Here is a 71,183-nt window from a genome sequence, read left to right on the forward strand (position 1 = left end):
TTTACATGTGTATTTGCCATTTAGGTGTCCTCTTTTGTGGTATTATCTTTTTGTGTTCAGATCTTCTGCTCATTTCTTCTATTTGGCTGTCCAGTTGTCTTTTTTCTTATTGGTAGAGTTCTTTATGTATCCTGGACACAAGCTCTTTGTTAGTTTCTTTCATTCTATAGGTTATCTTTTTGGTTCTCTCAATTGTGTCGTTTAGTGATCAGAGGTGTTTTTTGTAAATTTAATGTGGTCCACTGTGTCTTGTCTCTTACAGAACATCTCAATTGTGACTAGCCACATTTAAGTACTCAGTAGTCATTTGTATGGCCATGGTGCTGCTCTAAAGTTTTCTTGTTTTGCTCTTCTCATGTAGAGCTATAATGCACATAGAACTTATGTTGGTGTGTGATGTGAGATTGGAGTCAAGTTTCATTTTTTCCTATATGGATCTACAACTGACCAAAAGCTATTTATTTATTTATCAGAACTATTTATTGGAAGCATTATCCTTCCCTCATCCTTGTCATAAAGCAAGTGTGTATAGATGCGTGGTTCTCATTTTGGTCTCTCTGTTCTGCTTAGTTTCCCTATCCCTGCATCAGTATCACACTGCCTTTATAGTTAGCTTTATTAGTCTGGACTCAGTAGCATTTTGACTGCAGATCTCTAATAGAAAGCATTTAGGATCTTGGCACTAAAGACAGGGCAAAATAAGGAACCTGGGTTCAAATTGTGACCACACCACCCTTTGTGTAATCTTGAGCAAATTAACCTTTCTATAAACCTCAGCTTGGTTGGTATGAGAAAAATGTTGTTGGGCACCAGGAAGGAAGAATTTACTTTGCACTTCAAGGTTCTTCCAGCTGGACAAAGAATCAAATTGACCTGCAACATATTAACAGAGGAAAATCAAATTTAGTTTCATATATGCGGGGTGCGCACGCATGCGCACGCGCACACACACACACACACACACACACACACACACACACTCCAAAGACAGCCAACATAAGGCTTATCGGAGACAGCCTGAGCTAAGAAGAGGTGGCAAGGATCTGGGGACACAAAGATGAGAAAGTCCCCTTCTATTAGCAGGAAGGTGAGAGGAGATGTTTTGAAAAGCAAGAGTTGTCCTGTAAATTTCTCAGGTAAAGAGGAATCTGCGTTAATAGCTCCCTTCTTGCTACAGGCAGGCAGTTAACGGAGAAGTGGAGAGCTTTTCCTAAAAGTGCTGGATTCTGATTGCTTTTGGTTCAAAATAATCATAATGCTTTAGTCCCCCATCCTGGCGTGGCCTGACCTTGGCCTGTACAGAAACTATTTATATGACAGAGTAGTTGAATTGGTTTCACAAATACAAAGGGCTTGGTAATGTCTGGCAGAGTAAGCATCAATAAATAATACAGGAGTGGACTGAATGTGTGTTGAGTGATTGCTTGTCTTTTTTTTTTTTTAAGATTTTATTATTTATTTGACAGAGATCACAAGTAGGCAGAGAGACACAGAGAGAGGAAGAAGCAGGCTCCCTGCTGAGCAGAGAGCCCGACGCGGGGCTCGATCATGGGATCATGACCTGAGCCGAAGGCAGAGGCCCTATCCCACTGAGCCACCCAGGTGCCCTGCTTGTCTTTGTTTTAAACGAAGAGCACCGGGAGCCTTTAAGGACTTGCCCCCTATTACCTAACCCTCCCACTCCCGCCCCTTAATGCCTAACACGCTGCTCGGCACGTAGTAGGGGGCTCAGTAAAAGCTTGTTGAACGGATCTGCGCAGCTGCGAAGTCCCGATTGAGCGTGGCCAGAGCACAGACCCTGGCATGCAATGTAAAGAACCCGCACGCTAAGAACCTGACGCCAGGGGGAGCAGAGACCAGTGCTTTCCAGATATCGCGGGAGTTCGCGCGCGCGCGCGCGGGGCAACGTCACGGGTTCTGTTTCTGACGGAAGCGCGTGGCGTGAAGAAGGAGCTACCCTAGGTCGCGCGGCCTCGCCGGTGGCGCGGGAGTCGCTTCCGGGTTGCGTGCCCGGAAGCAGGAAGTTGTCGGCTTACCCTCCTCGCCGGGCGGCTGCTGTCCCGGAGGCGGGAGGAGCCCGAGAGGGCGCGGGCCCCGCATGTGAGTGACTGGGGCCCGAGGCCGGGAGGGGGGAGGCCGTGCTGTGACAGCCTCACCGCCGGGCCCGTCTGTGACATCCTCGCGCAGCCCCTTGCCCCTGCTCAAGCCCATTTCTTGAGCCTCAGGTGTTTCGCAGACTGCCTGCGTCCCCGGCAACTTGCCCCTCATACCACCGCCCCCCACCCTCCCGCCAAGCCGATGTTGACTCCCTTTAAGACCTTTTCTTTCCTTGGCTCCGAGAGGCCGAGCAAAGTGAGGTCGACCCTGCTCGAACCTGTTTCGCAGGCGTCACGTTGGTGTCCAAAACATTGGCGCCTCGAAGTCTAGATTTCACTGCCCTTTTGACGGACTTATGATTTTTCTTGTATATTGGGAGTAGATTCCCTGCCCCTCTTCGAAACATCTTTTTCTAATTGTTACCGGTGGAAGCTTGCCTTGTGTCAATGGAAGGCCCTCTTCTTGGATTCCCCACAAAGATTTAATACATGAGGATCCGCAGTGGAATAAAGACAGTGAGAAGGTAGCAAGCACAAAGCCATTTATTAAAGGACAGTACACTCAGAATGGCGTGGGCAAGTCTGGGGTTCACAGCTGCCCCAAGGCTACCAGAGTTTTTTTCCCTTTTAAGTGAGTGGGGTCGTGAGTGTGGACAAGGTAGTCTTTAATGAAGACTTCTCCTACCGGTGGGGAGGGAGAACTTTTGCCCTACAAGGTTCCTGCTGGACCAGTCTTTGCTGTCTTCCTTACTGGGGTGGGGGGGGGGGGGGAGGAATCCTGAATGCAAACGTAGTATGAATTCTGGGGTTACCCTGGGGCAGAAGTTGAAGAGCAAAGCACAAGCTCTGCACCTGCTGCTCTTGGTCTTGTAGTCCTGGAAAGTTGGAAACCACAAAACCAAGATGTTTGCCCTCAGGTCTCTAAATGTAACCCATTTATTGCCGCCCTTGCCTCCAGCTCCTATGTAAGAGCCTACTCTGTCATTCCCCCTTCAAAGATGAGGTCCTGAAATCTTTTAAGTGGAGGGCTGAACTCAATCTTCTGTAGCTGCTTCCTTCAAAACATGGCAGTGTTTTCGTTAAAGTCCTAATCTTTGCTCTCTGGGGCATGCGGCAGTGGTGTGAGGTTAAGGCAGAGTGGGCACTTGTGTCCTGGTCTTAGAAGGCTTGACTACTCTGGTCCAGGGGCTATGGTAGTTTTGATGTTCACTTCATAGGGGCTGATAGCCTTATTGCAGTGAGAACTGAAGTTGGACCTAACATGAAAGGAGATGAGCTTCATTAAAAGGTGAAGACACAGTCCAAAAAACAAAAGAAGGATCACACAAAGGAGAGTCCTGTGAAGAAGGGAAATATCCATGACCTAAGACCCCAGGAAAGAGGCGGTGGACGTACCTGATAGGAGATGTGAAGTCTTTTAATACTTCTTGAACAAACCCTGATTGATTGACATAAAAACATTATTCTTAAGCTAATGCGCAGATACCCCCTTGGGCAGAAGCAAGGATATTTAATGCCCTTTGATTTTGGACCTTGAGAGCTTGTTTGGAGGTTCTAGCAGGGGAGCGCAGCTACTCGTATACCCTTGACCGAAGAACGGTCCTCTCCTCTATCGGGGAAGGTCGTCCTCTTAGACCGAGCGCGCAGCTTCGGGAGGGACGCACATGGAGCGGTGAGGGAGGAAGGGGACACCCGCCTAGCCAGCCAGATCAGCCGAATCAACCCTGGCGATCAATGGGGTGACAGATGTCGCAGCCAGATCGCCCTCACATCCTGCCCTTTGATTTTGGAGGACTATCCCTGAGTTGGTAGTCTAAGGTTGCCAAGACTTGCATACTTTTTTGAATGGATTTGCCTAATTCTTGAGAGAATTGGGAAGAAAGGACAGTCCTAGTGATCCCTGTGGCCAATCCTGAAGCCGTTTCCAGGAGAGCCCCTAGTAAGAGGAGTGTAAGGACCTCCTGCTTGGATATGGATGTTTCAGTTACAATAGAGTAGGAAACTCTTTGAGTACTCCTATGAGGGTTACATCTGGAGCTAACCAGGTGGAAGAACAAGTGCCCTTCCATCCATTTGGAAGGGCTAGGTATGCCTGTTCCACAGAGTCCCTTTTGAGGATGCAGGTAAGCCTTGGTTAGGATAGGAAATAGGGCGCCTGGGAGGCGCAGTTTGTTGAGCGTCATACTCTTGGTTTTGGCTCAGGTAGTGATCTCAGGGTTGTGAGATTGAGCCCTGCACTGGCTCCATGCTCCGCTGAGTCTGCTTGGGATTCTCTATCCCTCTGTTCCTCCTCCCCTCCTCAACTCAAATAAATAAATCTTTCAGAGGGGCGGGAGAAGAAAGAAAATAAAGGGACTTCCTCGGAGGGAGTTCTCCGAGGTCCAGCAGTGGCCCTAAAGGGGACCGAAGCCAATATGAAGGCAGGCAAGGGGGTCATGACTTGATGTTGTGTAGTTGTGTTGAGCTGTTCAGAAAAGTGGTGGCTTCAGTGAGGATTCCAGAATATGTTCTAGTTTTTCCAGTGGGAGATAGGCTGTTGGTAGGTTGTGTTGAAGAAGAAGGAGGTTATTTGGGCTGATGGATGGCACTGACATTATTGAGACATGGTGGACCCAATGGGGGGCTTGATGGTGAATTTAGGGGGAAGGTTAAAAGTGGGGTATTTTAACAGTGTTAAAGTAGTGATCAGAAGCACTTTCCCACTTTCCCTGCCAAAGTTAGGTTGAAATGCAAGGCACTGAGAAAAGGGAATAGAACCTACTGGAGTCCCAGATGATGAGCTAGCACTAACATAGATTGGGAAGGTCATATTAAAAAGTTTGAGTTGAGTATACAGCAGTCCCACAATAGCGGGTATTGGGAGGGGCCTCTGAGCATTTAGGATTTTTCTGCTGTGTTCTGTGACCTTTCTTTGGAGGTTTCTTGAACTTGCAGGGGGCTGCAAGGTCCATGTTTGTGTCCAAAGACAGGTATAGGTGAAAGTAGTGGGGCTCTTGTTGGTGGGCCACAATGAAGCAGGTACAGGAGTTACAGTGGCTAAGTGGGGTCTCACACATATCCAGCAAGAGGAATTGGTGGTGTTGAGACAGCGTTGAGCAGTGTAAGTGATGGGCTAAGGGGTTAGAAAGTTACATTCTTGTGTGGTCCAGGACAGTGTGAGAATTATCAGGCAGAAGAAGTGAGTGTGGTCAAAGAGGTACCCGTGGATTTCTTTAAGGGTGCAGTCTTAGAAGTCCCCTGGAGGAACTTTGACCACACTAAGGTATTGGTTACAACAGAATAGAGGATTTTAGGACTTATCTGGGATGGCCCCTTTTTGAAAAGTATGTTCAGAGGCACTGGGGTCGTCCTCTTCATTAGAGGTCAAAGCAGGCTTGGCTCGGGAGAGATGGATCCAAACTGGCAGTTTCTGGGACCTTGATGTGTCGCGGCCGGTGTGACAAATCGACCAGGAAACGTGAGGGTAAGAGGATGGTGAAAAGAAGTTAAAGAGACAAAGTGATGGGGACAGGAGGAACACTGAGGAGGATGTCCAACAGTGCCGAGTTTATTCAGGGCAGCGAGGCATTATATAGCCAACAGAAATAATTACAAATAAGTGTCCATCATTAGCTAATTTTGGGAAGAATTTGTTACATATGCATGAAACCCTCCAAACTTCACCATTAACTACTTCTCAAGGTCTAAATGCAGATCTTCCAAGGCCAGTAGTCTTTGTCTTCAGATAATAATTACAAAGAAGTAACAACAAACCCGAGTGTTCTTTGAGCTGTGCTAGAACAGCAAGGACCAGTTAAGAATTTAGGACCCCACCCGAATTGCTCTCATCTCACTAGTAAACGTGTGGGAAGTCACACAGGTGAGCACACAACATGTAGCACAGACCCTTTCTCAGTGCAACTCAACTTTTCCATCCTAATAAGCCTTTTGTTAGGCTCTTTGGACTTTAAAGGAGACACAAGTCAGGGCCTGGTTTGGTCTCGTCTCAAGCCTTATTGTGGCCTCCCACATTGATGACTGACTATAGGGTAGGGCTGAATAAAAGAACAGTAGAGGGTCCCTTCCATAAAGGAGTTAGCTGGGATTCAGGCGATCCATCTCTCCAGGATTTAATCAGGACCTCATCTTCTGGTTGGAGTGGGGACGTTGGGTTTGAGTGGTGGGGCTTTGGTAGGATCTGTTTTTCCCATAGAGCCTCTCGAAGGCACTAACTGAATAGAGCCCTGTCCCAAGAACAGATGAATTTTAGCTTGGTGAGTAGGCCATTCACTCCCATAACCAGACAGGAGTTGAAGGAAAGCTTATACATAAAAGAGGTTAAGATAGAGTAGGTGGCTCCTGTGTCCAAAGAAAATTAATTGTCCTATTGCCACATTAAGGGTCACCCGGACCCCACTGCAGTGATGGAAACAGTGAGTGGGGGAGCCTGTTGGTGCCCTAGGGCTCCTCAGAGTGACAGCTAGTGGGGATGGTGGTGACAGAAGGGATTCTGAACCTCTGGTTCTCCCACTAGAGGGGCAGTCTCTCCTCCAGTGTCCCATTTGAGGACATTGAGAACAGGCCATGTTATGGACTTAAGGCCATTCATCTCTCCAGCGTCCCTCCTTTTTGCAATGGTAGCAGGTTCCTTTTGGTGTCTTCTTTTGAGGAGGTGACTCTAAGGTGATGACTGGTGTTGCAAGGCCACCAGGAATTGAGCCTGTCTCTGATCCTTGTGTTTTTCTTTTCCCTTTTTTTCCCTCCTGGTCCCGGCTATAGAACACCAAATTGATCACCTTAAGGAGTTTAGAGCTTGGGGTGTCTCACCTTAGGGATAACTTTTGGAGTTTTCTCTTTACATTGGGGGTGGTCTGAGTGATGAGTCGGCCATTAAGAAGTATAAGAACTGGGATCATGGTTGGTATGTTTAGTAAGTCTCTCTTAGTCTTTCCATAAAGGCTGCAGGGTTTTCTTCCTTTCCCTGGTTTATGAGAGCCAGCTTATTATAATTAATTGGCTTTGATTGGCATCTTTTCATTCCATTTGTTAGATAGATTGTAAGATGGTCTCAGAACCATTGTCCTTGTAGAGTCTCATAGTTCCAGTGAGGATCTGTGACTGGCACTGCCATGGTATCTGGCAGAACTGTGAAGTTTATCCCCGAATTGGGTGGCAGGCTCCCAGTTCCATCTCAGTCTACCTTGGAGTCTGATTGAGAATGACCACTGTGTCCTTCAGGACAGATCAAAAATTAGTGCCAAACTGATATGTAAGTGTCAGGGTCCACAGAAAAATCTCCCAAGTCCTTTTGGACTTGGTGGAGATCACACATAGAGAATGGAGTTTGCACCCACATGGTGGTTCCAGTTGGACCAGCCATTTCCTGGAGGGGACACAGAATTGGAAAGGGCTTATTAGGACCTGAGGGGGTTGGTGGTCCCAGATATGGGGATACTGGATCATTGTTTTTGGGCTATGGTAGGGTTTGGTGGGGCAGTGGGACTTTGGGAAGCCTCCTCTGATGGTGGGGGAGGGGATTTATGGCTTGGGTTTGTGATTAGAACTAAAGAGGACAGCTCAATATTGTAGGTTTTGAAAAGCCTAGGGTTTGTTTAAGGAATATGAAGTGTTGGATCTAAGGGATCTGAGACCTCTGTCCTTAGTCTCTACAAAAGAGGTCTAGCTGTAAGATGGTGTTAAAAGATTTTCTTTTTTTAAGAGAGCAAGAGAGAGACAGCATCAGAGGGGAGAAGGCCAGAGGGAGAAGGAGAAGCAGACTCCCCGCTGAGCAGGGAGCCTGATGTGGAGCTGGATCCCAGGACCCTGGAATCATGACCTGAGCCGAAGGCAGATGCTTACTGACTGAGCCACCTAGTAAAATGGTATTATAATCCACTGTCCTATTGTGGGGCCCTGTTGCCCCATCTCTTAGTTTATATTGGGGCCATGCTGTATGCAGAAAAGATGAACCATTTCCTCTTTAAAGTTTGGGAGTCAAACATTCCAGTTAGCAAGGAAGCATTACAGGTACACCTAACAACCAGTTTCCCATCTGTAAGGGGATAGCAAAGAAGGAGAAGTAGACGCAATATTCCAAGAATGTCCCCATTGGAATGTTGTGTATCCATAAGGGAGATGGCCTTCCTCCCTGCCTTTTTTTTTTTTTAAGATTTTATTTATTTATCTGACAGATCACAAGTAGGCAGAGAGGCAGGCGGGGGGGGGGGGGGGGGGCTCTCACCAAGCAGAGAGCCCGAAGCGGGGCTCGATCCCAGGATCCTGAGATCATGACCTGAGCCGAAGGAAGGCAGAGGCTTTAACCCACTGAACCACCCAGGTGCCCCTTTTCTCACTGCTTTGAAGAGCAACCCTGAGGGTATCCCCCTAGGAGAGGCCCACTGCCTTAATTAATATTACTGCACCCTCTCGTTTCTTTACCTGCCTCCTCGCAATTGATGTGCCCATGAGGGAGGGCATTGGTATATTTTATGGTCCCTAATGAGTCCCCGAGTGCCAGGATATATGCCCTGGCCCTCAACATTTATGTAGTTCCATTTACAGATTTCATCCCAGGCCTCTCTCAGAAGTATTAACTTGAGTTTGAGTAGGTACAAAGATTTGCCCTTGCCTTATTGGAAATAAACTCCCACACAATACCGTGATAATCATGCACCCACCTGGGATTTAAGTTTTAGAGGCTGATTAAGACCATCTTTCCAGAAGGGGGCGTGTGAGGAGGTCTGATATGAGGCAACAGAAAAAGTAGAACTCCTGGTTAGATGGATCATCCAGGAGGCTGAATGAGTATGAGGGTGGACGGAACTAGCAGATGGGACAGCATGTCCTCGGGTTTTGAGGGTCACACAGTGAGTGATGGCAGAAGAGGTGCAGGAAAGGAAGAAATGCAGACAGTAGTGTTACGCCCCAATAATGGGTCCGTGATTAAAGGAGCGAGACTGATATAAAGCGAAGGTCAAGCAAAGCTTTATTTCACGCCAAGCATCAAGAATCTAACCGAACGTTCGGGGCCGCACCTCTTACAAGAGAGGGGGACCCTTCTCTGTTTCACAGACTAGCTTGTAAGGGCAAAGGCCATGCGGTCGGGCCTGGCCACGCAGAGGTGACCAATGAAATTTAAACACACAGGAAACTCCACAGTGATGCTAGGTGACCAATTGAATTACAATTTACCCTAGTAGACATTAGAACCAGCCTATTACACCTTGATTAGGATTGGCGCCAAAAAAGCTCCCAGAGGGCGGGGGTCCCTACTCCTTGGAAACCAGGGAGACAGTATTGCAAACCCCCATTGATCGGATGTCTCCACCTACTCTTGTATCTGGGCTTTGTTACCTGGTGCTGGTTTCCGGGACTTGTCTCCAAGTAAATCCCCTGGGGGAAGGGGAGCAGGGACAGTTTCTAAATAGGTCCTTACAGTAGTAGCCAAATTGCAAAGTGAGTGAGACCTGACATCCGAGAAAGTAAATCAGACATGGGTCCTCTAGCCCCAGCGGGGTGAGGACTATCTTACCTTGTGCCGGAGTTACCGGTGGAAGCTGGTATTGTGTCAATGGAAGTCTCGGTTCTAGGATTCCCCTCAAAAGATTTGTATGAGGATCCGCTCTCGAATAAGGACACTAGGAATGTACCAAACACAAAGCATTTTATTGAAGAATAGTACACTATCAAGATGGAGGAGAGGGGGATTGACGACTACCGCAAGGCTGTAGGGAGTTTTTTCCTTCCTGTGGCATAGAGCTGTGGAGTAGGTCGTCTTTAATGGAGGTTGCGTTGGACTCTTTAGAGACTCCTCCTGCACGTGCGGAGGGAGAAATTTTGCCTCTAAAAGTTTTCTACCGGAACTGTCAAGGCCGCCTGTCCCCGTCCCCAGCCCCCCGGGAGTTAGGCAGAGGATGAAACTGCAACGCAAACGCATCACAATGACGTTTGGGCTGCTAGCCCGGTGAAGTTGGAAGCCACAGTGTTTGTCTTTGTTTTAAACGAAGAGCACCGGGAGGCTTTAAGGACTTGCTCCTCAGTACCTAACCCTCTCACTCCCGCCCCTTAATGCCTAACACGCTGCTCGGCACGTAGTAGGGGGCTCAGTAAAAGCTTGTTGAACGGATCTGCGCAGCTGCGAAGTCCCGGTTGAGCGCGACTAGAGCACAGACCCTGGCATGCAATGTAAAGAACCCGCACGCTAAGAACCTGACGCCAGGGGGAGCAGGGACCAGGGCTTTCCAGATATCGCGGGAGTTCGCGCGCGCGCGCGCGGGGCAACGTCACGGGTTCTGTTTCTGACGGAAGCGCGTGGCGTGAAGAAGGAGCTACCCTAGGTCGCGCGGCCTCGCCGGTGGCGCGGGAGTCGCTTCCGGGTTGCGTGCCCGGAAGCAGGAAGTTGTCGGCTTACCCTCCTCGCCGGGCGGCTGCTGTCCCGGAGGCGGGAGGAGCCCGAGAGGGCGCGGGCCCCGCATGTGAGTGACTGGGGCCCGAGGCCGGGAGGGGGGAGGCCGTGCTGTGACAGCCTCACCGCCGGGCCCGTCTGTGACATCCTCGCGCAGCCCCTTGCCCCTGCTCAAGCCCATTTCTTGAGCCTCAGGTGTTTCGCAGACTGCCTGCGTCCCCGGCAACTTGCCCCTCATACCACCGCCCCCCACCCCACCTCAAGCCGATGTTGACTCCCTTTAAGACCTTTTCTTTCCTTGGCTCCGAGAGGCCGAGCAAAGTGAGGTCGACCCTGCTCGAACCTGTTTCGCAGGCGTCACGTTGGTGTCCAAAACATTGGCGCCTCGAAGTCTAGATTTCACTGCCCTTTTGACGGACTTAGGATTTTTTTGTGTATATTGGGAGTAGTCCCCCCCCCATCTTTTTCTAATAATTGTTAAGGAATTTTCTTTAAGTGTGTAGTTGGTATGTGATAACAGTAGCATCTAGGGTTTCAGAAAGTTGTAATGATCTGGTTTATTGACCCGATGAGCTGTTTGTAATCACCTTTTAGTACAAAAATCGTGTTCCGTAGTGTCTTAAGACCGTTAACCCTGTTGGCACACCTTTTCCCGTCTTAAGAGTCTGTATAGCCTTGGTATTCGCGAGTACGTTTAAAGTGTTCAGTCATCACTTTATAGTAGTAACTACTCCCAGATACTTACTATTCTGACTTCTTCAGGGTGAAAATTTGGTTGTTCCCATGGTGGAATCTTCTCCCTTAATAAAAGTGTGTATTTGAGTTTATCACAGTTTTTTCCTAAAGAACAACGGAAATGCAACTTTTGCTACGTTGAAGTTTTGACTGAAGTTCACATAGTCCAACTTGCATAACAAAGAGTATCCCTGTTTGCCCTCTTAGGTCTTTCTGCTTTGGACCAAAACAACTTTCCAGACCCATTTTGAATCCCTAGTCCTCTACAGCTGCCCCACAACACCACAGATTGTCTAAATGGGAGGTTCCTAATCTCATCTAAATCCTTATTAGGTCGATGTATTTTTAAGAATAAGAAGAATAAAAGATAAAATGAATCAAGTATTAGATCAGTTAGTTTGGGAAAAGAATGATCACTTTAGGTCTTTTCTATAAATTTGCTTAGTAGACATTGATCAGTTTTCATGTCCCTGAGGTGAATTTCATGTCTGTTTTTAGTTTCTTCTGTTTCTCCATTTATCTTCGCTTTCAAGTGTTAAATAACAAAAATTCAAATGAGCAAATTTTAAAGATATAATTGGCTTTATTAATTCATTAATCAGGCAGCATCCCATCTAGCAAGTAGAGGGGAGCTCCTAAGGGGTACAGAAAAGGAAAGGTTTTATTTTTTAATTTTAAAAAAGATTATTTATTTATTTATTTGACAGACAGAGATCACAAGTAGGCAGAGAAGCAGGCAACTTAACCAACTGAGCTACCCAGGTGCACCTGTGATTTTCTTTTCAACAAAAACAATGTAGTGTAAGGAGACATGGAAATAGGTATAATATAGAGTGATTGAGTTATGTTTAAGGTTCAAAGGCAAACATCAAGGCTGGAATAAGGAGTTCACTCATTGGGAATGTATGGGAGCTAGACTTTGTAGCAGAGGAAATTACTTGTGCAAAAGCAAAAAGATGTGAAATGGTATGGCAGTGAAGCATGTGAAGAAGGAATGGGAAATGAGACTGAACAGGTAAGCAGTTGACCAGGTCATAAAGGGCCAATGCTAAATAATTTGGGCTTCATCTTATGACAGTTACTAAATATTAAATTTGGTTATTGGGACACATGTTTTACATTCCTCATCTTATGATCCCTAAACAACATTTTTTTTTAAAGATTTTATTTATTTATTTGACACAGAGAGATCACAAGTAGGCAGAGAGGCAGGCAGAGAGAAAGGAAGGGAAGCAGGCTCCCCGCTGAGCAGAGAGCCCAATGTGGGGCTCGATCCCATGACCCTGAGATCATGATCCGAGCCGAAGGCAAAGGGTTAACCTACTGAGCCACCCAGGCACCCCCCTAAACAAAATTTTATAAAATAATGAAAACTCTGAGGCTTAGATTAAGTGATATTGCTATGGCTACACAGTAGATGGAAGATCAAGTAATTATCCATCTTTTTCCAACTCCATTTGCCTTCTTAACCCACTGTTAAGAAGGATACTGTTGCATAGCAGGTCGTGGGGATTCAAGGAAGTTGCTTTATTTTATTTATTTATTTGTTAGTTTATTTGAGAGGGGTAGAGAGAATCTTAAGCAGGCTCCACGGTAGGCCTCAGGTCTTGATCTCCCACCCCTGAGGAAATGACCTAAGCCAAAATCAACAGTTGGACACTTAACCAACTGTGCCACCCAGGAACCCCCTCAAAGACGTTGCTTTATTTATTTATTTTAAAGGTTTTATTTGTTTCTTTGACAGAGATCACAAGTAGGCAGAGAGGCAGGCAGAGGTGGTTTTAGGGGGGGAGGGGGGCGGGCGGGAACAGGCTCCCTGCCCAGCAGAGAGCCTGGTGTGGGGCTCGATCCCAGGATCCTGGGATCATGACCTGAGCAGAAGGCAGAGGCTTTAACCCACCGAGCCACCTAGGTGCCCCAAGGAAGTTGCTTTAAATAGATGAGTAACATCAACTAATTTGTGTTTCAGAAAAATAATTTGTGGAGAGAGTAGAGGACAAATTGGAGAGGAGAAGGATGACTGGAAGTGTAGAGATAAAATATATCTTTTTGATGGTCCATGGGAGAGGTATTGAGGGCCTTAACTGCCATTAATGTAGAGCTAAAGGAGAGATGATGAAGGTGGGAACTATACAGGGGGTGGAATTGAGGATTTAGTGATTGGTTCATTGGTGGTGATGAGGAAGGTGGAAGAGAGGTTTTAAATTTGGAGAACTGGTGTTTCTGTTAATTAAAAAGCAATATAGTAGGAGAAATGCGTTGCAGGGAGGAAAATAGTCAATTACGGACACATTACATGTAAGAGACAGTAGGAAATTTCAGCCATGGTGTCTGGCAGGTAGGTAGATGGATGGGTCTGGAGTTCAGGAAAGTTGTAGACTGGAGAAGAGATTTGGAATCACTAATAGATGGCAGTTAAAGCCATAGAGGGAATGAGAAGATCAAGGACAACTCTGATAAATACCACACTCAGGGGTATAGTCTCTGAGAAAAGAGAGTTATGCCAAGGTTTGAGAGCACTTGAGAGAGAAAATAGATAGCAACAGCAGGTTCTGCAGAGAGGTCAGGTAAGGTGATAGTTGAGAAAACATCCAAAACCTTTGGACTTGGCATGTAGAGAGCCATTGGTAGCCTGAGTGAGAGCATTATCGGTGTGAGCAGGGCAGAAATATTATTTCAAGAGGTTAGTAAACAAATGGAGATCTGAGAAAAAAGGTGAAGTGATGCCACCCCCCTTTTTTTTTAAAGGAACTTGGCTCAGAAGGGAGGGAAAACATGAGCACTGGAATTCTAGAGAGGAAGGGTTTGTTGTTGTTTTAATGATAGAAACTAGAGAAGGTGAGGATAGGACCAGGTAAAAATAAGTTTTAAAATGGGATGGGCGTTACTGCTTCAAATATATTCCTATCATAAAGGACAAAAAAAAGGCCAAGATCTGTTCTAGATTTAAATAGACCAAAGAGACATGACAGCTAGTTGTGATGTGTGACTGTTGATTGGATCTTGGGTTTCTAAAAAAACTGTATAGCCTTTTTTAAACAGAAATTTGACTATGGCATGGATTAGATAATCTTAGAGAGTTATTTTAGTAGGTATGATAATTTTGCTTATGATTAAGTAGAGCAGTGTCCTCATTCTGAGGAGATGCATGCTGAAATATTTAGAAGTGATTTCATGATGTGTTGCAACTGACTTTTAAATGATTCTGGCGAAAGCAGAGAGGAGACAGATAAAGCAGATTTGGCCAAATGTTAGCAGTCAGTCTAAGGGAAGGATATACAAGTGTTTATTGTAGTATTTCCGTTTTTCTGGAGGCTTACAATTTTTCAAAAATAAGCAGCTGGAAAACATGGAAGAGACATATTTTCAGTGAGCAAAGAAAATGTCAGACTCACCAAGTTTCACCGGACAGAGATGTCCAGAAAGAGGACTTAGTCAAGTGATGATAAAACTGCAAAAAAGTAGGTTTGCCTGGGTGGCTCAGTTGTTAAGCAGCGGCCTTCAGCTCAGGTCGTGATCCCAGGGTCCTGGGAAGGAGTCCCGTATAGAGCCTGGCATTGGGCTCCCTGCTCAGCGGGAAGCCTGCTTCTCCCTCTTCCCCTCCCACTGCTTGTGTTCCCTCTCTCGCTGTGTTTCTCTCTCTTAAATAAAATCTTAAAAAAAAAAAAAACTGCAAAAAACTATTCCCTCAGTTGTAAATTTTGAGCACTTTTTACATTTGTAATTCCTGCTCTTTTAAATCCTCGTATTTTAATATTCATCAACTATTTTTTCTTTAAATATTATATTTGTGGCGTGCCTGGGTGGCTCAGTGGGTTAAGCCTCTGCCTTCGGCTCAGGTCATGATCTCGGGGTCCTGGGATCGAGCCCCTGCAAGGGGCTCTCTGCTCAGCGGGGAGCCTGCTGCCTGCTTCTCTGCCTACTTGTGATCTCTGTCTGTCAAATAAATTAATAAACTCGTTTAAAAAAATACATTTAAGAAATAAATAAATATGATGGGGTTTTTTTTAGTGGTTTTTATTATACCAGAGGCCATGTTTTTTTCATTTTAGTAGAACTTCTTTAGTTAATGGGAATCACCGGATAAAATAGAATGGAATTTGTTCGTTAACACTAAGGAGTGGTTTATCATACTGCATAGCTAGTTAGCACTAAAGAACCTAGTACTGAAAAAAGAAAATTTAGTATTACTCGGGATATTGTTTCCACTATTGAAGATTATGGCGTATTTGTTTGTTTATTTACTTATTTGTTTATTTGACAGAGAGAGATACAGTGAGAGAGGGAACACAAGCAAGGGGAGTGGGAGAGGGAGAAGCAGGCTTCCCGCTGAGCAGGGAGCGGGATGCAGGCTCATTCCGGGATCCTGGGATCGGGATCTGAGCTGAAGGCAGACACTTAACAACTGAGCCACCTAGGCTCCCCTGGGACATATTTAGATGGGCTTTTGAAACTTTCTTTTTGAAATATAGCATTTTCCCTTTCATGTTTAGCTAGATGCATCAGTATGGCATCTCAGAGTTGCCTAACTGGCACAGCTGTTTAGTTTGGTAAACTGAGACCCTCCAGGGTGATGTCAAATCAGTGTTTGTGACATATTTATAACTCTAAAGGAATTCTGTATTAGACGGGGAGACAAAGCAGAAGTTGACATTAGGTCTGACCTTTTTTTTTCTTTTTTTTAAGATTTTCTTTATTTGAGAGAGAGAGCAAGAGAGAGCACAAGCGGGGGGTGGCGGGGAGGAGAGGCAGAGGGAGAGGAAGAAGCAGGCTTCCTGCTGGGATCCCTATGTGGGGCTTGATCCCAGCACCCTGGGATCATGACCTGAACGAAAGGCAAATGCTTAACTGAGCCACCCAGGCGGCCCTTACTCTGACCTCTTAACCTGTTTTCTACTTTAAATATTTTTGTTGATAAGTTCTGTCAGGGTCATTCTGTCAGCTATGCCTCTGTCCTGTTTTTTTCCTAGACTGAGACCCAGAAGGAATTGTGGAGAACATCTCATCAGAGCTGTCAGTGGCTTCCTTCTCTTCCTGAGATGCTCTTTCAGAAGCGAACAGCCTCCTGGCTTACCTCTCCCCTCACCTCCACCCTGGCCTCCCTTGAAAGGAGAATTTCTTAACCTCAGCACTCTTAACAGTTTAAGTGGGACAGTTCTTTGGTATAGGGGCTGTCCTTGTAGGGTGTTTAGTCTTTACCCACTAGATGCTAATGGTGCCTTTCCAGTTTTGGCAATCTAAAATGTCTCCAGACACTGCCACGTGTCCCCTGGGGAACAAACTCTTCCCCAGTGGAGAACTGCTGGCTAAAGCAGTGTCTCCTAATTGGGGGTGTGCCTTTAGGCAACAGGGAAGAGTTTGAATACTTCTGCACCTGGATCCCACTCCCAGACGTTCTAGCAGTTCCTTCTGTCCGGGGTGGTGCATGATACCTTGATGTTCATAATTTTGCTGGTGACCCTGCCTGTGCCCTTGCAGGTCTAAGCCACTGTTAGGAGTCAGGCTCACTCTTTGGAACTTCCCTCTGTGACAAAGCTCATTCCTGCCAGAGTTGGATCTCTCTTTCTTTCTGGAGGTAAAGGAATTGCCATCAAGGCTCAGCTGATTTCAGTCAGTCCCCTCGTGCTTGATACTTAACCATGACTTTGTGTTCGATTTTTTTTTTTTAGAGGACAAGATTTATTATTATTATTTTTTAATACAAATCCTTGTGTTGAGGACTGACTTTCAGATCACAGCAAGGAGCTGCTTTGCTAGTATGAAATTCCAACCCAAAGGGACATTTTTTGTGTGTGTTTAATTAACATATTTGCTAGATGCCTGTACCCCTCCAGTGTGACCATAAAAAATGTCTCCAGACTTCCCAAATGTCTCCTGTCCTGAATCACTCCCAGGTGAGAATGACTGGTCTAACCAAAGCCAAAAGGAGGGCTTATTATGAAGATCCCCATATGCTTTTAGAACCTTTATGAAATTATTAGTAATAATCCATCCCATAACTTGGGAAGTGTGTCAGAATCTCAAGGAAGAAGGATGTACAGTTGGCAAAAATATATTCAGTGTTGTAATATTATATACTTGAATTACAAAAAAAACCTTGTTTTTATAATACAAATTCTGGGTTTGGTGAGATGTTTATGTGTATTAAAAGTAGGCAGAGGTTTACGGAAGGTTGTGAAATTGTCATCAGAAATGATGGTAGTTAGTTCTCCTCACTTGGGCTTTTGTTCCTTTCACAATTCTCCTAAAGGCACAATAATGTGATGTTCTCTGCTTCCTGAGGGCTACCTACATGTGCTCCACCTTCCAACACTTTCAGAATTTTTATTGGAATTTTTTCTCGTATTCTCACTGCTCTCTTTTCTGGCCCTTTACTAAATTTTAATGGATTTTGACTGGATATTGTTGGGTAATTAATTATGGTTTGTTTGAACATTATCCTTGCTTGCTTAGAATGTCTGTTAATTTCAACAGAAAAATTCTGTCTCTGGAATCACTAGTCACAAAATCACGATGTGAAAAATATTGTTATAAGTTACTGCTTTATTTTTCCAGGAATCATTGTAGTTGCTCACTTTTCCAGTTCTCAACCACTCAGTTGTGATAATTGAGGGACATGGTATTGTGGTTTCTGTACTGCCAGCTCAGAGTAGGAAAATACTTGGTAAGGGAGGCAGCATGCATAAAGGTTAAAAGCATCAACCCTGATGTCAGGCACACTTGACTTCACATCCCAGCAAGTTATGGAACCTTTCTGAGCTTAGTTTCAATATTTGAGAAATGGGATTAATCACACTTAACCTTTTGGCAAAACTGAAAGCAAAGAGAGACAAACCAAGGAACAGACTCTTAACTATAGAGAACAAACTATTGGTTGCCAGAGGGGAGGTTGGTGAGGGAATGGGGGAAATACGTGAAGGAGATTAAGAGTACACTTACCTGTGATGAGCACGAGTCACATATACAATTGTTGAATCATATTGTACACCTGAAACTGATAGAACTGTATGTTAACTATATTGGAATTAAAATTAAAAACTTAATAAAAGAAGTCACATCTACCTTCTGGGATTGCTGTGATGGTTTACAAAGGTAATGTTTCTAGAATGCTTAGCATGATGCCTAACATATAGGATGGCATAACAGGAAGTGGTATAGGAATGCAATTCGGCATAAGTCCTTAATTTCTAATGAATTGTATTTTTTCTAATTCCTGAACTCTTCATCTACTCTTAAAATTTTAGAGCTAGAGGGGTCTTTGAAAACCTCCTACTTCACAGTCCTTTTATTTTTTTGGATGAAGTAGACCAAGTGACTTAGCCAGATCATAGCAGTGTAGTGTAGTAAATGCCACAACAGGCATATGTTGAAATTCTATAAATACAGATTTTAAAAATGTCTTTTTGGAGCTTTAATTTATATGCCATGAAATTCACCCATTTGAAATGCACAATTTAGTATACATTTTTAGTATATTCACAGAGTTGTGCAACTATCACCACAATTTAAGTTTAGAATGTTTTTGTCACTCTAGAAAGAAACACTGTATCTACTAACAGTCACTCCCGATTCTTCTCCCCTCCCTCCCTTGGATAACTACTAATGAATGTACTTCCTGTCTCTATAGATTGCCTCTATTCTTGACTGTTTGCATTTTATTAGTGAAGTCTTAAGTTATCTTTTGCTTCTTCCATTTAGCATAATATTTTCAAGTCTCACCTGTGTTGTAGCATGTATCAATACTTTATTCCTTTTTATTGTCCAATAATATTTCATTGTGTGGGTATACCACATTTTATTCATCCATTCAGTAGTTCATGGACATTTGGATTGCTTCTATTTTTGAGCTGTTATGAATAATGCTGCTTGGATATTTGTATGCAAGTTTGTATGTGGAAATATGTTTTAAATTCTCTTGGGTTCATACTTACAGGTGGAATTACTGGATCATATGATAACTCTGTTTAAATTTTTGAGAAATGCAAACTTTTCCAAAGCAGCTGTACCATATTCCCACTAGCAGTGTACAAGGGTTCCAGGTGCTGAACATCTTGCCAGCTTATATGATTTTTTTATTATAGACATCCCGTGGTTGTGAAGTAGTATCTCATTGTGGTTTTGATTTGTATTTCCCTGATGGCTAATGACGTTGAACATCTTTTCATGAATTTATTGGCCATTTGTATATCTTCTTTGGAGAAATGTCTGTTCACGTTCTTTGTCCATTTTAAAATTGGGTCGTCTTTTTATTATTGTACTAATTCTTTACTCTGAATACCAATCTCTTATCAGATATATGGTTTGCATATGCGTTCTGCCATTCTGTGGGTTGTCATTTCACTGTCCTAAAAGGTGTCATTGGCAGTACAAAAATGTTATATTTTAACATAGTCCAATTTAGTTTTTTTGCTGCTTATGCTTTTCCTGCCATATCTAAGAAACCATTGCCTAATCCAGTGTCCTGAAGATTTTCCCCTACGTTTTATTCTAAGGGTTTATAATTTTAGTTTTTAAGTTTATGTCTTTGATCCATTTTGAGTTCATTTTTGTGTATAGTAGAAGGAAGGGTCCTATTTCATTCTTTTAACATGTGGATATCTCGTTGTCCCAGAACTATTGGTTGAAAATACATACTTTTTAAAAATATTTTATTCAGTTATTTGACACAGAGAGAGAGAGATCACAAGTAGGCAGAGAGGCAAAGAGAGGGGGAAGCAGGCTCCTTGCTGAGCAGAGAGCCTGATGCGGGGCTTGATCCCAGGACCCTGAGATGATGACCTGTGCCTAAGGCAGAGGCTTAACCCACTGAGCCACCCAGGCACCCCGAAAATACACATTTCTAAATAGAGTTTACCCATCCTTTTATCTGAACCTTGAAATGAAAGCCTGTATGGCCTATTAAAAACACTGAGCAAGAGCAAAGACTTTGGGAAAGGGATTTAGCCTCATTAGGTGTGGGGGTTTCTCCCCTCCCCCAGCCAGTTCCTCAAAGTCCAGATTCCCTGCCTGTTAATTCACCATTAGAAGTCTGTTTCTGATTTAATTGGTTAGGGTTGAGGTCCAGATATGAGCATTCATTAAAAACTGTCCAGGGTGGGGGGCACCTGGGTGGCTCAGTGGGTTAAAGCCTCTGCCTTTGGCTTAGGTCATGATCCCAGAGTTCTGGGATCAAGCCCACATGGGGCTTTCTGCTCAGCAGGGAGTCTGCTTCCCTTCCTCTCTCTGCCTGCCTCTCTATCTACTTGAATCTCTGTCAAATAAATAAATGAAATCTTAGGGAAAAAAAAACTGTCCAGGTGATTCTAATGTGTAGGCCCACTTCATAACTAGTGAACTAAAGGGTTAAGAGTCATAAAGAGCACCAGTCAATCAGTCCCTCGGAGGCTCTGCTGGAAGGGGAGATAGGCTGAGGGGCTCGCTGGCTGGTGGCACTGTGGGTCTGCTTTTCTCCGCTGACCTCTAGGACTGTTGTCCTCTGCTCTACAGGTGGCAGCATCTCCTTACTAAAAAAAATTAAATTGTGTTCTGTCAGTGCTTTGGGGGGTTACAAGCACTTTGGGGTTCAGGTATGTGAAATAAGAGGACCTCTGCATTTAAGGGGGGAAAAGACCAATAGAAGAGAACATAAATCCCAAGCCCTATTTTTCCTTTTTTTTTTTTTAAGATTTTATTTATTTATTCATTTATTTGACAGAGAGAGACACAGCGAGAGAGGGAACACAAGCAGGGGGAGTGGGAGAGAAAGAAGCAAGTTTCCCACTAAGCAGGGAGCCCGACGCTGGGCTCTATCCCAGGACTCTGGAATCATGACCTGAGCCTAAGGCAGATGCTTAACGACTGAGCCATCCAGACGCCCCTCTGTTTTTCCTTCTATAAATGAAGGAAATACTATTTTTTTTTAAAAACACAAGCAGTCTTTAAAAGAACGATTTGACTGCATTTTACAAATATTACAAGAGAGTATTATACTTCACCACTTTAGTTTTTACCTTTTATTCTATGGCTACTGTGAAACAACTTGGCTTTGAAGTAACTATGAGAACAAATTGAATTTTGAAATTAAAGATCTCAGGTCTTTTAAGTATATAAAACACTAATTAAAGGGTATTTTCTAAAGTCGTGTTTGTGGAGAAGCATGAGGACTGCAACGTACAAGGTCTGAAGACGCAGTGCCATGGTTTCCGTGTTGCCTGAAATTCTTTCTCTAACAATAACAAAGAGTATCTGCATGTTCCCCACAGTAAATCTTGCTTTCAGTGATTAGTTCTTCCTCCTGTGTTGCTAAAAGGCGTATCTGATGTAAATGCAAAGAAATAAGATCAACAAGACTCCATGTTGTGTTTCTTTTTATTTAAGTATATTACTGGTAACAGACCGCTTGTGATTGGTTTCAGAAATCATTTTGGTACTAGTGTTTCAGAGTCCCATTTCATTTATTTATTGTGCTCTTAGACTAGCATTCCTCAAAGTGTTTGGGAAGCAGTACTGATCTGTAAACCATTTGTTACTACCCCACAATTAAGAAACACCTAAAAGCTGTATGCCACTAACTTGACATTGTCTAGACATGGGTTTTGTTTTACAAAAACATTGGCTTGCAGTGGATTAGGAAAAACACAAAAGCTGGTCCTGCCCCCACAGATGGTCAGGAAGCGCTGTTCTAAAGGAAGGAGCTTTGAGGAGGAAGTACTTGAAAGAAACCATCTTTGTTTTTATATTTATTTTCTTTCTCTCAGGGATTTTGTATTGGAAGACATGGATCTCGCCGCCAGTGAGCTCAGCATTTATGACAAACTTTCAGAGACTGTTGATTTGGTGAGACAAACAGGCCATCAGTGTGGCATGTCAGAGAAGGCAATTGAAAAATTTATCCAACAGCTCCTGGAAAAGAATGAACCTCAGAGGGGGCCACCCCAGTATCCTCTCCTGATAGCTATGTATAAGGTAAAAATGTTTTCTGATGTGGAGTTACCTTATACAACACAAATTCTTCAACTTTCTCTCCAAAAACTACTGTCCACTGATTCCACCACTGAACTTTAGTTTCTCTGTGAATAAATTGGCCTTTGCTCTCATTACCATGTGTTACTAGGAAATTTGACTATTTTGTTAAATATCCTAGATGGAAGCTATATGTTTATAGTTAAACTGTATTTGTGTGTATTTTAAACTGGTTTTTTTTGTATAATTTTTCATATGATAGAAGGTTGGTGAGCATTGCAGTCCTCATAGTTCTCAAAATCAAACTTTAAATGCTTTCAGAAGTGGATGTAAATGACTTGTTTATGAACGTGTATTAGTTCTAAGGCACATTGGAAATAATAGAAGAGGCGGGGTTTTTTCTTGGCATTAAAATATTTTTTTGCTGGGACAATTATTAATCCTTTCCCTGTCTTTCCTTGTAGGTCCTTGTAACCCTGGGATTAATCTTGCTCACTGCCTACTTTGTGATTCAACCTTTCAGCCCATTACCACCTGAACCAGTGCTTTCTGGAGCTCACACCTGGCGCTCACTCATCCATCACATCCGGCTGATGTCCTTGCCCATTACCAGGAAGTATATGCCAGAAAACAAGGGAATTCCTCTGCATGGGGGTGATGAAGACAGACCCTTTCCAGGTAGAATGCTGCATTTTACTACTTCTGAGAGACAGCTTTATTGACAGTATATGATGGGAAAGGAAATAATGTGTATTGACATCTAATGAGAGACACTTTCCCTATTTTGTCTCATTTAATTCAGTGGGGACTGATGGGTTTTATTGTCCCTGTTTTTCAGATTGAGAAACTGAGGCTCAGAGAGATTAAGAAACTGAACAGAAAAACACTTCTGGGGGAGCCAAATTTCAACCCCCTCCAATACCAAAGCACACAAGTGGAGATGAGTGTTTCTGTTTATAGAAAGGATCTGAATGTCGTATTCTACCCTCTTCTGTCCTGTGCTCCCTGTTCATAATAGGCATTTTAATAAATAGCTCTTGATTTACTGAAAGCATGTGAGTCAAGCTTGCTTTTAGCCATATCCTCTAATAGTCCTTGCCTGTTGGACTAGGTTTTTGTCCCAGTTTGTCATGGTCTTTTAGTTTAGTCTTTTCTGTCTCACAGTATGCTTATTTCATGCTCCTAAGCAAGTTCTGCCAATAAGTTGAATTCAAAAAGCACTTAACTTAGTAACGGTGCATCCCTGGTGCCACAGGAATTTCTGATCTGATGCACCATTTGAGCATTTTCCTTCTGAGAACAACATAACATGACAAGACTTGAAATTTACTCTTTGAGAAACAACGAAGGGGATTTTGTTATTTTGGTGGCGTTAATCTTATTTGCCTGTATGAAGGAATATGTAAATTAATTTCACAGATGGATTTCAGAACTTTTTGTTTAACCGTGTTCTGAAACCTTTAGGTTCCAGCATAACTGTTTAGGAAGTATGTTCTCTTCTTTGTTTTGCTTTCGGCAAAAATTTCCTAGTGGAAACTACACTTTATAATGCCCTTATTTAAGCCAGGACCTAATCAGTCATAAAAAATCACTTGGATTGAGTCTCCTTTGAAAGCTATTTTTATACACTTGAGGGAGGAAATTATGGAAAGATTTCCAAAATTATACTAAAATCAGAGGAAGGGAACGTTACAAAACAAAAAGCCTTGTGAGTTTTGTTTTTTTTTTTTCATTAGTTCATGTGTAGAAAGTTTTTAATTCCAGATATAACTTCCTTGTATTTATTGGAAGGGTTGTTTTTGAAATGTCATCATCAAAGCTTAAAAAAAAAAAGGCAACGTTTCCAATACCCTATCACGGAAGGTCCAGAGCACATGGGGGAAAGATCCAGAGAAACTTGTTAATCAGACCAGCCTGTGCTGCATCCTCATATGCATCAGCCTCCTTTCCAGCCTTCCTCTCACTGCCTCCCTCAAGGCACCTTCTGCTGTTTGGCACACAAAGATGAAGTCAGCAGTGTTTAGCCCCAAATTGATGGCAGTTTCTTTCTTTCTCCCTTTCCAGTAACAGAAATTTCCATAGGCTATTGAATTAAGAAGTGAGAGTCGTTGGACCACGATTGCTTATTCTCTAAGTCAGAGTCTAGTAATTCAAGAAACCTTAGTGTCTCATCCACAAGCCTAACTATTGGGTCCACTCCAAATGAATATTTGCCTTGCAGATGGAAATAAAATGAGTCCTTGGAGCTCAGTTGTAAAGAGAGAGCATTGGCAGGGTAGGGTTTTAGCTCTCTAATGTTGTTGACTTCTATTAAAGTACTGCTTTTACTTGTAAATGTGGACATTGATGCACCATATTTTCCTTTGTGTGATCATTCTGGGAAGCGGTGGCCATGTAGAATGAACAGCATTTTGCATAACATTTGGAAGGAAACTTAAGAATGCATAATATTATAAGGGGTAAATAGAAACATATTGGGGAGAATTAGGCACAAGAAATAGGAACGGCTGGGCCTGTAAGAGGGCTAGAAAAGGAATACAAGGTATCATTCCTAATGTCATGGTACCAAAAAACAACTGCCTTTTATTCAGGATTACTTAGTGATACCTTTGAAGTAAATGTAGAGAGACTGGCAGGGCAGATTCAGCTCCCTGAAGGAAAGCCTGCTAGCATATTGGGGCTGCCCTGTCTGTCTAACCTGTCCTCTGTCCCCCCCTTCCCCCAGTCCCCTGACACTCATTGCAGTGGCACCTTGGGAATGACCGAGAGCAATGGTGGGAGCAGTGCTGATATGCCCCAGGCATCACTACCAGTGGTGCTTGGTTTCCTCCTGACCTCTGGTACTTTTTCCCCTTGACTTCACCCAGGGAACAAAAGGCAACAGAAGTGGGATTCTTTTTCTAGGTTCCAGCCTTGGATCGGAAACCCTGCTCCTGAATCCTCTTGATGGGAAGGAGCGAAGTGACTCTCCAGTGACTCACGTCAACCTCCCACTCTGCAGCAGAAAATAAATAAGCTGACACTTCCTTAGTACTTATCGAATGCCAGGCCCTGTTCAAAGGGTTTTCCATATATTGCCTCATTTAATCTTTACAATTTTCCTGTGAGGCAAGTTCTGGTTTTATGCACGTTTTAAAGATGGAGACACCGACATACAGTGACATTAGGTCACTTGCCCAAGGTCCTACGACTAGTAAGTTGCCGAACCATGATTCGAACCCAGGCATCCTATTCTCAGAGTCTAAGCTCTTACCTTGTACTGGGAGTTGTGTGTAGCTACACAGCATACCTGAAGAATCTAGCTTTAAGTTTGATTTGAGGGGAAAAAGAAAAGTTTGATTTTGGAGTTCTGTACTCTCTCTCAGCTCACCAGACGCTTCCTCTCAGCTCCCTAGTGCCTGGAACAAGGGTTTGCAGCTGGTACTGCAGATCCAAAGATAAGCCAAGCTCTTGGTCCTTTAGAATTTTCCTGATCTAGTCTTTTCCTAGGTATTCAGCCCCACTCATCTTCCTGGTCTGCACCCTTATGGGTAATATTTCACTTATTGTTTGACTGAATCCTTTATCTTACTAACCCACAGTTTTCTTTGACAATCTCAGTCTTAGTTCTTATTTCCTCTCCAGCCTCATATCTGTATATCCACTTTGATCTTACCAGCCATCCTCTTGGCTTTCACCCTTCCATGGAATCACTGAGTCTTAGAGCTAAAAAGGAACTTTCGCGTTGATCTAGTGCATAGCCCCATTTTATAAAGAGGAAATGAAGGATAAGAGAGGTGAAGTAACTTGCTTACCCAGCTAAAAATACCAAACTGGCACTTGAACCTTTGTTTCTTAACTCTAGTATAGCGTTCTTTCCATCACACCACGCTTATGGCCCGCTGTCTCTGCCCTCAGCCAAGCCAGGCTCCTGCATGTTAGGTCCAATTACTTTGTTTACTTGGGACATCTGTAATTTTTTTTTAAGATTTTATTTTTAAGTAATCTCTACATCCGACATGGAGTTCAAACCCACAACCCTGAAATCAAGAGTCGCACACTTTCCTGAGCTGAGCCAGCCAGGTGCCCCTGGCCATCTATAATTTTTAATTATGACACCCATTTTTACTGAGGAGGCCTGGGATAGTTCCCATATACAATGAGAAAGTGTCTCTCTGTATCTGTACTGCATAATTGGAACTTCATGTCTTCATGAACTTTCAAGGGAAGGCTGAAGTAGATCCAGCAACATCAAGGAGTTTTGAGAATAGTAGATCACTCATGGACTTAGAACTAAGGACCTAATCAGAGTCTAAGCCAGTGCCCAAAGATGAAATTCTCAGACCTCAGGGAATATTCCATCCTCTTATTTGCAAATAAAATTTGAGGTGATAATAGCAACTGTGTGAAGCACTTTCTGTATCAAGCTCTGGGCCGTGTATTTTCTCAGTCGTCACAGCAATCACAGAGTGGTTACCATTTCTATGTCCATTTTTTTTTTTTTAAGATTTTATTTATTTATTTGACACAGAGAGATCACAAGTAGAGCAGCAGGTGGGGGTGGGGGGCAAGCAGATGGGGATGGGGGGGAAGCAGGCTCCCTGCTGAGCAGAGAGCCTGATGCGGGGCTCGATCCAGGACCCTAAGATCCTGACCTGAGCCAAAGGCAGAGGCTTAACCCACTGAGTCACCCAGGCGGCTCTTTATGTCCATTTCAAAGATGAGGAGACTGGTGTGCCGGGGGATTGACTGTTCTAAAAGTCTCACAGTTAGAGACCATGTTTTTAAACTGAAGTCTAGTTGACACAAAATATTAAATTAGTTTCAGGTGTGCAGCACAACAAGGAGACAAGTCCCTACGTCATGCTGTACTCACCACAAGGGTAGTTACTGTCTCGCACCATGTAGTACCATTGACTACATTCCCTAAGCTGTGCCTTTCCTCCCTGTGACTCATTCATTCCATAACTGGACTCCCAGTCCCCTTCACCCATTTTGCCTATCCTCCCTCACCCCCTTTTCTTGCGGCATAAGTTTGTTTGCATTTATGGGTCTGTTGCTGCCTTTTTATTTTTTCGATTCCACATGTAAGTGAAATCTTACAGTATTCATCTTTGCCTGATGTACTTCACCTGGCATAATGTACCCTCTATCTGCGTTGTTACAAATGCAAGATCTCGATCTTTTTTTATGACTGAGTGATATTCCTCTGTGTGTGTATATGTGTAGTACTTCTGTCGTACCTTTTTAAAATATAAAATACCTAGTATATAACACCTGGGTGGCTCAGTTAGTTAAGTGTCTGCCTTCGGCTGAAATCACGATCCCACGGTCCCGGGATTGAGTCCTGCTGAGCAGGGAGTTACCTTCTCCCTCTGCCACACGCCCTGTTCGAGATCTCTCTCTCACATTCTCTGTCTCTCAAATAAAAAATAAAATCTTTAAACAATTAACTAGAATAAGGAGGTTATTTGGAGTAAGGAAACCTTAAACATTAAAAAAGTTAGGGGAGCGCCTGGGTGGCTCAGTGGGTTAAAGCCTCTGCCTTCGGCTCGGGTCATGGTCCCGGGGTCCTGGGATCGAGTCCCGCGTCAGGCTCTCTGCTCAGCGGGGAGCCTGCTTCCCCCTCTCTCTCTGCCTGCCTCTCTGCCTCCTTGTGATCTCTCTCTCTGTCAAATAAATAAATAAAATCTTTAAAAAAAAAAAAAAGGAAGTGACTATCCAAATTCCACAGGGCTTTATCTGGTGCTGCAGGGAGGGGATAGAAGAGAGGACTGGAGAGAAGTGAGATGCAGCATATAAGGGGGCTGAAGAAGAGCTGTGTACTGGAATGGCATAGGGTGGTCGGCTCTGTGCTGTTGGCTATTTTCCAGGGTATGATTTTGCTCACTTTGTGGTATGATGGTTCCAGCCAGTTGTGTAGAGAACACATCAGATGAAGCATTTTCAGGTAGATGGAGGCCAAGTGGGGAGTCTGGGTACTTCTTTTGTTGTTGGGGATTTTATGGGAAGGGGAGGAAGGAGCCCCAGCTGTGCACCCCCACATACGCCCAGACAATTCACTACCTGGCCATTCGTCAGTCCCTTCCCACCAAAATATAAGCACATTCTTTATCCACCTTTGGTGATCTCAAGTCTGTAGAGAGATTAAAAGTAGCTCTCCCTCTTGAAGTTTGGCTCCTCTAATTCAGATGGATGGCATAAGCTACCCCATTCCAATGATCCATTTTTCCTCATCGTTTCCCTTCTTTCTTTGCTGGCCACCAGCCTGGCCAGTGTCTCTGCTCCTGTCAGGTACCACTCCAGAGGCCTGCCTTCTAAGATGACCGAACTCTACATTTCGTAGTTGATACTCTCAGCTTAAGTTTTCATGGTCTCTAGCAGCATTTTTATTTATTTTTATTTATTTGGAAAATATATAAGACACATTCAAAGACAATAAAGGGATATAAGATTTTTATTTTTAGAAATACAGTTTAGGGGCGCCTGGGTGGCTCAGTGGGTTAAAGCCTCTGCCTTCGGCTCAGGTCATGATCCCAGGGTCCTGGGATTGAGCTCCTTGTCGGGCTCTCTGCTCAGCAGGGAGCCTGCTTCCTCCTTTCTCTCTCTCTTTCTCTGCCTACCTCTCTGCCTACTTGTGATCTCTGTCTGTCAAATAAATAAATAATCTTTATTAAAATAAGTACAGTTTTTTTTTTTTTAAAGATTTTATTTTTTTATTTTTTTTGACAGAGATCACAAGTAGGGAGAGAGGCAGGCAGAGAGAGAGAGAGGAGGAAGCAGGCTCCCTGCCAAGCAGAGAGCCCGATGCGGGGCTCGATCCCAGGACCCTGGGATCATGACCTGAGCGAAAGGCAGAGGCTTTAACCCACTGAGCCACCCAGGCGCCCCAGTAAGTACAGTTTTAATAAAGAAACTTCTCTCAATCATTCTAACTCCTCCTCCCACCCAACCACTGGTAATAATTTGATATACATACTTGTGAATTTTTCCATGGCTATACAGATAGGTACACTTAACATATATAAATATATTTTGGTACACACCCAGGAGGCTGGCTTATGTATATACTTCCAGCTGGACCATAAGTTGGGTACCTTAATACAATAGAAATTCATCCGCTTCCAGTTCTGTAGGCTTGAAGTCCAAAATCAAGATGTTCATAAGGCTCTACTCCCTCCAGGGAAGGTTCTTGTTTGACTCTTCCAGCTTGGTGGTTGCCAACAATCTGTAGTGCTCCCTAGCTGTGGTAACATTTCCCCCATCTCTGCACCCACCTTTACTTGGCCATTTTTCCTCTGTGTGTCTTTGTGTGGTCCTCTCATCTTCTTATTAGGGATAACAGTTGGAGTAGATTTAAGGCCCGCCTTACTACAGTATGACTTCATCTTAATTAGTTACATCTGCAAAGACCCTATTTCCAATTGTGGTCACATTCTGACTTTCCAGAAGGACTTAAATTTGGGGGGGGGTGGTTCCTATTCAACTGAGTAAATATACTTTTCCATATTTTATATTACTCCATTCTGTGAATATTCCATTATTTAAGTTTCTACAGAGGTTTTTTATTTTTATTTTTTTACTATTATAAAAAATGCACCTGGGACTTTCATATATACATATCTTTATATACATGTACTATTATTTCTGTAAGAGATTCTTAGAAGTCAAACAGCTGGGTCAAAAGGGCATGCACATTTTGAATTTTAATAAATACTACCCAGATTTTCTTCATAAACTTATATCAGTGTATACTTTCATTAGCAGCATATGTGCAGTGATATTGTCATTGTTTTGCCAGTTAGAAAAACCAAAGAACGATGTCTTATTTTAAGTTGCATTTCTTTGATTATTACTGGAATTGGATGCCTTTTCATATGCTTAATAGGCCGTTTTATTTATTTTTTCTGTGAATTACTTGTTTATAGTCTTTGCCTGTTTAACATTTTCTAATAAATAGCAGTTCATTATACATTAGAGATGTTCTTTGCCTCATATGCAAGTATTGGTTGAATCTGTCCATGTTTTCTTCATGGCATCTTGGTTTGTCTTGCTTAGGAAGCCTTTATTTTCTCCCAAAATTATAAAAATCATATTTTCCTCCAATTATTTTTAAAGTTTTGTTTTATCCATTTAGGTCCTTATCTAGAATTTATTTCAGTGTATAGTGAAAGGTAGAGATCAAACTTTATTTTCTTCCAAATAGATGGCTACTTGTCCCAACATCATTTACTGTATATCCATCCTTTCTTCACTGAATTAAAACTGACCTTTATCATAAATTAAATATCCTCATTGTGTGTATGTGGGTGTGTATACTGGATTTGTTACTACATTCTTACTTGGTTTTATTAAGTTTTTTGTCTGTTTATAAGATTGCAGTTCTCATTATTTGCTATGGTTATGTTCTATAAAGTCCCTACAAATAGTGAATTAGTGAATATGGATCCATTGCCCTTAAGGGAAATCAGAGTTGTGCTTCTGAGAGTCTCTGGCCACATTTTCATCAACTGAGGAATACTTGACTTTGTTTTATGTATGTTTTTGTTTAAAGATACCTCATTTAATACATATATTATTGACTCATTAACGTTGAATTCACATTCAACAACACTATATCTCATGCCTAAACAAAGCTTATCCAACACATATATTTTCTCTGTAAGGCACATCACAGCCTGCTTGCACTTAAGAATGCTAGAACTTTAGCACGATGTTTGGAAGCCTTTTTTTTAAATTAACTACTTGTCGAGCAGTTTTGGGTTTGTGTTCAGAGCAAAATTAAGCAGAAAGTACAGAGAGTTCCCATATACCACTGTCCCCACAATGCATAACCTCCTTGGGAGCCATTCTAAACAGCAAAATCATCAATAAAAGTGCAAAAAAATGTAGCACCAAATGGCAAAAAGGACACTCATTTACAGTGTGAAAGGTGAAACAAAACGGCCAAGTGTCACCTTCTTCCACTTCAGCTAGGATTTGTCACTCTGCATGGCTGGGGATGACTGCGAAAGTACCACAAGAATTGATTGGGGTTACAAATAAATTTCAGGGAGTAGGCAGATTCACAGATCAGAATCTGTAAATAGTGAGGATTGACTATTTTAATTACAGTCACTTTATAGAATGCTACTATTATATCTAGAAGAGCAAGATCCTTTTTTTTTTTTTCAAGAATTTATGTTAAAAAAAATTACATTCTTTAAGTTCAGTAAGAGAAAGACAAAAGAGGGCCACCTGGGGGGGCTCATTTGGTTGAGCATCTGCCTTCAGCTCAGGTCATGATCTCAGGGTTCTGGGGCGGGGGGGGGGTCAAGCTCTGTTTTAGTCTCCCTGCTCAGCAGGGAGTCTGTTTCTCCCTCCCTCTGCCCAACCTGGCTCCCTTGCTCCCTGCCCCCTACACTCTCTCTCTCGCTCGCTCAAATAAATAAATAAAGTCTTTAAAAAATGGGCAAAAGATCTGAATAGACATTTCTCTAAGAAAGATATGCAGATGACAGGAACATAAAGTAGTGACGCTGCTTTGGAAAACAGTTTAGCTGTTCCTCAGAAAATTAAACACAGAGTTACCAAATGACCTAGTCATTCCACTCCTAGGTATGTACACAAAAGAATTGAAAACACATGTCCACACAAAAACTTGTATGCAAGTATTCATAGGAGCGTTGTCCATAACAGCCCCAAAGTAGAACTGTCCAGCAACATATGAATGAATAAACAAAATGTAGTATATCCATGTAACAGAATATTACTTGGCAATAGAAGGGAAAGGACAACTGACACGGACTGTAGCATGAATGAACCTTGAAAACATTAGGCTAAATTAAAGAAGCCAGACACAAATGACCATATATTGCACAATTCCATTTATTTGAAATACCAGAATAGGCATATCCAGGGAGACTGAAAGAATAGTGGTTGCTTAGGGCTGGCAGGAGAGGGGTTAGAATGGGAAAAGTTCTACTAATAGGTATAGGGTTTCTTGTTAGGGTGATGAAAATGTTTTAAAATTAGATAATGGCGATAGTTATTACAACTGTGAATATACAAAAGCTACTGAATTATAAAGTTTTTTTTTTAAAGATCTATTGATTTGAGAGTGGGAGCGGGAGGGAGGGGCAGAGGGAGAGGGAGAATCTCAAGCACACTCCCTGCTGAGCGTGGAGCCCATTTCCAGACTCAGTCCCAGGACCCTGAGATCATTACCTGAGTCGAAATCAAGAGTCTGCCGCTTAACCTTGACTGATCCACCCAGGCGTCCCTGAATTGTACACTTTAAATGAATGAATTTTATGGTCTAATAATTATATCTCAGTAAAGCTGGTTTTTTGTTAATGTTTTATCTACAAAGAGAAAGCAAAATAATGCCACTTCCCTCCAGTCCTGCCCCTCTTCATGCCCCACGTGGAGAGAGGCTTGAGCTGTCTGGTGACCCATGAGCAGTCAGGGGTGAGGGTCCTCGGGTCCACCATCTGCCCAGGGTCCGTCACATGGGCTCTTACTGTACTCTCTAATGGTATCCGGGCCCGAGGGGGGCATCCTCCATAGATCTGAAGCGGCGACCAAACTTTGTAAGTCATTTGTATTACCAAGGACGCCTCTGGCCCAGAAATTCCAGAGTTAATCTGGGTAGGGGATGGATTACTGCCTGTTGCTGTTCTCACACATTTACTCTTCTAGATGAACTTCAGAATGGGATTGTCACAGCCTCATCCCACCCCATCCCACCTCACCCCACCCCACCCCACCTTCACCATAAGAACTCTGATGGAAGACTATCCAAGTTCTGATCTTTGGGTAGACTTGGCCTCTTTTTAATATTTAGTCTTCCATCCTGGATCACGGTATGATACGTTTATTTATTCAGGTCTTATTTTATGTTCTCCAGTCAAATACTACAGTTTACCTTTCTTGTGAAACTTACTGCTAGTTATGAATGAGGCCTTCTTCCATTTCAGTTTTGCAGTGAGAGGAAGAGGTAATTGATGTTCATGTGTCTAGGTGTGTTTACCTTACATTCTGCCACTTTACTCAGTCCTCTTTGTAGTACTCTAGTCTTTTTTCCCAATTTTCCCTTCCTGGGGTTTTCTTCCTCTGCCTCTTTTTCAGGGCACCTCTGCCTGGAAATCCCAGGAGTGTCTAAAGCTCCAAATAAAACAAATTCAGTAAGTCACAGCTAAAATGATCTCTCTGTGCCCTTAGGTTCAGAACTGCTCACTGCTAGCCTCTAGCCCTTAAAGCATGTTTGTATGCGTTAAGAGAAGATGCCCCTTTCTCTGGACACTTGACTCTTATCTCCTGGAGAAATTGCCATAATTAACTGATTCAGTTGGAATAGGATTCATGCCTGTAAGAACATATCATGGTGAATCTGCAGGTCCCCAGTGTCTCCCGCACCTGGGCCCCCTTAGACAAGGCGTTCTCGGGCAATCTCAGCGCACAGCATTCTTTAGGTCTGTAGAGTGCTGTCACTGCCTCAGTTTACCTCTCATTATATGTCACCTCTTGTCACAGTACAACCTCCGCCCCCCCAAAAAAGGACAAAAACAAAGTACAATCCAATCTTCCTCTTCCCAGCCTCTCTCTTCTCAAACCCTCTAGTCACAGCCCAGAATAACCTTCCTAAAGCATTGGAAACCCCTACCCAAAAGCCTTTGCTGGTTCCTTATTTTGGTCAGAGTCAGAAGTACTTCACTCCCTGGAGGCCCTCATCATAGCCATGCTACTTTTCCTTTCTGCCGCCACCCGGTCTGTGATCTTCCCACCACACTCTGGTGCCTTGGTCACTGCTGTCACCGTTCACTCTCTGCTTGCTCATCTGTAAAGGGAGAAGAGCAGCACCTCCTCAATAATTTTATTGAAAAAGTAAATGATAGAGCATGTGAACATGACTAGCATGGGGCCTAGCATTTAACACGTCAATGTCCTTTCTCTTCCTTCCTTAGAACTCCCTCACAAGGACTTTAGAAACTGAAATGCTTCCTTCCTTAGAACTCCCTCACAAGGACTTTGGAAACTGAAATGCTATGTAACATGTTATGATTAGTTACGCCTCATTGTATGTCTGTTACCCAAAGTGCTTGTATTTGGGCAAGAATTCATCGTATTTGACCTGTAATTAGGAACATTTGAAAATATTCCAGAAGAGGGGCACCTGGGTGGCTTAGTTGGCTAGGTGTCCGACTCTCAATTTCGGCTCAGGCCATGGTCTCAGGGTCATGAGATCAAGCCCCACATTGGAATCTGTGCTGGGCATGGAGCCTTCTCTCCCTCTCCCTCTGCCCCTGTCCTCCACTCATGATCTCTCTCTCTCTCCTCCTCCTCTCTCTCAAAATAAAGAAAGAAAGAAAATATCCCAGAAGAAAAAAAAGTCTAGGGGCACCTGGGTGGCTCAGTGGGTTAAAGCCTCTGCCTTCAGCTCAGGTCATGATCTCAGGGTACTGGGATCGAGCCCCGCATCGGGCTCTCTGCTCAGCAGGGAACCTGCTTCCCTTCCTCTTTCTTTGCCTGCCTCTCTGCCTACCTGTGATCTCTGTCTGTCAAATAAATAAATAAAATCTTAAAAAAAAAGAAAGTCTAACTTTGTAGCCTCAGTGTGCCCCCTGAAACAGGTGCCATAGGAAGGTTCCTGGCTGTGCCTGGAGGCTCCTGGCAAGATAAGGATGCAGCAGAGGGTCCCCTAGCTGGCAGTCTGTCCATGACTGAGGCACGTGAGAAGGGGAGGTGCCAGCCCCCTCAAGGAAACACAGGTTCTCTCTGCAAGAGATGGAGGGGGTTTGGAGGGCACTCGGGAAACAAGCTGAGAACAAATGCAGTCTTTCCCTCCTGGGGATTTCCTCTACCCCACTACTGTTGCCTTCAGAAAACAGGGGAAAAGCACTTGCTGTCGACTGCAGCAAATGTTTTGTGGTTAGGAGTCAGTTTCCAAGTGTGTTTATTGGTTCAGAAAATTGACTTCATTTCAGCCACATTTGGCTGGCTGTTTGTCTTTTGTTCTAGGCTTTCTCCCGATTTGGATTCCATTGGGTTTGAATCCGAAACCATCTGTGAAAATTTTGGATCCAAATTAGAGTTTATCATAAGCACATATCTCAGAGAACCCAAATGAAACCCAGAGTGGAACAGAAAGCAAACAAGAAATAATGCAATAACATTAGAAACAGAATAGTGTCAGAGGGAAGGAACAGAAGGAAACTGAGAAGGGCTGCATAGAGAGAGGGAGCCAACCTTTCAGCAGAGGACCAGCCAGAGAAAGGGGTCTGAGCTGGGACAGAGTACCGTCTTTTTTGTTTGTTTGTTTTTTTAAGATTTATTTGAGAAAGAACCTGAGGAGGGGTGCGGGGAGCAGGAGCAGAGTGAGAGAGACAGACTCCCGGCTAAGCACAGAGCCTGTCTCGGCCTGATCCCACAACCCCCAGATTGTGATCTGAGCTGAAACCAAGAGTCCCACGCTTAACCAGCTGTGTATCTAGGTGCCCCACAGAGAACTGTTTTAATGGGCACATACAATTTACTTCGTACCAGAGATGGGCCCATGAGAAGTCCTATTTCCTCTCCATCACTTCTCTCTACCTTCTTTTCTCGCTCATCTTTCCCAGAGTCATCCTGACCTCCACTTGGAGAAGACATGCAGTGGGGTTCATCACTGATGGTGGGACCACCCTTCTGCCTCCCCAAGTGCTGTAGACTTTCAGACATTTGGGTCACTGGTTAGAAAATGGGAGAGCTCTATCTCAAGCCCCACAGCACTGAATATCTTCTCCACATGGTTGACGTTATTGATTTGACTTAGGAGATACATGTACATATTAAAAAATATTTTCCATGAAGTGTAGAAGAATATAGAGAGGAACATTCCTCTCCTGCCCACCCCTATCCCCTGTGCCCTCTATTCCCTCCCCAGAGGCTACTTATTCCATATGTACCTTCTCAGAGGTCATTCTTAGCTTTTAAAAAATCATTACATCTTTTCTTTTTCCTTTTGTTGCTGAGGCTGAGGATTTACCTGCTGTGTTCTTTTTGTATCTGCCTTCTCCGTATCCCCTCCTCTCACAGACTTTGACCCTTGGTGGACAAACAGCTGTGAGCAGAATGAGTCGGACCCCGTTCCTGCCAACTGCACTGGCTGTGCCCAGAAATTACCCCTCAAGGTAATGCTCCTGGAAGATACCCCCAAGAAATTTGAGAGACTCCATCCTCTGGTGATCAAGGTGAGCAAGAAGCCTGATTCTCCCACTGCTAGGCTATTTATTTAATGGCTAGCAAGCATCAAGCTCTGTGACATTCCTGAGAAGGAATCCCATGTTTTGTTTTTTTTCTGTCCCGCTTTTGTTTTCTGCCTTGCCAAGACCGGACAGCTCTTGTTGTCCAAGGAGCTTCAGCATTTTCTGTGCCAGTACCCTGAGGTCACAGAAGGCTTCAGCGAAGGGTTTTTCACCAAGTGGTGGCGCTGCTTTCCCAACCGGTGGTTCCCGTTTCCTTATCCGTGGTGAGTGTGGGAAAGGGCACTTGGCCTGCATGCGGTAGGAAGGGGGCAGAGCAGATGTCCAAGCAGTACTGGCTACAAGACCCTCCCTAGCCTCGTACTGGGTGAGCACTCTTCAAGTCAGATGAAAGCATCCTGATTTATTTCTGAAGACATGTTTAGCGTTTGTGTTTATGCAGACTGCTTCCCGAGTGTTGAGGGCTAGAGAGAAAGCATGAAGAACAGAAGGCCAACTTCGTTTCCTGGCACTTGTTTGTGCCAGGCTGTGTGCCTTAGTGCTTAGCATCTGGTGCTCACTGGTGATGCTCATAATAGCTCTGAAAGTAGGCACTATCATGGTCATTTTTCAGTTCAGAAACGTGGGAATCAGAGAGGTTAAGAACCTTGCTTAAGATCACTCAGCCAGGCTCAAAACCCAGATCTGTCTCCCTCTTCCTTCCTGTGTCCTGTGGAAGACACGGTCGGGGCACCTGGGTGGTGCGTCAGTTAAGCATCCAACTCTTGATACCGGCTCAGGTCATGATCTCCAGGTCTTGAGACTGAGCCTCCCATCAGGCTCCGTGCTCATCAGGGAGTCTTCTCTCCCTCTGCCCCTCCCCCTGCTCACACTCACGCTTCCTTAAAAAAAAAAAAAAAGTGAAATCTAAAAAAAGAAAACATGGTCCATTTCTTGGGTTGCTCTCTAGAAAAAAAGAAGGAAAGCCAGTCTCCATCTAGAACCATTCCAGAAGAGAATTAAAATTGCTTTTTTTGGTCTTTTTGTTAGATAATTTCTCAGTGCTTTGGTCTTTTTAAAAATTTGCCATTTATTTGCCTGATTGAATACTCTGGTTTAACTAGCCAGCTTCCTACTACATGCCATACCACCTTAGAAGAAATTTCGTGATTTTTGCTTCCTCCTCCTCCCTTCTGTTCTCCTGCCTGGCCTGCTGTTAGTTACTTCAGTCTCTTTTCCAAGATAGAATGAATGGACCATTTCTTTTCTTCCTCTATATGTTGTTTTAGCTGGACTTCATAAACACCCCACCCACATGTACAAATTGCGGCTGTGGAGTTACGTGTGTACGAGTGCATGTCACAGTTAATTGATTTGGCATGACTGTTCTTCATGAACCTAATAGTTAAGATATTGTCCTGATACTTTTCCCTGTTTACCCACCACCCACAGTTTTCCCACCCTTACTTAGCTCTCTGTTAGTCATGGAGATAGAGGCAGGCTTACCCAGCTGAATTACTTTTGTCTCTTTCAAACTTTTACAGGAGAAGACCTCTAAATGGAGCACGCATTTTACGTGAGCTCTTTCCTGTTTTCAACTACCTGCCATTTCCAAAAGATGCCTCCTTAAAAAAGTGCTTCCGTCTTCAACCGGAACCTATCATGGGTAGTAAGGTAGGACACTTTGAGAGGACTTGGGTCTAGAGTTTTCCTCTTGGCACCTGGGCTGATGTCATAATCCCTTGCTTCCCTGCATGTCAACTCAGAAGGTAAATTGAAGGGACACCCACATAATCTAAAGTTCTCTCCATCTGTTGCTAGCCAGGAGACCTGCAGTGGCCTATCCTTCCACGAAGTGTTATGCCCGAGTTTTTGCGTCCAAGAGACCACCAAGGAGCCAACACCGATGCAATTGCACGAGGGCTTATTTGGCAAGCTTAAGCTTGGGCCCAAGTGTACCTGACAAAGCGGAGTAGGGACTTGGACCTCAAACTGGATTACAGTCAGAGTGTTGGAGCCCTGGTTATTATAAAGTCAAGGCCATTTTTCCTTCTAATGAGGCACTAACATGACGACAATTGGGAGTTTCCTGGTGGAATGTTACATTCCTCCTATCAAGCGTTCTTGTTAGTGAGATTTAGGTTTAACTTTATTTCCATTTTCTTCCGCCTCAGCCTCCTTCAGTTTTATGGAGGAGAGGGCGATGTTAGGGCTTGGGGAACTGAGTTACTTGTCTCTGGAAGTTGGGCTATTGATAAGATAGCTTCTTTGTTGTAAATCTCTAGGACATTTGTAAACCAAGGGAGACTCCTGTCTTGCAGGATTGTGATCTCTGCAAGTTAACTATTTGTTTTTCTTTTAGGGCAACCAGGGGTGCCTGAGGAATGTCACACATATTACCGAGCGGGTGGAGAGGGGGTGCAAGGTATCAGCTTTTGTTTTGTCAAGATGGCTGTACTTATGTCAGGGCTAGACTCAAGGTGGGTACAGCCTTGTTTTTCTTGGCCTCCACAGAAGACGTATTTATGGAAAGTCTCCTTACCTTGCAAATCTGTTTCCTGCCCTTGACACCTGAGGTCAATCTACTTTTCTACATTAGGAAATAAAATCCTAAAATTTAAACTCCAAGCATGCAGTTAGTTTGACTTCTGTACCTCAAAGTAGACAGCAGCAAAGCTGTAAGCAGCATAACTTACTCATTTTGTGGATGGGGCCACTGAGCCCCAGAGGGAGTGAATCATTTGCCCAAGGACACAACAAGTTAATAGGCGGGCTCTACCCACCCACCCCCCATTCCCAGGTTAGCTTTCCCCAGAAATAAACAAATGAGAATCTTCAGATGGAGAACCCAAAAAGCAAAAAGCTTGAGAAGTTTAGGAATGAAAGGGTTGCCAGATGTGCCCAAGGCAGGCAGACCAGTTTGGGTAGTAACACTTCTTACTCAGTCCACGTCCAAGTACCCAGAGCCCACATTACCTCTCTGGGGCCAGCTGTTTTGTGTAGTGTCTGTTTACTTTTCTCTGAATTGCTCTTTTGTTGAATCTCATTCCTGAGGAAGGTTTTTGAGTTTAGATTGGGTTTAGATTTGGAAGAATTAATAGGATGAAATTTCCCAAACTGTGTCCCCTATCAACTCTGGGTTATGTTTTCAACCTCCCAGTACTATTGTTTGGCTCCAAATTTGCTGAATCGTGGTAAAGGAATTTCATAGCCTATAAAAACAATCATTTTGTCTAGAAGTAAGAACTTCTGTCTGCCAGCATTAGGGTGGAGGTGCTGGGCTCTTGCCTCAGATTTTAAAGAAGATTATTTTGCTGTCCCCGGCTAGAACTCAGGGCCCTAGTATGATTTCATCTTCATAGTTATGATATAATTCTGGGCGAGAGCTTTTATCTTTATCTTGGTTTTCCCACTTGACTCTGAAGTTAATTTCACCAGTCTGCTTAATAAGAACACAGAGGATCCCAGCCAGAAGGTAAATACACTCATATGTCTAACAGAGTCATTGTGTGGTTCCCAAGCATGTTTGGGGAAGGGGAGTGGTCCAAAGAGGCAGAAATCCTGAGAGTCTGGTTTCTTAGAGCATCTGCTTCCTGCCCTGGCCCAGGCTCTCCTTTCTCTACAGCCTCATTACTCCACCCTGTTGTCCACATCCCTGGGCCCTAGAGCCCAGTAAAGTCATATGTCTGTGGAGGCAGTCTTGGGATAGAAATTGGGCAGTGGAGATCCGATTGTAAGAGGCACTGGAGGAAAGAGGTGAGATCCTGGCTTCCAGGGCAACTTCACCCAGTCCACAGTGTCACCTGGGGCCTGGCCCGCTCCATCCTGTTGTCTGTTTCTTCCCATCCTGGGGGTAGAGGCACATGGTCCTGCCCCCTCTCAGGCAGGAGAGCTACATCCACTGGGTTTTGGTGTCCTGGAGGTGTCTGGGCCTCTGCCAGTCAGTCATAAGCCACTCGTCCTCCCTAGTCCTCCTCCTGTCATGACACTGGCAATTGAATGGCTCTGGTGTTGCCATGGAAACAGCATTCTGGCCAGGGCCTGTGGGTGCAACAGAGAGACCAGAGCTGGGGACAGGAGAAGATAGGGCCCAAACCAAAGCTCTGGAGGGGCCCAGTGCTGAAAAAAAAACCAGGATGTGGTCTGGAGAGTCGGACTTCAGATCCTTGTTTTCTGTGGGCACAGAAAGCCTTTTGCTGGAGGGGATAGGGAAGGGAGGCCCTAGGGTTTTTCTCTCACCATCTAGGTAGGAAGAAAAGCCTGAGCAAGACCAGCCTGATCTCTCCCTTTGTCTCTATTCCTTGCCCACATCAACACCAGGGTTCACAGCCAGACCTGGCCCACAGCCTGTTGGTGCCAGTAGTCTGCCCTCCTAAGTGAATCGTTCCTGTGGGGGCGCGGAGCCTGGCTGCCTTCTGAGGGTCTGAAATCTAAGGCCATTCTTACTGCCATTAGTTGTTCATCAGTAGCGTGATATATCTGCTCACCCAGGTCTTGCCCAAGAGTGTAAACTTGAACTTCTTGCTGCTCAGTTCTCCTCCAGACCCTGGCAGTTAGAAGTACCATTCCATGGAACATTGCCCAAAGGAAAGGCAGGCCATCTCTTTCTCTGAAAAGTCTGGCCCCAACCAGACCCTCAGAAGGTCGTGTACTTTGACCACTATGTGTTGGCCTCTCCTAGACTTGTTAAATCATACGTAGATGATTTACTTTCTACCTGCTTTGGAGCTGTGGCTAGAAATAGCCATGAATTATGAAGCTTATGCTAGATCTGCATTGCAGCTGGTGCTAAGGATGTCTCTTTAGCAGAACCCGCAAAAGAAAAATCTAAAAAAAAAAAACCAAAAAACGGGGTGCCTGGGTGGCTCAGGGGTTAAGCCTGTGCCTTAAGCTCAGGTCATGATCTCAGGGACCCAGGATCGAGCCCTGCATCAGGCTCTCTGCTCAGCAGGGAGCCTGCTTCCCACCCCCCTTTCTCTCTGCTTACTTGTGATCTCTCTCTGTCAAATAAATAAATAAAATCTAAAAAAAAAAAAAACAGAACCCGCAAAAGAGATCTCAGTACCAGGAGGTAGGGACACTGAGTCCCTGGTCTCAATACCAGGAGACGCCAGGTTTAGGAGAAACTAGTTTATTTTCATCCTTCGGACATAATTGTGAATGGTGTCATTGGTTCTCTTTTGCTTTTTGCTCAGGCTGCTAGAAAAGTCAGAGCCATATATATATATATATATATATATATATATATAGTTGTATGTTCATCTCCTGTGCCACTGGTTTTTATTTTGTTTACTTTACCTTCTCCCGTTTTTTTTTTTGTTTTTTTTTTCTTTTCTTCCCTCCAGATGTATAGGATGCATGACCTGTTCATCGTTGGCAGTGGTGAGGCCATGTTGCAGCTCATTCCTCCCACCCAGTGCCGAAGACACTGCCAGTCGGTAGCGATGCCCCTAGAGCCGGGAGATATTGGTAGGTGCCCCCGCCCTGGGTGGGGCAAGGTCAGTCACAGGATCTTTGTAGTTCTTAACTCAAGAACTATCTTGAGAATTGACACAAAGTTTCAATTAGGTAGAGTCAAAAATAGCCTTCTTTTATGGACAGAGTCAATATTTATGCTTTAGGTAGAACACTAGGCTAAGGAAGAAACGTAGCACAGAGAAATGTCTCCTTGTATATACATTTAGAATGCATGATATGTCTGTCGGTCTTAGAAGTTTCCAGTTAGAAGGCATTATAGAAAATACTGAGAGCAATCCTTTATTTTTTTTTTAAAGAGTTTATTTATTTGTCAGAGAGAGAGAGAGCACAGGCAGGCAGAGGCAGAAGGAGAAGCAGGCTCCCTGCCGAGCAAGGAGCCCGATGTGGGACTCGATCCCAGGACGCTGGGATCATGACCTGAGCCGAAGGCAGCCACTTAACCAAGTGAGCCACCCAGGCATCCCCAATCCTTTATTTTTCAGATGAGGAGCTTGAGACCCAGAAAGGAGAGGTGACCATCCCAGGTTCCCATCAGCTAAGCAAAGCATTAAGCTTTACGTGTCTTCTGCAACAGAGTCAGGCCGGGGGAGGTACAATTCTAAATTCGAGGAAACCCTTTCTGTGCCTGTTTTGCTCATAAAACAACATAAGCAGTGTGCAAGGGCAATAGCCCCGTGGGGGAGTATTACCTTTCCTGTGGCTCCCACAGCCAGGGCCCCCCTTCACAGTCATGACTCACCCTTGGCTCCATGATTTCCCAACTGTGCCTGTTCTGTGCATTATTTTCTAAAAACCTGTTCCAAGAAAACAGGTCTGAATCAACTGCTGTCCGTAGCAATCAGTTTGACGGTAGAGTTTTCTTGGCAGAAGCAAATACCAAGTGTCACAATTGCCCTCTCTGTTCCTCCTGCCTCACGAAGCCTAGGGGAAGCTTAGCACCCATGACAGAGCCCAGGCTAGTTTTCCCAACTGATTCCTTTTCATTTTACCTCCACAGAAGAACCCATTCCCCACTTCCCCCCCATTTGGAAGTAGGGTTCAGACTGCAAACTATGACAAGCTTTAATCTACGTTACATAACTTGTTTCAGTTTAGAAATGAAAATAATGCACAAATTAAGCATTAACTGATAATGAAGCACAGCTGGCCTGGCCTTTGGGAATTACTGAAAAAAAGAGGATTTTTGTGTAGAAATTGTTCTGAAGCTATTTTCCTGTAGTGGAGTGACCCTTCTGTGAGGCAGGACTATTGCACAAGTCTGTGTAGCATTTGGGGTTGAGTGTGTAGTGATGCTTGAAAAAGCTTCTGTCTTCTGTTCTACAGAAATCTGACAGTTCAGACAACTACAGAAATACCTCAGTTATCCAAAGTTTAGGTTTCTGGAGCCCACAGACGTCTAGAATGCCAATTATAGAATTAAGGGGAGTAAATGGGGGACAGGCAGTGACCAAAGAAGCTTTGAGCATCAAAGCCTGGTGGGAGTAGTGCAGAAAAGCCTCAGATCCAGAGCGTGATCACCTGCCGTGCTCTGACTGGCCGGTTTGCTGACCAGAAGGAAAGGAGGCCTATGGGTAGCAGTGTCCATGAAAGGCCAACCACAGGACAGCAACATGCGGAAGGGATGGGGACTTGACTAGAACTAAAGGAAGAGGGCAGGTCTGGGAGAAGAACGGGGTGGTGGGGGTTGGGGAGGACAGCGGGCTCTGGAGCGGTGGCAGAAACAGAAGCCATGGCTGTAGCTGCCACAGTTAAAGACGAGGACAAGAGGGCCTCCTGGGTGGCTCAGTCGGTTAAGCGTCTGTCTTCGGCTCAGGTCATGATCCCAGGGTCCTGGGGTTGAGTCCTACATCAGGCTCCCTGCTCAGCAGAGAGTCTGCTTCTCCCTCTCCCTCTGGCCCTCCCCCTGCTTGTGTGCTGTCTCTCTCTCTCAGTAAGTAAAGTCTTTATAAAAATACATAAATAAAGACAAGGATAGGAAAGCAGAACCTGACAGCAAAGGGGAATAATTCAGTGCTGCCTGTAGGATGGGAGCATCTCCAGCACCTTGGGGACCCTTAAGAATCGCACTGGTTGGGGCGCCTGGCTGGCTCAGTGGGTTAAAGCCTCTGCCTTCGGCTCGGGTCATGATCCCAGGGTCCTGGGATCGAGCCCCGCATCGGGCTCTCTGCTCAGTAGAGAGCCTGCTTCCTCCTCTCTCTCTCTGCCTGCTTCTCTGCCTACTTGTGATCTCTGTCTATCAAATAAATAAATAAAATCTTAAAAAAAAAAAAAAAAGAATCGCACTGGTTTTTGACAAAATAAGCATTGTCCTCTGAAGGACGAGGGGAAGGGGACAGGGACACACGTCACCAGAAAACCTGTGCTGAGAAGCATTTTCAAGAACAATGTAGGGGTCAGGCCTCAGAGGCTGACCCCAGTGAGCCCGCACATGTGCTGTGATTGAGGAGTCACTGCCCATGGTGACCTTTCTTGAGTCACCAAGTAGAGGTTAAATTCTGTTCAGTGCTCTCAGGTACGTCATATTCTAGAGACTTTTCCTTCAGGATATTATTAAAGTGTCAAGCTTTTAAAGCTTTTAAGTTTACAGCACATCAGTGTTTCCTGAAGAGTTCTTCAGATCACTCATAACCTGGGGTGGGAGCATGAGCCCCTTAGAAAGGCTCTTGGCAAATAGGGCTCTTGGGTCCTTTAATTTTGGGAACCACCTGTCTTGTCATTACATAGTACACGTTAGTGTACCAAAGGCTCCATAAACCTTGGTGGAACCTAGTGTTTCTCGGACTGACTTGACCATGGAACCCATTTCCCTTGGCCTATCTTTCAGACTGATGCTGTTTGCAGAACATGATTTAGGACATGCTGGTTTGAACTAATCTGAATGTTCTATCATGAGACAGTGTTAGAGATCACATGAGGAGAATTGGAGTGGAGGGGTCCTGCTCCCCCTCGGAACTCATCCTGTCTTCTTGCTGATAAAGATAACATGGGCTTGAGAATTGATGCCCAGCTCCAACCTCATCTGGAACATCCTGCCCTTTTAAACCCATTGAATTGAGTCCTCGTTCCCCCAGCAGGTGGTGGCAAGGAGGCACTTTGGTTCACAGTGACTCCTACCGGATGTCAGTTTACACAGAGGCCTAAGCACTGGGGGTGTTACTGGAGGCAGACCTGCCTTGCTCCTGCCCACAGGTATGCCTGGTCCCTGACATTTACCTGCTGTCCTGTTGCTCTTTCCCTTCAAGGCTATGCCGGTGCCACCCACTGGAAGGTCTACGTGATAGCCAGAGGGGCCCAGCCTTTGGTCATCTGTGATGGAACCACCCTCTCGGAACTATAAGAAACAAGAACTGTACAGAGGAACAACTTCGAGAGCTGAAGATCAGATTGGAAGGGGAGAAATAAAAACGATGAAACCACTTTCCAAGGTCACTTAGTTACCTGCCTTGTGCATGCGTGTATGAGCCAGCCATATGCTGGAGACCATGGCCAGAGCCTGGCCCTCCCGACTCTTCCAGCCTAGTTGCTTGGCCAGGACTTTGCCAGTACTACCTGTGAGGGATTGGGCTCTTCCATCTTCCACACCTTTTGGAACCACAGCCTCGAGGCTGCCCCTCAAGCAGGAAACAGGATTAGTGCCTTCCCTTACTCACATGGCATGATCCCTTCTGCTGGCTCCCTGGCCACAGAGAGGGCAGCCAGCAGGTCCAGACTTCAGAGCCGTCCCTCACCAGGTGTTCCTGCTTGTCCTATCTTCCTGGCCACACCACCCTGTACTTCTGTTGAAAGCCATGGCTAATTAAAGAAGTCATTGCAGTTTCCCCAGCAGCACAGGATCTAGAACCCGTGAAACAAGATTAAGTAATCTCATTGCACTCAAGAAAAGCACGGCTTTCCCAGTGTCTGTGACTCTTGGAGTCTCAGTGATGCCAGGTTGGAGTGTGATTATAATTGAAATGGTAATTCCTAAGGTAATACTTGCCTCCATTTGGTCAAGTTCTTAGGCCTACCCCCACCCCTTCTCGCTCGGCTCGCAGAAGCTGGACTCCCCGTCCTCCCTCCCTGGCAGGTCCAGAGCCCTGGACTGCTGAGGCGGCACAGCTTCTGTCAGCTGGGTTGGTTTACCAAGTGTCTTCAGAGGGGATGAGTTAGAATCCTGGCCTGGGGAGAGGGTGCCTCCCCGGGTTTGATCTTTAGGGTCCAGCTTTCTGCAGGGAAGATGTTTTACAGATGTGTCAAGCTGCTGTTGTAATGTGGTTGGGGAAGGAACTCCAGACACAACGTGTTTGCCAGCTGGGTGTGCGACTCTGGGATCCTCTGTCTTGAAATGGTTTCTTTCTTTCTCCTGGGAAACAAGGTGAGGTATTTTCATCGTTTGTAAAAATATAAAGCTTTGTTCTCCAAGTGCTTTTAATATGTATTAATCAAGTGGTGTAAATAAGGGCATACTTTTCTTCCTCTTTAACCCCCCTTTAGTCCCTTATTGATGCTGCTATTTTGATACCTGGCCTTTAGTCACACTGTCACCAAGCTGAAGAAAAAAGCCTGACTGTGGCCCTTGGTTCCGAATCGCAGGAATCAGATGAGTACAGGGTCCATGGCAGAGTGGACCAGATGCAGACAGTGGCGAGAGAAGGGGGTGTGACTCCTTGCAGGGTCCTTCCTCTGCATCCTTGGAGGTGGCCTTGGACCTTATCCCTGGGCTCTCTCTTAGCACATCTCCTGAGCAGCGTTGGGGATCAGCAAGGCACTGAAAGGCTTGTTTGTGGGCCTGTAAAGGACAAGAATGGTTCACAGAGCTCAGGGCAGAACTAATTGGCCTCTATGGACTTGAGTGAAATTAAGATAAACGGTACCTGAGGGAATTTTTCCTTAAACAAGTCTGTGCCTTGTGTGGGTTAATACAAACAAAACAAAATTTTTTGTAGATATAAAAGTCATGCTGCTAAGCAGTTATGATTTAAGAGGTTTTATTTCAGAGGGATCATCTTGAGGCCAGCTTTGCGCAAGCTTTTAGGGCCTTTGCAGTGTCCTTACCCCTGCTGCGCATGGAGAAGAATTATATGTAAACAAGTTCTTCAGAGTTTTCTTCATTTGGGCCCTTTGGGTTAACAAAAGAGAGGGTTTCCTAGAAGAAAAAGAAACTTTTGGTGACTGAGATTTCTGTTTTGTCTTTATGAATTACCCTGTGTTCCTTCTCCACTTCACTCCTGCCCTTCATACCTTCAGTGTTCATAAAATATCCACTTCAGCTCAGAACTTTGAAAACTGAAAAACCCTTGCATGTGTTGCTGTTCTGAGGTTTCTCCTGTAAAGTCCCCTAAGCCCCTGAGCTGTCTACAATTCAACCAAAAAAATGGTGTGGCAACAAAGAAGCAGAGATTTTCGTGCATTTCCTACTCTAAACTTAAAATCTATCCTGTTCAGAGTTGAAGGTCAATTTCTGCTAAGGATGGAATTTTCCAAAGAGAGTTTTCCCCTCTTAATTACTGGATACATAGAAGTAATTTGCCTTCTTCTCAAGGCAGTTCAGACAAGCAGAATACAGGAACGGCTTCCCTCAGGAATGGCCTAATTGGCAGCCCGAGGCCTTGTGTGAGGGTGCTGCTCACCCAGCTCTCGGCTTTTGGGGGAAGTGGCAGAAGTCCCTCCACATGACCCCATGTGCAGAAGAGAGTCATCAAGATGAGGTAGAAGGGTGGGGGGCAAGTATACTTGTCCGATATTGGTAACACATTATACCTCTTCAGGCTTATAAAAAGAGGCAGAACTTACCCTCTCCCCACTCTCAATTTTTTTAGGGAAGGGAGGGAGTAAAATAATACGGTTTTGAGCATAGAATCTAGGGGCACCTGGCTAGCTCAGTCGGGGGAGCATGCCACTCTTGATCTCAGGGGTTATAAGTTCGAGACCCATGTTGGGTGAAGAGATTACTTAACAATAAAATCCTAAAAATTAATAAACAGGATTTACGTATTTGGTGAGAAACAAAAGAGTTTTAAGAAATGGGCAGGTTATGGGGCGCCTGGGTGGCTTAGTGGGTTGAGCCTCTGCCTTCTGCTCAGGTCATGGTCTTGGGGTCCTGGGATCGAGCCCCGCATGGAGCTCTCTGTTCAGCAGGGAGCCTGCCTCCCCCTCGCTCTCTGCCTACTTGTGATCTCTCTCTCTCTATCAAATAAATAAATAAAATCTTTAAAAAAAAAAAAAAAGGAAATGGGCAGGTTTGGGCTCGTTATCTAAGGATAAGAATAGTAATGTTTGTCCAGTCCATTCCAAGAGGGCCTCAGTCTCCATGGTCTCCCTTAATCGTCACTGAGTCCTGTCAAGTAGGTGTTAAAGCCTCATTTTTTGGAAAACCTGGGCTTAGAACAGTTACCTGCTGGTCAGTAGGTAGTTGGTTTTGCAGCTCAGTTTCGCTGCCTCAGCGCAGCCTGGTGCCCAAGAACCAAGCTGTGGGTTCAGTTGCCTGGGGCGTGTCCCCACGGGTCAAGAGGACCTCGGGGTAGGGTCAGCAAGTCAGGAACTCTTCAGGGTTTGTTTTCAAGATTGTTTTAGAAAGGGAACAGAAGAGGATCTAAGCAGATGACTTTATAAAAATCCTTTCGCTTTCTCCCTCCCCATTTGAAAACTCTTTAGAGTGAGCGTGGCTGGAACACAACTGTGTCCAGCCATTTTCCCATCACACATGTTTCCAGATGTGTGACCAGAAGAGGGACTCTGCCCAGCTCCCTTTAGAGTTTACCTCACTTGTTTTTCAGTTCTCCATTTTCTCATCCCTTCTTCCCAAATCCAGCATAGGCCTCTGTGTAGGAGCAGTTCGTTTTTTAAAAAACTGTCAGTCTCCTTCGCTGCGGGTGATGGCCTCACTCATTTTAATATAGTCTGGGATGAGAGTTTGTTCCTTAACCAGTGGCTTCCATAATGAACATTCAAAAACCCAAAGCAGATGTTCATTTTTCACCTAATCCTTGCCCGCAGGAGGCGGCCAAGTTGTAGGGGAAAGAGCCAGAGCTCTCTGGTTGCATGGAGAGAAGTGATCATGACTTTTTGAGAATCAGTTCTTAATCAGAAGGGTCTTTTAGGCTTTTGAGCTCTCCTAGTGATGGAGGAGAAACTCTCCTGAGTTCATGAGTTCACACTCAATAGCTTTTAGTGGTGACACATCCCTGACTAAAACTGGTCAGGAGGGGCGCCTGGGTGGCTCAGTGGGTTAAAGACTCTGCCTTCGGCTCAGGTCATGATCTCAGGGTCCTGGGATCGAGCCCAGCATCGGGTTCTCTGCTCAGCTGGGTGCCTGCTTCCCTCTCTTTCTCTCTCTCTGGCTGCCTCTCTGCCTACTTGTGATCTCTGTCTGTCAAATAAATAAATTAAAATTAAAAAACTGGTCAAAGGAAAGCAATGTAGAATGTGCTTTTAGATGGCATTTCCCCCCTTTTTTAAATTTTAAATTTGGGTTAACATACAGTGCAGTATTGGTTTAAGTGGCATTTTAGATTGGGATTCTCTCTGTGTTTGGAGCTACGCATGTTGTGCACAGCACTGACAGGTTTTAGGACCAGGAGGCCAGGAAGGGGCCAGTGCTTATGAGGATAACCCTGTAGCAAATGAAAAATGGGAGGCTCAAGAAAGAACGCTGTGTCACCATCAGCATGCGTCTCCCCAACCTCCCCACCCTCAGCCTCCCGATATCTTCCCGAAGAAGCAGCTTCTTCCACAAAAGCATCTCCAAGAAGATGGACAGGTGCTCCCCTGTTATGCACCACACCCAAGTCGGCCCACCCTTGGATGCAGTACGGTTTTATGTGCTGGCCTTGGTGAGAATCCAGCCAGCCAGCTTGTCTCTCATCCAGGTCCCTTAGTGTCTGGTTTCCCTGCCCTGCATAATTTAAGCATTAGAGCTAAGTACATCTGTCATTTTCCTCTCTCCAGAGACTGGGAAATGTCCAGAGCTTTTCAGAAGAGTGGAGAGAAGAAATGTTATGTAACTCCTAGTGTAGGCCTGGAACCGTCCAGACATGGTGGGGCTGGGGCTGAGCTGGAGACCATTCCCCCTCCACTTTGTGTGTCTTTCAGTTGGCGTGGATCCAAGCGTGAGCCCCAGCTGCAGACACCTGAGTGGAGAAGGGAAACCAGAAACTGGGGAGTCAGGCCATCAGCGTGTGCCAAGCTTTATTTACATTTCCTCACAACAGCTCTAGGGGTAGGGGAGGTCACCCTGTGAAGCCACCTTTACTCAAAGATGAGCTGTGTCCCAACCTCCAAATTCTAGCCCCTCGAGACACTTTTGGCCCTTTCAGGAACAAGCTCTTGCCCACAAGAATTCATGACAGACTCAGACCAAGGCATTCCTAAGAACCCCTAGTCTTATCATGACCAGCAACTTTGCCCCCAAACTTCTCGTCATAGTGTCCCCCCTCAGAAATATGCCAGCTGTGATCTCCCTCTCCTGCAGAAGGGTCAGTATCAGGTGCCTAGGCTGGGGGAGCAGACTGGAGGGCAGAGCTAAGCCAGCAACTCCTGCTCAGCCTCTTCCCTGCCCAGGACAGGCCTTTGGGATAGCCGCTCTGCATCTTCAGGGAACCAGGGAAGGTCCCGATAGGCAGAGCGAGACGGATACCTGTCCCAACCGCGCATGTGCACTGTTCTAATGTGTGTTTGGTGCAGAATGTTGACGGTAACTTAATGTACTGCAAACTTGTAAAGACTTCTGCCATGTAAAGAATGTATGTAAATTAAAGTTTTATGTAATGAAAGCTCTTTTGCAATTAAAAGTGCGTATGTTGGTTGATAAGAACTTTGCTATGCTCGGTGTCATTCTTAAATTTCCAGGTTTCTCTTCCCCCATAACTAAGGAGACATCTAGCCACATCGTACTCATTAGGCAGCCCCGAGGTGCCTTCGGGGCCATCACCTGTCCCTGATGGCCCCGGTCTTCTCTAACATTCTCTCCCAACTTTCTCAGATTTCTCTTTTCTTCCTATCCCTGCATTTTGCCCAGAAATCAAATGAGACCCTGGGTGCCTTTTTCTGTCTCCCCAGCCAGCTGCACATGGTCCAGATGCCATCACAGTGTCACCTCCCCTCTGGATGTCCTTGGTTCTCGAGGGAGGTCAGCCAGGCCCCTGCTGGCCCACAGGAGCCAGCTGCCACTGATCAGGGCCACTCTTGGCACTCAGTTAACCTTACAGTGCAGGTTTGAGTTAAGTCATTTTGTTGTGTTCATACTTTTTGTGTGATTTCGTTTTTATCTACATACAAGCTTTATATAAATGCATGACTAGAACTATTTCTTGGGGCTCCTGGGTGACGCAGTCAGTTGAGTGTCCAACTTTTGGCTTCGGCTCAGGTCTGATCCCTGTGTCATGGGATCAAGCCCCACGTCAGGCTCCATGCTCAGTGCAGAGTCTGCTTGACATCCTCTCGCCCTTGCCCTCTGCCCCTCCCACTCATGCTCTCTCTCCCTCTCTAAAATAAATCTTAAAAAAAAAAAAAAAAATTTCTTACATGCTGCTTAATGTCCTTACTTTCCTGCATTGCTTGTTGTGGACTTCTCCCTCTCCCCCACACTGCTCGCACCCTTCCTGTATGTCTTATCACAGTTTCCTCCATGCTCTCTAATCATCATCAAAATCAAGATTTTTGTCACTGCTTTATCAAAAATCCAATCATATTACAGACACTTCATTTCTTGTTTGCTTACTCAGTACCTCCCAGAGTTCTCTTCAGTCAGCTGGCATACTCTAATCCTTTCTTCATCCATCATTTATTCCACAGTTCTCTTATTGAGGCTAAGTCACATCCTGCTCAATGATTATTTGGATTATAAGTCAAGAAGTTTGGAGTTAGTTTTAAAAATACTTGTTTTTAGGGGGCACCTGGGTGGCTCAGTCTTTAAGCGTCTGCCTTCAGCTCGGGTCATGATCCCGGAGTCTTGGGATCGAGTCCTACATCGGGCTCCCTGCTCAGCGGGAAGCCTGCTTCTCCCTCTCCCACTCCCCCTGCTTGTGTTCCTCTCTCGGTGTCTTTCTCTGTCAAATAAATAAAATCTTTTAAAAAAGAAAAAAATTTGTTCTTTTACAAAATGTATATTCATCCTTCTTTGCTCCAGCTAATACATGTTCTTCAAAAATTCAAAACTCTGGGGCAGCTGAGTGGTTCAGTCAGTTAAGCGTCTGCCTTCAGCTCAGGTCATGATCCCAAGGTCCAGGGATTGAGTCCCACATTAGGCTCCTTGCTCAGCAGGGAACCTGCTTCTCCCTCTGCATGCAGCTCTCCCTGCTTGTGCTCTCTCTTGTTTGCTCTCTGACAAATCTTTTAAAATTTTTTCAAAAATCATCACATTCCACAGTGCTATTCATTTACCTACTTGAAAGCTCGAATTCAAGAAAAAAGTGGGGAGGGCTTGATTGCATGTAGAAAGGTGACCAAGTCACTAGTTTTCAGTCCCCTTCTCTTTAGCACTTGACACTGACTCAGAGAAAACATCTCCTTCCCTTGGCTTCTTTGAGACTCCCTTCCCAAACCTTCTTTTTTCCACTTCTGTCTCCTTTGTAGCATTTTCTTCTGCCAGTCTCCAAAAGGCTGGGCTCCCCTACTGGTCCTGCCTTGGACTCCCCTCTCTTCACTCTCCATGGGAGAGATAGCCTCCCTGTAAGATCTCGACTCCGTGTTGTCCTCTCCACCCAGGGCCAAGTCCTCTCCAACCTACGTGTGCAGCCCACACTTCCTGCCTGAGTCCTAATTTATACACCTGAGTGTCACCTGAGTGTCACAAGCTCATTTCCTTCCTGAAACGCCCCTACTTCCCGTGTGCAGAATGACTGTGGCAGTCTCGGAGGGCTCCTGTCTTTTCTCTCAGCCTCTGCTTCTGATCAGGACCAAGGTCTGGAGAGTTCTGCCTCCTTGTTGCCTATTCAGCCACACTGCCACCGTCTCGGTTTAGAGCCTTGCTGTTCCACTCCTACCTAGACTCTGCCGGTAGTTGCTTGTTTCTCATGCACATCCCACCCTCTCCATTCACCATCCACAGAGCTGCCACAATGCCCTTGCTAAAGCACGTGCCCCCTTCTTCACTCAGCATTCCTCCGTGACTCCATTACCCACATGATACGTCCCGGCCATCCCCTCCAGTCTCATTCCACTGCACCTTCACCGTGCCTCACCTCCACTGAACCATCTCTGATTCCTGGAAACATCTAGGCTGGGTTTTGTTTTGGGTTTTTTTTTTTTTTAACTCACAAAACTTTATTTTTTAGAGCACTTTTAGGTTCACAGCAAATTTGAGCAGAAAGAGTTCCTATAAACCCTCTGTCTGCCCCCACCCCAACCCCGCCAACACAGCCTCGCTCGCTACTGGCGAGAGTGGTACATTTGTTAGAATCGATGAACCTATGTTGACACATCTTCATCACCCAAAGTCCACAGTTTACATTAGGGTTCTCTTGATGTTATACATTCTGTGGGTTTGGACAACTGTATAATTACACGTATTCACCACTATAGAATCAAACAGAATAGTTCCATTGTCAGAGGATTTCAAAATCCTCTAGGCTCTTCCTATTCATCCCTCCCTCCCTGCTAACCCCTGGCAACCACTGAACTTTTTGCTGTCTCCATAGTTTTGCCTTTTCCAGGATGTCAGATAGTTGGACTTACACGGTATGTAGCCTTTCCAAATTGGTTCCTTTCACTTAGTAAAATGCATTTAAGGTTCCTCCATGTCTTTTCATGGCTCCATAGATCACTTCTTTTAGTGCTGAATGATTATCCATTGTCTGGATGTACCACGGTTCATTTATCCATTCACCTACTGAAGGACATCTTAGTTGCTTCCAAGATTTGGCAATTATGAATAAAGCTGCTTTAAACATCTGTGTGGGGGCACCTGGGTGGCTCAGTGGGTTAAAGCCCCTGCTTTTGGCTCAGGTCATGATCCCAGGGTCCTGGGATCAAGCCCCGCATCATGCTCTCTGCTTGGCAGGAAGCCTGCTTCCCTTCCTCTCTACCTACTTGTGATCTCTGTCTGTCAAATAAATAAATAAAATCTTAAAAAAAAATCTGTGTGCATCTCTTAGCATGGACATAGTTTTCAATTCTGTTGGATAAATACCCAAAGAAGCATGAAGAATGGATCATATGGTAAGAGAAAGGTTTAGTTTTATAGTAAACTGCCAAACTTTCCCCAAATGGCTGTACCATTTTGCATTCCCACCAGTAATGAATGAGTGTTCCTGTTACACCACACCCTCACCAGCCTTTGGTGTTGTCAGTGTTCCAGATCTGGGCCATTCTAAGAGCTGTGTAGTGAAATCTCCTTGTTGTCTTAATTTACAATTCCCTGTGACAGATGATGTTGAACATCGTTTCATATGCTTACTTGCCATCTCTGTAGCTTCTTCTCTGAGGTACCCATTCAGGTCTTTGGCCCACTTTGTAATCAGGTTGTTCATTTTCTTACAATTGGTTATTAAGTGTTCTTTGTATATTTTGGATAACAGTCCATTGATTGATTGATTCATTCATTCATTCATGTACACTCTACGAAGAGTAGAGCCCAATGCAGGGCTTGAACTCATGACCCTGAGATCAAGACCCAAGCTGATACCAAGAGTCAGATGTTTAACCGACCAAGCAACCTAGGCACCCCCAGTTGTATCTTTTAGAAATATTTTCTCGCACTCAGTGGTTTGCATTCTGTTGCATTCTCTTGACCTTGCTTTCTGTACTACAGAAATTTTGCATTTTAATAAAGTCTAGCTTCTCAATTGTGTCTCTCATGGATCATGTCTCTAGTGTACACAGAGTCCTCACTGTACCCCGGGTCATCTAAATTCTCTCATATGTTATCTTCTAGGAGTTGTATAATTGTGTGTTACACATTTAGGTGTAGGATCTGATTTTTCTGAAGGGTGTAAGCTCTGTGTTTAGATTCTTTTTTGCATGTGGATGTCTGGTTATTTCAACACCATTTTTGGAGGAAATTCTCACTTTATTGTATTGTCTTTGCCCCTTTGTCGGAGACCAGCTGCCTATATTCATATGGGTCTATTTCTGGCCTCTCTGTTGATTCTGTTGGTCGTTTCTCTTATTCTTTTGCCAATACCACACTGTTTTGATCACTGCAGCTTTCTACTGAGTCTTGAAGTCAGGTGGTGTCAGTTTTCTAACTTTGCTTCTTCAATACTGTGTTGGCGAGTCTGAGCCCTTTGCCTCCATATAAATTTTCAAATCAGGGACACCTGGCTGGCTTCAGTCCATAAAGCATGTGACTCTTGGTTTTGAGGTGGCAGCTTCAAGCTCCAGGTTAGATGTAGAGGTTACTTAAAAAAAAAATCTTAACAAAACTTTGGAATCAATTTGCCAATATCCACAAAATAACTTGCTGACATTTTGGTTGGGGTTATGTGGAATCTGTAGATCAATTGCATCCGGGTTGCTGTTAGTTTGAAGTTATAATTCCTATCCCATGATAATATTCATAATATGAATTCATAATTCATAATGAGCAAATTTCTATTGCTCAGTTTGAATTCCAGCTTAGTAGTGCACATTCCTCCAACATGACACACGTCCTTTAGGCTTTCTTAATAACACCAACTGACAAGCCTCCAGACACCATGTTGAAGACATATTTCATCACTTATTTTTTCCAGAATAATGACTTTATTATTTTTGTCAAAGTGATACATTCTTCTTACACAGAATTAAAGATAATTCATGTGATCATATGAAAATATCCACCCAGAGATAATTAACAACATTAGATGAACAGTATTCAAGGCATCCCTAGGATGCTTCTAGCTAGGTGAGATAGAAATGCTTTTATTAAAATGGAACTAGCCATGCTATTTAAATAATAAAAACAATTTTATGTGAATCTAACAAAAGAAAAAGAAACTGAAGTAGGCATTTCTTCTCCACAAAAAAATGTTAGTTCCTAAACGGTCTCTCTGAAGTTAAGATTATGAGAAACATCAAGAAACCATAATGATGTTTTGGGTGCCTGGGTGGCTCAGTTGGTTAAGCAGCTGCCTTCAGCTGCCTTCAGCTGAAGCTTAAGCTGAAGCTTAAGCGGCTGCCTTCAGCTCAGGTCATGATCCCAGGGTCCTGCATTGAGCTCCCTGCTCCACAGAGAGCCTGCTTCTCCCTCTCCTGCCTGCCGTTCTGCCTACTTGTGCAATCTCTGTCAAATAAAATCTTTAGAAAAAAAAGTCTGAATCTTAAAAAAAAAACTATAATGATTTTTTAAAAAAGATATTTATTTCTCAGAGATGAAGAGAGAGAGCACAAGCTGGGGGAGCAGCAGGCAGAGGGAGAAGCAAGCTCCCCACTGAGCAGGGAGCCTCACGTAGGACTCGATCCCAGGACCCTGGGACCATGACACAAGCTGAAGGCAGACACCCAACCGACTGAGCCACCCAGGCATCCCAAGAAACTGGAATGATTTTTAGTAAGGTTTTCTAATTGGACTCTGTGCTCAGTGGGGATTCTGAGGATTCTCTCTCTCCCTCTCCCTCTGACCTTCCCCCTGCTCACATGTGTGCTCTCTCTCTCTCTAAAGATAAATAAATAAAATCTTTTTTTAATAAAAAGGTTTTCTTTTTCAGTGGCATGGTTCAAGGCTCTGAAGATGAGCAAATCGCTTGCCTCATGCTTGCCTTTTCTCACCTTCTCCCTTCCTCTGCTTCTCAATTTGTGTCAATCTGTGCATATATTGATATTCTCAAAGTTTACACATTGCCCTCTGCTCTGAAATGAATCCACAGTTATTTAACAGTCATCTTATATTGAAGCTGATTTGTGACTCACTAGTAGCGCTTTTGCTGTCATTTTTTCATCCAAATTGTTTTCAAACTCTTAATTGGCTACATTTCATCATCAAGTTCCTCAAGGATGGCTCACAAAGACTTTATTTTCTGTGTTTGGGAATGTTTCTGTGGTTTTTATACTTGAATGCAACTTAGCTGAGTACAACATTCTTGCATCACACTTCCTTTTGCTTGGAACTTTGGGGACATATCGCCATGGGCATGTAGCAGCATTGACTGTTGGTAGGGACAAGATGGGCCAGTGTCAGAGTCCCCCTTAAAATGAAGGTAATGTTCTTCCTCCTTTTTAATTTGTCTGCCTGAAGAAGTCTAGCTTTCTGGTTCTTTATCAGTTTTTCCTGGAATAGTGTGCTCTTTTGAGTTGCATTTCATTTTTTGGGGGGAAGATGCCTTGTATTCTTTTTTCTTCCAGTTTTATTGAGAAATAATTGAACTGCATCACTGTATAAATTTAAGGTGTCCAGCATGATGGTTTGATTTACAGATATTGTGAAATGATTACTACAGTAAGTTTAGTTCACATCCGTCTATCTTGTGTAGATACAAGAAGAAAAAAAAATTCTCCTTGTGATGAGAACTCTTCAGGTCTAGTCTCTTCACAACTTGTATGTGTTCTTTATGAATACTTTTTCTTTTCCATTTGTGGGGTTTTCTGTTTCAAACTCTGTGTTTATTCCTTTGTTCCATGGTCTTGATCTTTTACAACTATGGTGTTCTTTCTATTTAATACCCTTTTTTCCCCTCATTTCCCATTAATTCTCTCAAGTCTTCCCTCTAGATCAATTTATTTTTTTCAGCCATATCCATTTTCTTGTTATTTCTGATGCATTAGTTTTATGAAAGTGCACTCAGTTTGTTCTCTTATCTCATTCTGTCATTTCCTCTTTGCTTACTTTCTTGAAATCATGTTGTTATTTAATTTTTCTATAGCTCAGCATGCTCTAGGGACTTTTTCTGGTTTTTTTTTTTAAGATTTTATTTATTTATTTGACAGATCACAGTAGGCAGAGAGGCAGACAGAGAGAGAGGAAGGGAGGCAGTCTCCCTGCTAAGCAGAGAGCCCGATGTGGGGCTCGATCCCAGGACCCTGGGGTCATGACCTGAGCTGAAGGCAGAGGCTTTAACCCACTGAGCCACCCAGGCACCCCCTTTTTTCTGTTCTTTAGATGATATTTTCTTCTACACTTGGTTTTCATCGTTATATATGCGTGTTCCTCTCTTTCATTTTTTTCCCCCATGTATTTGTGTAGCTACCATATCATTTTTTTTTTCCCAATGTCTTGTCTTAACATGGCTGCTCTGGCCAGGAAATCTTTTCTTTGTACTCTGGGTATATTCTCAATTCCAACAGCATCTGTGCCCACTGCTAAAATTAACAAATGTTAACATTTTATCATATATTAACCAAGTATTGATCTACACAACCTTTTAGTACTTGCTACAAAAGCCCCATTTTTACTCTTTCATCATTGAGGACTCTTCTCACCAGCTAGAGTGGAGACTCTCTCCTTCCCTTCCTGACCTCAAGTTTTCTTTACTCTGTCCTAATCAGAACTCGTAATTTCTTAACTACCTACCATATTCCATTTTCTCTTGTTTAAGGAGGAAAAAAAAAAGAATCTTGGGGCGCCTGGGTGGCTTAGTTCATTAAGCGTCTGCCTTTGGCTCAGATCATGATCCCCGAGTCCTGGGATGGAGCCCTCAATTGCGGGGGGGGGGGCCTGCTCAGCAGGGGGTCTGCTCCCCCACCCCCACACCTCTCCCCCATGGACGCTCACTCTGTCTCAAATAAATAAACAAAAATTTTTTTTAAAAGAATCTTATTTTCCACCCACTTCCCAAGAGAAAGTATTGAAAACGATGCTAACAAAAATATAATAAATATAAAAAAATACAGCAAGCATATTTGGGTTCCCACATGATGTGTCTCCAGAAGAGAAGTGTGAGTCTATAAACAGGCATTCCTGGTTATGGCTGTTGGTCTCTTGGCAGAGCCTGGGGAAGCCTCCAGGGCAGTGACGCTGGGAGCTGAGGGCTAGGCCAGCACTGTGGTTGGTCCTCTCACCTCCAGTTTCCTTTTCAGGCCTCCAGGAAGCCAGCCAGGCCTGCCCCTCACTCCTGGTGAACGCCGGCATTACCCACACACGTCTCCATTCCACAGCTGCGTCCACACTAAGCTGCAAGGGGAGTGCAGACAGCTGGGAACCGAGTGGACTGCAGTTGCAGGCAAAAACCAGGCTGTGAGCTCCCTGAGGGCAGGCTCTTCATAAGCATTTCCTGATGGATGCTGCAGAGTAAAAAATTCTCCTGGAGAAGGTGAGGCCCCAAGCAAGGCTCTCACAGGTATGAATGGACTTCTGTATGTGAAGGAGAGGCGGGAAGATAGACATTCCAGCATGAGATGGGAGCCTGACATGGAAAATGAAGGCACAGAGGTGGGAACAGCAGGATGTGTGCAGAGGATCAGAAGGAGGTTGGCAAACACAGAGTGTCATAGGGTAGGCCGGGTCATGGGGGCCTGGGTCCAAGCAGAGGAGCTGAGCTCCGATGGGACAGATGGTAGGAGCCATTGGGTCCAGAAAAGACAGATAGGAAAGTAGTGTTTGAGAATCATCAGCCTTTGATTTACTTTTGGATTTGATTTTTACTTTGATTTACATTTGGCTATTTAAACTTCAGTTAATTAATATAAAACATGCAGTTCTTTAATCACACCAGGCCCATTTCAAGTGCTTGATAACCACATGCTGTTAGTGGCCACTGTTTTGAACAGCGCGGATGAAGAACATGTCCACAGAGTCCTTTGGACAGTGCTAATGTTAAAACATACAAACTGTATTCATGTGTGTGGATACGGAGTGTTTAGTAAAAGTACAGTGGAAATCATGCAAATAGCAAACAACACATTCAAACCAAGGTTATGTCTAGTAGTGTTGAGAGTGCTTGCGTCCAGAAAAGGGACGCTGGGGGCTTCCATATTTTATCTCTGGAGCCAGATATTATTATCTGTGCTTTATTTTATTATCTTTTCTATTACCCAGATGTGGGTAGTGGCTATTGTGTGGGATAGCCTGGGTCAGATCCTGCTAAAATTTTTCTCTTTCTTCCTTCTATCCTTCTTTTTTCTTTCCTTCTCTTTCTCTTTCTTTCCTCCCTCCTTTCCTTCCTTCCTTCCTTTCTCTTCCTTCCCCTCCTTCATTCCCTTTCCCTCCCTTCTTTCCTTTCCCTTCCTTCCTTCCTTCCCTCCTCCCTCCCTCCCTCCTTTCCTTTCTTCTTTTTACCTTTATTATCTTTTTTATTATCTATACTTTTATTTTTATATCTATACTTTTATCTATGCTTTATTATCTAAACTTTTACTATGACCACATCATAGTAAAACTTTTTTAAGATTTATTTATTTATTTATTTATTTATTTATTTTAGAGAGAGAGCAGCAGGGTGGGGCAGAGGGAAAGAATGTCAAGCAGACTCCCTGCTGAGCACAGAGCCCATCACAGGGCTCTATTTCACCACCCTGACATCATGACCTGAGCAGAAACCAGTCGATGCCCAACCGACTGAGCCACCGAGGCACCCCACAGTAAAACATTTCTAAAGGAGCTGGGCTGGACATTGGCACACTGAGATGGAGACTGAGCGTAGGACAGAGAGGCCGAAATGGCTGGGATTTCTTGCCAGGGAGACTGGGTGAAGGGGCTGGCTGTGGGGACATCTGACATTCCTCATCCTGTATCCACGCCATCCCATGTGGGCCATTCGGCTGTTGCCTTGTCACCACCAGGGTCACGTCCTCATGGACACTCTGCTTGGGTGCTCTTGGCTGCAGTTACCTAGCATCCTGCCAGTTATGATGGGGTCAGGCACAAACGCCTGCACAGGCTGGCCTGCCCCTGGTCACAGACACCTACTGGGTGTCCTCCCACTTGCCCAGCCACAACCCCCACCACTCTGACCACATACCTCTTCCCACAGGCTCCCCAACCCCAGCTCCAAAACCAAACTGGGACCCATACTCCTAAGGATGTTACCCAACCCTGGGTTCACCTCTAGGTGGGTGTTGAGCCCAAAGACACAACCACACCAAAGAGCAGGAAAAGGAAGGGTTTTACTTCTGACAAGTCAGGAGGACACCAGGGATCTTTCCAAAGCAGTATCTCTGCAAACAACAACACTGGGGAACTTTTTTTTTTTTTTTTTTTTTTCATTTAAATTCAGTGAATGAACATATAGTGTATTATTAGTTTCAGAGGTAGAATTTAGTGATTAATTCCATTGCACAGAACACAACACTGGGGAAGTGTTAAGCTAAGGGTGCATCCATATTTATGAAGGGGCTTGCACAAAGGGGAATTCAGCATAGAACTGGGGTAAAAGTCGTCCTAAGTCAACAGGTTTCAGTTGATTAAAGTCATGAGGACCAGCAAGGGTCAGCACTGGTTTCTGAGTGCTCAAAGGGGTTCAGATCCTTTCTGAAGGATTGTAGCAGGTCAATCTTCCTGTCTGAAACAGTGGTGAGGGGCGCCTGGGTGGCTCAGTAGGTTAAAGTCTCTGTCTTCCACTCAGGTCACGATCACAGGACCCTGGGATCGAGCCCCGCATTGGGCTCTCTGCTCAGCAGGGAGCCTGCTTCCCCGGCTCTCTCTCTGTCTGCCTTTCTGCCTACTTGCGATCTCTCTGTGTCAAATAAATAAATAAAAATCTTTAAAAAAAAGAACAGCGCTGAGAGTTTTACCCCTGATTTCTTGTCTCTACTATGGTTAGGCTATCTCCTAGCCTGGTAGGGGCTGTTTGTTCTTATGTTCCTTTGTTCTCTTAAAAGCCTTAACCACTGAGGTCTGTTCTTCTGCAATTTCTACATATCCCAGGAAGTTCTGCAAGAAACGTGCTTAGGCCAGTAGTGCTGGTCGGGCTTAGATCACAAAATGGCTGTGGACCTAAAATGACTTCTCCCGCCATGTCTCATCTTCCGGGAACCCCTAGCCCTATCTGCCTACGAAGTAAACTTACCTATAGTTTTCTCTTAGGAACTAAAATCCCTTTGAAGAGGGGCTTGAGATTTTTCTGAAGAGGGGTTTGAGAACCAATACTGGTTCATAGCTGTAGCTCACCAGGTCCTCTTCTCTGCTGCCTCATGGAGGCTCAGCTGCAATTTTGACTCTGGGATGGTGGATGCAATTGAAGGGAAGAGTGAGTGGCCAGCGGTGCCAGATTAGACCCATTCCATATGGGCTTAGTTGAGCTGAAGCTGTTCCTATTTTCATGTCTTTACATTTACCCCGTGTCCTAGTCCATAAGGATGAACTGGGGACCGGAAGCTTAGGTTGGCATGGTGACCTGGTCCGGTCATAACTTGCCCTCACTGTACTATTTGCTTGTCAGCATTTTCTGTTTCCACATGTACCTTAGGCCAGGCCCTGTTTGTCCCTGGGAATGGTCTCCCATTCATCATTTCAAAGGGACTAAGTCTTTACTTTCTTTGGGTTAAAGCTATGGGGTATTTATTGGGTTTAGCCATGGTTCATGGGATTCTTGGCAGTTTGGCCAATGTCTTTTTCAAGGTCTGATTAGCCTGCTCAGTTTTGCCTGAAGACTTGCAGCCTTCCAGGCAGCATGTGGTTTCCTTTTTTTTTTTTTTTTTAAGACTTCATTTATTTATTTGAGAGAGACAGAGAATGAGAGAGAGCATGAGCTGAGGGAGAGGCAGAGGGAAAGGCAAACTCCCCACTGAGCAGGGAGCCTGATGTGGGACTCGATCCCAGAGCCCTGAGATCACGATCTGAGCCTAAGGCAGATGCTTAACCAACTGAGTCACCCAGGGGTCCTGCAGTTTCCATTTTATACCCAAGGAGTGAGAAACTCCCACCGGCACCAGGTAAAGTTGGCCCCAGCCTAGCAATACTATTCCGTAGGAGGGCTTTAACTACTTCCCCAGTTTTTTCTCTTCTGCAAGTGAAAGCTTCAAGCCAAGCCAGTAAAAGTGTCAGCCAGGATCAGGAGACATTTGAAGCCACATGATGCAGGAGGCATCCCAGCAAAATCTTCTTGCCCACCCTCCTTCTGCTGGGCTCCCCAAGGCTACACAGCCCTCTTGAGAGGTGGGGCAGAAGTCCTAGTATTGACATTGTCTTTCTGGTGGTAAGCACACTGACTCATGAGTCTCCTCTCCTTCAGAGATTAAGTGTCATTACCACCCGACCTTGGGGCGCCTGGGTGGCTCAGTCGTTAAGCGTCTGCCTTTTGCTCAGGTCACAATCCCAGGGTCTTGGGATCGAGCCCTGCATCGGGGGAAGCCTGCTTCTTCCTCTCCCAACCCCCCTGCTTGTATTCCCTCTTTAAAAAAAAAAAATACCTGACCTCTGCCTTAGATATCTGGGTCTTTGTCTTTGACGCTTTATACCCCCTCTCTCCTAGACAATTCAGAACATTTATCATATTTTGATCCGAGTTCACCTTTGATGGGCTGGCTATAAGAATGTCATTAACAGCTTGGAGGACCGTCCCCTTTTCTATGTGCAGTCCTCTCAAATGCTGACCCAGGATCTCCCCAGAGGAGTGCCTGGTTGGCTCGGTCAGTGGAGCGTGCCTCTCTCGATCTTGAGGTTGTAGGTTCAAGCCCCACACTGGGTGTGAAGATTACTTTAAATAAAATAAACTCTTTGAAAGAAAAAAGGCACCTGGGTGACTCAGTTGGTTAAGTGTCTGCCTTCAGCCCAGATCACGGCCCCGGGGTCCTGGGCTACCTGCTCAGTGGGGAGTCTGTTTCTCCCTCTCCCTCTCCCCCTCTCCCCTGCTTCTGCACACTGTCTCTCACTCTTTCTCTCTCAAATAAATAGATAAAATCTTTGAAAGAAAAAATTAAAAAATTAAAAAAAAAGACCTCCTCAAAAATCACAAGAGGTGTTTAACAGTCCAGCAATACTATTGCTTTTTTTTTTTTGCAAGTGGAGATCTTCCCACTCAAAAGCAAACAGCTCTTGTGAGCCCCCATTAGGGATCTATTGTACGGAAAAAAGCATCTCATGGTTCAGGATGGTTTAAAACCTGCTATTGCTTGGGAGGTGAATACAAGGTTGGGACCACAGGGTGCCTATCCCGTGTAGCCTCATTTACTGCCCTTAGATCCTAGCTTCTTTACAGGTAAAATCAGGGAGTTGTAGGGAGATTGACAGGGTCTTACTAAGCTTTGGCCTAGCAATTTATTTATTACTGGGTCTAACTTTTTCTGTCCCTCTAGTCAGAGGGAGCATTGCTTGACTCTCAGCCAGCGATCCACTGAGTTCCTGAAAACCTTCACAGGCTGGGCTTTCACAGCTCACCCCACTTTCTCTCTTGCCCAAATCTCTGGCCTCCCCTGATCAAGGATGCGGGTGGGAACAGCTGCTGGTAGAGGGGGCTCTTCACTGAGGAGCCCCAGAAGTGTAGCCCCCCTGTGCTCTCGGCCCATTGATCCCAACTTGATCTTTGTTTAAATGTACAGTGGCTCCCAATTTGACCCCCAGATCTCTCCCTGCCAGAGGGATGGGGCCTTCTGGAACACACAAGAAGGAATGCTTTAAAGGTTTCGAACCTACTTCACAGGTCAGGGGCTCCAAAATTTTCTTATATTTCCCTTTCCTGAAACCATTTTGATGTTACATTCTCTCTTGGAGAGGGGACACTTTCAGGCCCTCAACACTAAAAATGTGGCTCTTGTAGCCAGCAAAGATTCAGCTGGCTCTCCCTCTATGTCTGAGGGAACCCAGGGCTCCGTGGGGGAGATTGGGGTGGTGCTTTGGGAAGCCAGGTGGGAGCCCCTAGACCTGTCAATCTTAGTCCTCAGTTCCCAGGAGCTGGAAGGAGGAGACTTAAGCTCGGGCCCTCCCTCTGGGAAGGGTCAGGGTAGCCCCCTCTTCCAAGGTCCCTCCTTTCTGCAACAAGTACACTGGTTAGTTCCAGCTTTGCTCATGCCCTGCAGTCCGTGCTGGGGGCAGGGGGCACTCACCCTCGGTGTCTTCTGCGGTGTCTTTCCCATTTTCTTCTCCTGGATCACCTGGAGTGACCCGCCATGCTGCTGCCCACAGGGCAGCCTGTTTCTCCTTGCTGCCTTTTCTTCTTCTGTCACATCCCGGTTGTTGAAGACCCTGCAGGCCACCGCAACCCATTGGGAGGTGGTGGGGTTGAGTCCTACAGCAGTCTTTTGAAGTCTGCAGTGCGTATCCTGAGTGCTCTGAAATGTGAAATAGATGTTTATTACCACTGTCCTTCCTGGATCCTCAGGGTCCAGGAGGGTGTGTTACCTAAGACAGTCTTCAATCCTCTCCAAAAAGGCAGAGGGATTTTCATCCTTTCTTTGTTGTATGTCACCTACCTTGCCCCAGTTCACTGGCTGAGCCGGCAGCCCTCATAACTTTCAAGGGTAGGTTCCTATCATGTTCCAGGCTTTCACTGTCCCCTCAGGCATTTGGGTCCCAGTGAGTGTCTGCGGCTGGCCTGGACTCCTCAGCGGGGCTCCAAATCACACGGTCTGGCTGGGTAGCCTGCTGCTTGTCCGCTTCCTCCCCAGCTCTGAGCAAGACAGCTGCCTTCTCTCCCCCTTGAAAGCAGGGCGGTTAAATGCTTTGAATGTCTCCCCAGGCGGGGTTATGGTTCATAAAAACAGTGCTCATCAGATGCACAGAACCTTCTGGGCTTGCCCTGAGTCCTTGAGTATCCGGTCTCTGGCTGTACAGGTCTGAGAGGGAGAAGGACTTGCACAGTGCTCAAATTGCCTTCCCCATCTGGGACCTGTGTCAGAGGGCAAGAGTTCTCTTTCTGATAAGAACCACCACTCCTGGTGGTGGCAGGGCTGAGCTCAGACGGTCTGCCATTATTCTCCCTGGTCTGAGTAAGGTGGAGGCAGTTTAGATGGGGCAGGAGAAGAAATAGGGTGGATCAGGCAAAGACTCAGGATCTGGAGGGGACAGAGTTGCAGATGAGGCTGAGGACTGGGGAGCTGTTTGGGATCTTTAGGGCAAAGGGAAGTCTAAGAGGTCTTCAGGGGTCCCTCCAAAAGAGCATGGTCTTACCTTTGAGTTAGATAGTTGGATAGACTTAAATCCACATCTTCTGCAATGACTTATTCTGGTGGAAGGTCATAAAGCATTGTTCACGAGGGATCTCATCCCACTTCTCTTCCTTCTTACAAAATTGGTCTAATTGAAATATGCTATTATAATTTAACAAGCTGTTTTCTGGCCACTTCTCCTGGCCTCCTACAGAGGCCAGGCTGGATTACAAAAGAAAACAAGTTCTCTTTGTCACTGGGGTATACCCAAAAAGCTTGCAATGACTCAGGAGGCCCCCTAACAGTCTGTCTGCAGGATCAATGTTTGGGTCCCCATATCCTTGGATCTCTGTAAAGGATTTGTCTCCAACTGCCAAGAGGTCTATAATAAGGGTTAGTGGAGACACAGATTCAGCTGCCCTGAGCCCACTGAAAATTTCCTTCTCCAGAAAGCTGGTAAGTAAGCTCTTCCAATTGATAATTTATTTTTTTAACATTTTATATACTTATTTGAGAGAGATAGTGAATGAGAGAGAGCACAAGCCAGGGATGGGTAGAGGGAGAGGGACAAGACGACTCCCTTCTGAGCAGGGAGCCTGACACGGGGCTTGATCCCAGGATGCTGGGATCATGACCTGAGCCGAAAGCAGACGCTCAGTTGAATTGAACCTCCAGTGGATAATTAAAACAACAACAACAACAACAAAAAAAAACAAACCTTTTTTTTTTTTCATTTTATTTATTTTTTCAGCGTAACAGTATTCATTCTTTTTGCACAACACCCAGTGCTCCATGCAAAACGTGCCCTCCCCATTACCCACCACCTGTTCCCCCAACCTCCCACCCCTGACCCTTCAAAACCCTCAGGTTGTTTTTCAGAGTCCATAGTCTCTTATGGTTCGCCTCCCCTTCCAAATTTTTTTTTTTTAATAAACATATAATGTAACAAATCTTTTTTTTTAAAGATTTTATTTATTTATTTGTCTCCAGTGGATAATTTTTTTTAAAAGCTTTTTTTTTTAAGATTTTATTTATTTGTCAGAAGAGAGAAAGAGAGCACAAGCAGTGGGAGTGGCAGGCAAAGGGAGAATCAGGCTCCCTGCTGAGCAAGGAGCCTGAAGCCAAGCTCAATCCCAGGACCCTGAGATCAGGACCTGAGCTGAAGGGAGATACTTAACCAGCTGAGCGACCCAGGTATCCCTCCAATAGATCATGTAAAAGTGTATTCTCAGGTTGTTCAGGTTTACCACACTGGTGCCTCTCTACAAATAGTTCCCAGAACCTGTGATCTATCTCACTGAGGCCTTCGACGATCAGGCCTCCCTAATCAGCCTCCAGGACACAGGAAGACAGAGAAGTTTACAGTCTCTAGGGGCTGAGGGCAGGCTGCCCCAAGATGGGCCACTCTGGCATGAAGACTATTTTGAGCTGAAGGCAACTGAGATCCTACGGGCTCAAAAGAAACATTTGCCCCTCCTTTAATTACATAGAAGAATCTATATTGGGGGTCTTTCCCAGAATAAGGGTTATTACCAGAGATAAATTTTCTCTGAGTGACCCATCTGCATCCCAGGGCAAACATCTAACTTACCAAACATTTCTTCTTCTTGTTGCCCTGTGAATGACATTCCTTTCCTTTGAAGTCCAAGACCCCCACCCCTTTCTCCTTAGTTCAGGATGACATATTGACCTTATTTTGCTTTGCTGTCTTGGAAATTTCCATGTCTGTTTGGATTCCCCGTACGTACCCTATTAAATTCAATTTTTTCCCCCTGTGAATTTGTCTCATGTCAACTTGATTCTTCATCCACTTACAAGGCCCCTGGATAGAGAACAAGAATTCCTGCTCCCTGACAAATCTTCAGACTCTCTGAGCCAATCTCACCAGACCAGATGAACTGCACAGACTCTGAGTCCTTCCTTCTCCCCCCTTGAGATGGGAGCAGAGCCCTATAGCTGGTTTGTGGTGTAACTGCCACTCACCTCTCTGAAGGGACTCTCTGATTAAGATGATCGGAGCCGATGCTGAGTCCATTCATTGTGTCAAGGTACAAGGACCCAACCAGTCAGGGGCTGAGAGGGATCCTTCTGTGCCCTTTCCCGCAGCTTCCCCAGCAACAGAGACGGCATTACCTGGGTGAGCTGCCCACCCTGTCAGTTGTTGAGAGCTAGAGGACCCCAGAGGGTTAGGACCTATCTGGGTTGCCAAAATCTGTTACCCCAAATTGGGTTCCCTTCTTGGTGGGTGTGAAGCTCAGAGACACAGCCAAGCCAAAGAGTGGAAAAGGGGAGTTTTCTTTAGAACACGGGGAATGTTTCCCAAAGCTGTGTCTCTCCAGAACCGGGGAAGTTTGAAGCCAAACATGCATGTGTTGTCGTGCAGGGGCTTGTGAAATTTCAGCAGAGAACTGGGATAGAGTCATCCTGAATTGACAGGTCCTAGGTGATTGAAGACACAGGGACAGCAAGGTCAGCCTCATCAAAGAGGGTCACTAATGTACCATTAGAGTCCCAGTGAGGCCTGGGACAGCTGTGCCCTATCAGGAATTTGTCTGCACCGGGAAGCCAGCGGCCCAAGGGAGGTCTGGGCCAGGCGCCCAGCCCTGGGAGGCTACGGGCTCCGGGGCCACATGCTTTGGTCATTGGCTGAGTTTGGTCTGTCGGGGGAGAGGGAGCCTCAGTGTGGCTGCAAAGAGCTGGGACCTGGTTAATATTTGGTGTCAGCTAGGCAGCCAGACCCTCCTCTTTGGGATAATACGTCCCAGAGCCATGAGACCCCTGACCAGATGAGGAGACCCCATTCAGCCCCTGCTGAGGCACCTGGAACTTCTTGCCTCTTTCCATCTGTTAAAACAGTTACCATTTGCCAAGCGCAAAGTGTTTGGTTTTCGTTTTTATTGAATCACCCCAGCAATACTGGAGCCGGTGTTAGGATCTCATTTTACACATGTGAAGTCTGGGGGTCAGTGACTGCCACACCTGGTGAATGACAGCTTTAGCACCTGGACGGGTCCGACTGCTTCTGCCTCTGAACCCTCTTGACCTGCTCTTTCTGTCTTCCTCTGGTGCTCTGTCTGCCTCCCTGGCCTCTCCCTGGGTCTCCCTCTGTGTGACCCCCTCCTCCCCTTTCTCCTTCCTGATCACCAGAGGTGGGAGCGCATTATCTTTAACATATTGGTCCTATCTATAGAGGCAAGTTTTGAGCCCACGATGCTTATTTTTAACTGAGTTCAATCATTCAACTGTCTTTTTCTTTTTTAACTGAAAAACACCTAAACCAAATTAAATTGCTTCTGCTTACTGTTAGAAAAAGTCTGCCCGGCCCCAGTTTACATTCTGCCCTGTCTTGGCTGGGCTTGAAGAATTCCCCCAAGGACAAAGACCTGGGCCCTGTTTTGAAAAGGGGACCCTGAAGCACAGAGGTGACTCACCGCCCAGAGAAAGTGGGCTTCCCAGAGTGGCCTGGAGGTGCAGGTATGGTGGTTTCCAGGTGTGAGGGACACGCCCTCAGGAACTCAGGCCTGCCAGCTCCCAGGAGCCAGGTGACCCTTCCATGGGGACGCCTCACACACACCCCACCATCTTGGGAAGACTGAAGAAAGGGGTCTTGAAACTCCTTCAGAAAGGAAGAACTCTAAGGGGCTGGCAAGGTTCCCATACACAAATATCACTTAGTTTGAGGCAGGAGTGACAGGAAGGAGGTGTTGGGGCCCAGGATTTGGGGGTAAGGGGAGGTAAAGGCAGGGAGCTACTCCACAAACTGGGAAAGTGCCAGGTACTGTAGGGGCAAGGGAATAAGAGAGGCTTCCGGTCTCCTGAGCAACCCCCACCGCCACCACAGAAGCCCCATAAGGAGAGTAGTGACTAGCACTGGGGGAGCCCATCCCCACCCGTTCACTCCCCAACAACGCTGGGCAGAGGGGGTGTGGACTGCCCAGGTGGTCCATGACAAGCTGCAGGTCTCGCATGCCTTACTCTGGGCTGAAGAGAGTAAGAAACAAGATGAGGGAAACCAGAAGAGAGGCAATACTTTGATTCAGGACAAAGGGGGAGTTGGAGGGGAAGCGTGTTCGCAGATGCCCAACCCATGGGTCTGAAAAACCAGGACTCTACTTTCCACGTGAGTTGGTGGCCTGGGGGACAGGGGAAGAAGCACAAATCCAATGGGTGTGGTGGAAGGAGGTCTGGCATTTTCTTCTCTGTGACCCCCTAATTCAGGACTGCTGCCTTCAAATATTTTGAGCAGACTGGCTCCCACCCTTGGATAATGTTCTCTGAGGCTGAGACCCTTGCCTGTCCTTTAAAAGAATCTCTGTTTTTCTCACCATCTGCTCCTCCTACTTTGGATTCACTGTGATGGAATGAAAGTAAAGTTTCACTGTTGCTGTACCATCGAGTGGCTGCGATGGGGTGGGGAGGGGTGTCGTCATTCAGCACCAGTGGCCTTTTGTTTCCATGCAAAGAAAGAATGTGCCAACCTTGGGCACCTGGGTGGTTCAATCAGTTAAGGGTCTGCCTTCAGTTCAGGTCATGATCTCAGTGTCCTGAGATCGAGTCCCACATCAGGCTCCCTGCTCAGAGGGGAGCCTGCTTCTCCCTCTGCCGGCTGCTCCCCCTGCTTGTGCTCCCTCTCTCTCTCTCTGTGTGTCAAATAAATAAATAAAATCTACCCAAAAAAGTGCCAGGCTAGCCTGACTCTGACACTGGAACCCTAATAAAAGAGCGAGCTGAGTTACAATGGTGAGAATGGGAACAAAAGATAACATTCGAAATACAAGAAAATGTCCAAAGGCCTTGTGCCTAAAGGCCAGTGAGTCACCCTTGTCCCTATGTCTCCCAGGGGTTAATAGGCTGATGTCTGACCTTGGGGACTGGCCGAGGAAGCTATACACAGCCCTTCTCTGGCATACGGGGCAAACACTATGAGTGGTGGTTAGAAAGGTATGAAGCAAGTTGGAGAAATTATTTACAACAAACTATCTGGGGGACAAATGTCAAGAGCCAACAAGGTATGGGTGCTACTGTTGCATTAAGGAAAGAAGAGGGAGAGGCACCTGGGTGGCTCAGTTGGTTAAGTGACTGCCTTCAGCTCAGGTCATGATCCCAGGGTCCCAGCATTGGGTCCCAGGATCGTGTCCCGCTCAGCACGAAGTCTGCTTCTTCCTCTGACCAACCCCCCTCCTTGTGCTCTCTCTCAAATAAATAAGTAAAATCTTAAAAAAAAAAAAAAAAAAAGGAAAGGAGAGAAACATGCTAGGACTGTACTTCTGAAACTATCAGAGGCAAAGGACTGGTTTGTTTTTATAACATTTCCATCCATCGCAAACCAACAGTTTGGTAATATACGGTAAAAATAAATGGCAAAAAATAAATAAATAAAAAAAAATAAATGACAAAATCAAAGGACTGATCTTTTTAAAAACTCTCAAGGCGGGTGGGGGTGGTGGTGCCTGAGTTGCTCAGTCGGTTGGGCAACTGCCTTCAGCTCAGGTCATGATCCTGGAGTCCCGGGATCGAGTC

The 71,183-nt window shown here is 45.0% G+C and overlaps 1 protein-coding gene across 3 annotated transcripts; it reads left to right on the forward strand.

Moving 5' to 3' along the window:
• The first annotated feature begins 10,392 nt into the window (after positions 1-10,392).
• Positions 10,393-45,229, forward strand: C5H6orf89 (chromosome 5 C6orf89 homolog). Of its 3 annotated transcripts, none has more exons than XM_046004979.1 (9): positions 10,393-10,549; positions 21,951-22,158; positions 22,620-22,833; positions 36,190-36,344; positions 36,483-36,622; positions 37,880-38,009; positions 38,698-38,760; positions 41,681-41,804; positions 45,056-45,229. In XM_046004979.1, coding segments are annotated over exons 1-9 (1,131 nt in total). In that variant the 5' UTR covers positions 10,393-10,547; the 3' UTR covers positions 45,151-45,229. The 3 variants fall into 3 exon arrangements, with proteins under 3 accessions (XP_045860935.1, XP_045860937.1, XP_045860936.1); XM_046004980.1 differs by lacking the exon at positions 10,393-10,549 and adding an exon at positions 16,968-17,108; XM_046004981.1 differs by lacking the exon at positions 38,698-38,760.
• The last annotated feature ends 25,954 nt before the right edge of the window (positions 45,230-71,183 follow it).

Source organism: Meles meles, chromosome 5 (assembly GCF_922984935.1).
Source record: "Meles meles chromosome 5, mMelMel3.1 paternal haplotype, whole genome shotgun sequence".
NCBI lineage: Eukaryota > Metazoa > Chordata > Mammalia > Carnivora > Mustelidae > Meles > Meles meles.

Bases quoted from the DNA above. Each gene is read 5' to 3' on its own strand.
- C5H6orf89 (XM_046004979.1), top strand. The intron at 36,623-37,879 runs GTGAGTGTGGGA...AAACTTTTACAG, and splicing joins TTCCCGTTTCCTTATCCGTG to GAGAAGACCTCTAAATGGAG. The intron at 41,805-45,055 runs GTAGGTGCCCCC...TTTCCCTTCAAG, and splicing joins CCTAGAGCCGGGAGATATTG to GCTATGCCGGTGCCACCCAC.